This window comes from Urocitellus parryii, unplaced genomic scaffold (genome assembly GCF_045843805.1).
Source record: "Urocitellus parryii isolate mUroPar1 unplaced genomic scaffold, mUroPar1.hap1 Scaffold_118, whole genome shotgun sequence".
NCBI lineage: Eukaryota > Metazoa > Chordata > Mammalia > Rodentia > Sciuridae > Urocitellus > Urocitellus parryii.
Genome location: NW_027551893.1, coordinates 382 through 68,242, shown reverse-complemented (window position 1 = coordinate 68,242; position 67,861 = coordinate 382). Strand labels below are relative to the sequence as shown.

Sequence of the window (67,861 nt, the reverse complement as noted above, 5' to 3'; positions counted from 1 at the left end):
GGATAGGACCCTGAGAGTAGAAGAGGGAACAAGGGGACCAGACTCCTGCCACCTCTAACCTGTTCCTGCAGGAAGAACATTCATCCTTCAGGAAGGTGGGGCCTGTGCAGCCGCCATCCTCTCGGAGGCCCGTGGCCTGTCGCTGCCCCTCCGGTGGGGACGGAGCCTCCACCACGTGAGCGTCGGTGGGAATCAGCCATCTTCACTCTGAGCAGGTCTGATGGCGTCCAAGGGCCCCACCTCCTCGCACCCTCACCTTGGGGTCTTGGCTGGAGATGGAGCCCACGGCCTCACATGTGCTCCACCCAGGCTGCGCCCGACCCCAGGGCTTGGGATGGAGTGATCACATATTTATCCCACAGGAAGAGCTGTTGGGGTTTTTGTTTGTTTTTTGGACTGCGTGTTGAGCCCAGAGATGGTCTACCACTGAGCTAAAGCCCCCGGTCCCATTTATCCACTTATTTATTGGTTGCTGAGGGTCTTGCTAAGTTGCCAGGTTGGCCTCGAACCTGTGGTCCTCCTGGCTCAGCCTCCCGGTCGCTGGGATTACAGGCGTGAGCCACCGGGCCCCGTTAAGAGCCAAGCTCTTGCTCTCTCCTCGGTGTGACGGTCCCACAGGATGATGGAGCCAACACGGGATCGGGGGCTGGAGCTCGGATACTAGTCCGGGGTGTGCAGAGAAGCATGCCCGGTCCCCCGGGTCCCTCACACTGGATGGTGGACTAGGAGGGGGAAGAGGAGAGAGGAGGACCGTGGGGGCGCAGCCTCCACCCTGGCGGGGAGCTCAGCTACCTTCTAAATTAGAACGTGTTCGGGGACCTAATGACGGTGTGTGGAGGAAGGAGAGAGGCAACGTGTATTTTTTTGAACTTTTAATTTTGAGATAATTTTAGACTTACAGAAACTTGCAAAAATAATACAGAGACTTTGTGGGTACTCTGCATCCAGCATAAACACGGGGTGTCCAGTTATTAAAACCAGGAAGTAAATGCCACATAATACTATTAACTAAAGTGCTCTGCATGTTTTGATTTTCAGGGCTGGGGCTGGGGCTCGGGGCAGAGCGCTCGTCTAGCACGTGTGAGGCCCTGGGTCGATCCTCAGCACCACAGAAAAATAAATAAGTAAAGGCTGTGCTCTATGTGTGTCATGTGAATTATAAGGCATTCCTCTGTCACATATGACAAATCAGAACAAATAAATAAAGGCACTGTGTACACCTTTAAAAAAATTTCAAAAAAAAAAAAATGTCACCGTGTTTGCCGCCGGGGTTCCTTTTTCTGGTCGAGGATCTCGTTGAGGACATCACATTCCCTCCATCCTGGTCTCCTCCAGTTTATGACACTTTCTCAGAGTTTGCTTGACTTCTACGACAGTGACTCTTTAGACAGTCATTGTGTTCGTTTCCCATGGCTGCCACAGACTGCCTGGCTTGCAATAATAGAAATTTATTCTCTCTTGGTTCTGGAGTAACAAAAATCTGAAATCAGGGTATTTGGTTCTGTCCTTGCAGAGACTCTAGGGAAGAATCCTTTCCATGCATTTCCCCTAGATTCTGGCATGTTAGTCAGCTTTCCGTGAGTATGACAAAACACCTGAAATAATCAACTTATAAAGAGAAAAGGTCTGTCTTGGCTCACTATTTAGGAGCTTCCAGTCCATAATTAATTAATGAACTAACTGGCCTCACTGTTGGGGGCCGTGGCAGCCAGTGCGTCAAGGTGGGAAACATAACTGATCTTCTCATCCAGGAAGCAAAAGGCAGAGAGGGGCTGGGGTCCCAGTCTGCCCTTTGAAGGCTCAACCCCAGGACCTAAGGGCCTCCCCGTAGGTCCCACCTCTCTTCTCCTTTTCCCCTTGATGCATTCTGATGACACAGGACAGTCAGAGTCGCTGTCACATAGTCTTATGTTCCCCACCACATACAGTTTCCGCCACCTCCCTGTAGTGCCACCCTGGGGACCACCCCTCGTGCCTGAGCTCCGAGATCCCGCATCCACCTCTGCCTTCCTCCTCCACGGCCATCCCCCTGTGTTCGTGTCCTGTCTATCATGTGCTTGTCGTAGAGACACCAGGCCCTGGAGGAGGAGAAGGCACTGATGAGGCACTGAACCCCTTGGTGGGTGGGTGTGGGCCCCCGAAGGCTGCCTAGGGACTTCACCAGCCCGCGACGGTGTGTCTCTGTGGAGAAGCTCCTGGCGGAGATGCTGGGTCCGGCCGGGTGAAGACCACGTGCGGAGAGGTCTGGCAGCGTCGAGCGCTGATGGCCACGTGGGCAGCGGAACCCAGAGTGTCAGACATCGTCACAGGTGTGACCACTCCAGCACCTACCAGTCCTTCCATTTCATGAATGTGCCCGGGACAAACATGCTCGGATGCCCTGGGAGATAGGAGATGGAATATTCTAGAAGCATTTATCATGAGAACCTCCAGCCTCTCCTTCTTACTCTTTTCTCCCCCCTCGCCCTCTCTTTCTTCTGCAGAGCTTTACCACTGATCTTTGTCCCTGTCCCTGTGACAGTCTCCACCTGTCCTCCCACAGGACAGCAGGTAAGCACCACACTGCACGTTTACTGTGTGGTCGTGAAAGGGGGTGAATGTGGCTCTGTGCGGGGTGGACGGACCACAGCCGTGTACTGTTCAGTGGGGACAGGAGGTCCCAGGAGAGGGTGGCTGTCCAGAAGCCCTTAATGCAAAAACACAGAACAGGCAGATAAAGAATAGATCGTAAGAGATGGGAACGTATGGAAACGACAGAACAGAATTCAGGAACGTGAGCACTTTCAGGGGCTTTGGAGAAAATCATGTCTTCAAAGATACCGGAAATGTAGTTTTGTTTTAGATGGGTTTTTCATGGTTTGTGTAATGCCTGGGACAGACTGTGATATCCAATATATTATAACAATATCTAACAATATCCCGTATCCTATGTTCTTTTACAGTGTGCCTTGCCGTTTCCGCATCAAGAAGTGGACTATGGCCGGGCGCGGTGGCACACACCTGGGATCCTTGTGCCTTGGGAGGCTGAGGCAGGAGGATCTCAGGTTCAAAGCCAGCCTCCATGAGACCCTGTCTCTAAATAAAATACAAAATAGGGCTGGGGATGTGGCTCGGTGGATGAGTGCCCCTGAGTTCAATCCCAGGTGAGAGAGAGAGAGAGAGAGAGAGAGAGAGAGAGAGAGAGAGAGAGAGAGCGCGAGCGCAGATTCTGTGGGCTGGGTACAGCTCAGCAGTGGAGTATCCCTCTGGCCTGTGCAAGTCCCCAGGTTCCATTCCACCTGGGTCTTTGGGATTAATTCACTCAATGGAGTTTGCTGGACATAAAATGTGATTTCTTTCTTCCTCCCTCCCCTCCCCTACTCCCCTTCCTTTCCTCCCTCCCTCCCTCCTTCCTTTCTTTCCTCTTCTTTTTCCTTTTTGCAACACTGGAAGGAGTAGGATTTATTAACCATGAAAGACAGGAACAGAGCTGTCACAGGGGCGAGAGGGAGCCCCAGGGGATTGCCTGTCAGGTGCATGTCTGAGCCCCGGTCCTGCGAGGTGACATGGATTCCTTCTGGTTCTCACTCGGGGACCCGAGTCGCCATGCTGTCAGGAAGCCCAAGAGAACTGGAGAGGCCACTCTGTTTCAGTGAGGCCACTCAGCCCCAGCTGAAGTCCCTGCCAAAAGCCGGCGGCGGGTGAGTGCAAGTGTCTGGCTGTAACTGTGTGACAAATGCAGAGTGAGAGCCACCAACGGAGCCCTCAGCTCCTGGTCAACCTTGGGAGCACGAGAGGTGACTGGGATACGCGATTCATGAGGTCCTGCATCCTGCCCGGGGGTGGAAGTGGGGTTCCGGCTGTATTTATACTGGGAAACATCAAGGACCTTCCATAGGACGTTCTTCACCAAAAAAGGCTAAACTGGGTCCTCCATCCGACACGTCATGCCCATCTCCAGAGCCACCGAGAGGGATCTTCCTGCAGAGTGGAGATAAAGGTCACGTGCACTGGGCAATCTCTTGCCTTGGGAGAGCCACAGATAGTCCCCAGGGCCAACCTAGAGCTCCCTGGCTTCCTGCGAGAGGAGACCCCCAGGTAACTCAACCTGCCACGGTGTGAAGCTCGGTTCTTCTGCTTAGTGCCGCTGTGAAAGTGAGAGGCATTCAGTAGGAAGATCTGCTTGTAGTTCTGAGTCCTGCGCTCTTCCTAGGCCAGCAATGGGCGATTTCATCCTGTCTGGTAGCGCTGGGCAGTGGCAGTGACCGCAGCTCCCCGTCAGCCCACTCTACAGGGTACCAACTGCTAAGCTAGGACGGGTGATAGGTCAGCCGTCTTAAGTGTGCGATGGTGTGGGCCTCGGTGTCCTGCAGGGGCCCACGTGTTGACCTTGGCTGCCAACCTGTGGTGCTTCTGTGAGGTGGTGGTTTGGTGGGAGGAAGTTAGGTCATCAGGTTCATGCCCTTGAAGGACATATTGGGACCCCAACCCCTTCCTTTATCTTTGCTTTCCAGTGACCATAAAATGAGCAGCTTCCTTGGACACGTGTTTCCCCCCCATGACATACTGGGTTGCCACAGGCCCCACGATACAGGGCCAAGTGACCATGGACCGAAACACCTGAAGCTATGACCCAACATAAACCTTTTTTCCTTCTAAGCTATTTATCTCATGTATTTTGTCACAGCAACAGAAAGCTGCCTAACACAAAGTGCATTTTCCACTGGCAGTATATTAAATTTATTATGGGTTGATCTGGACCTCACCCCAAGGAGTACTTGCACTCTTTACAAATTCACCCCACAGTAAACTTGGGGCTGTTTGTTATCCAGCCATGAGGTGATAGGAAGTCTCTTCCACGGGGTGCGTGGAGGTGGGCTCTGGAAAGGGATGAAGGGGGCCCCTGTGAAGCCCCTGTGAGGACCCCTCATTCTAGGTAAGGAGGTCACGGGTCAAGAGGACTTGTGACTGCCCAGGGACGAGCAGTTTGGCTGTAGTGTTGGGAAGTCACTTGGCCTGGGTTGTACGTGCTCAGGGGGAGGCTTTGTTCCCCAAGGACCTAGGGCCTGCAGGAGGAGTGGGAGTCTCCTGACGACCTTGTGACGTCGAACAAGAAACTGTGGCTCTCCCTGAGTTTCCCGGAACACGGCAACTGAAACCCGCGGAACCTTTGAAGTGGTCAGTGTCCTTTAGAAGATGACTGATGGCTGGGGACTCCTGGACATCCTCAGGGTAGGGGACTCGTTGCCAGGGAAGCCAAACGTGGGATCAGACAACAGAACCTGGTCGGTTCTGCCCCCAACCTCGGTAGAGAGAAGAAGGGCTGAAATCCAGCTGGTCCCCGAGGGCCAACGATCTAATCAATCACGCCCTGCCACGAAGTCTCCACCAACCCCACCGGGACAGAATTGGGAGATGACGTCTATAGAGGGGCTGGGAAGGGGCCCCCAGGAGGCGTGGGAGTACCCCTTCCCACACCCCTTGCTGTTTTCCTCCATTTTTTAAAATTTTTGCTGTTATGACCGAATACCTGAGGCTGGATGGCTGATACGGACCCACTGGAATGCTGAGAAGTCCAAGGTGGAGACAGACCTCTTGTGATGATCTCCTTGTCATGTCCTGACACGGCAGAATTCATCCCATGGGAAAGAGGGAGGGGAAGAGAGGGCGGGTAGAGGGGAGGAGAGAGAAGAAAAGGTCAAAATCATCCTTTATTGGAACCCACTCTCCTCGTCAGGAACAGTGACGGTTGGGATCTGGAATTGATCCCTTTCCACGTGAAAAGTTGAACATGAGGGTCCACAGGTGAGGCTTTGAGGCAATGCTTAGCCCTCGAGGGCTCCAACCTCATCCGCAGCTTAATCTGTCCGACAGACTCGTAACTGAATTCATTCACTGACAGCTCAAGGACCTCGTTGGAGCAAGTTGGGGGGGGGGCTTTCCCTGGAAGGATTTATTTTCTGGTGTGTCTCCCTACCTTCTCTCTCCCTCTCTCCTTCCCTCTCTCCTCCCCAGCCGCCGTGAGCTAAAATAAATCTTCCTCTTCCAAGTTTTCTTGTTGTGTCTTTCGGTTGCCATGTTGAAAAGCTGACCAACATTCACTCGCTCACGAGGGCAGAGCCCTTACGAGCTCATCACCTCTTAAAGGTCCCGTCTCCCAACATTGTTGTTCTGGGGGTTAAGTTTCCAACGTATGAACTTTGGGGAACACATACAGACCCTGGCACTTGCCATACGCCTGCCTTCCATCTGATGGTTTCTGGGCTGTATCCTCATAATAAACTCATCATAGTAAGAAAAGCCCTTTCCAGAGGAAGGGGCTGTGGGCACCTCAGGAAACGGTTTTACTTACTAGGACGGGCTGGGTGGTCAGAAGCACAGGTATCGAAGTAGTCTGGCAATTGGCATCTGAGATGGGGGCAGCCTCCTGGGGCTGAGCCCTCCACCTGTGGGATCTAATGCTGTCTCCGGGTGGATGATATCAGAATTAAGTCCAGAGAATCAAAGAACTACGTGGTCTGTGCAATGTTTGCCTGTGGTTTGAGTGTGCCCCAAGGCCCCATGTGTTGAAATTCAATCCCCACTGTGAGGTGTTAAAAGGGCAGTGACTTAATCTGACTGTGGTGTTAGAGCTGGGGTCTTAGGAGGAGATTAGGACTAGATTTGCTCATTAGACTGGAACCACCATGATTGACTCTGGTGGCCTGATAAGAACAGAGATACTAGAACACACATACACACGCTGTGTGATGTCCAGCACAGCCCAGAGACTCTACCAATGAGAAGGCCACTGCCAGGTGCGGGTCCTTGAATCTCTAGAACTGTGAGCTTAATAAATAAGCCTCTTTTCTTCATAAAGCTACCAAGCCTCAGACATTTCCTTATAGTATTGTAAAATAGACTACTAATTAAGTATGTGAGAACCACCTCATCCCCCCACCATATTTGAAATTAGAATTAAAGTACTGACAGCGATGTGAGTATATAGAGAAAAATATTTTTATTTTTTCCACATACATTTCCAACAGCCTTGGCCCAAACTGGCTTCTCCCTAGTCTCCCTTGGTCTGAAAATGGCACCGTCATTTTGCTAAATATTTCACCCAGTTGCTAAAGTCACCTTTGCCATTTCTTTCTTGAAGTGATGGGTGGAACCTGGGGTCTCCCCCATGCCAAGCAAGCACTTGACCCCTGTGGACATCCCTAGTGCCACCTGCCCCCCCTTTTTTTGAGACAGGGTCTCTCTAAGTCACCCAGGCTGGCCTTGAACTTGTGATCCTCCTGCCTCAGCCTTCTGAGTCACTGGGATTACCGGTTTGTGCCACTCTGCCCAGATCTCTGCCACTCTTGAAACCTGTTTATTTTGAAATCATTTTCGATGTACAGAATATTTGCCAAGCCAGAGCAGAATTCTGGTAAACTCTTTGCTGTTCCAGAACAGCCCAGTCCTAGTGCATGAGGACCTGCCCCAAGGGGCTGTGAGACCAGAGGAGGGGGCAGACAGATCCAGGACGGCAGAGTGCCTTTTGCTGAGCATGACCTGACAGAAGTATGGGGGAGCAAGACCCGTTGGCTCCCTGAAATTTGGATCAGGAAGAGGGGCATGTTTATGGGCTAGGACGAAGGTGACTTCCTCCTGGCTGGCGTGACCCTGGCTTATCTTAAGCTGAGATTAAAGAGTCCAGGTGTCCCTGGAGCCAGGTCCAGCTGTACAGCTGCGCACACCACACTGATGGCTTGGTCTGTTGGAATTTCCCAGGAAACTCTGCAGGAAACACCACCTTGGGTTACTCTGGGGCATCATGGCGGCTGCAGCTCAAGCTGGCTGTGGTCATGCCAAGCTGCCCACATAGAGACCCAATCTCTCCACTTGTGAACATACAGCATGACCAGGGCATATTCGTGACAACGAAGAGATGAACAAGTGTTGGTGTAACCCTATTCACCAAACTACAGGCTGACCCTGGATGTCACCAAATTTCCCTCTGACGGCCTTTTTTTCTGGTCTAGAATTCCATCCAAAACACCATGTAGTCATCATGTGTCCTTAGTGTCCTTCAATTGGTGATGGTTTCTAGCTCTTTTTAAAAATTTCTTATGCCCTTCACACCTTGGAAGTTACTGCTTGTGCATTTTATAGAACGTTCCTCAATTTGGGGCGAACATCTAATGTTTTCTCATGGTTGCATTGATGTTATAGATTTCAGAGACACTATCAGACGGGTAGAATGTCCTCCTAGGCTGGCACAGTGGCGCCTGCCTACAGTCCCAGTGACGTGAGAGGCCGAGGTCGGAGGATCACTTGAGCCCAGGGGTTTGGGGACAGCCTGAGCAACTTAGAGAGACCTTGTCTCTCCAGAAAGACAAAGAAAGGGGGGGAAGGAGAGGAAGAAAGAGAAGGGAAGAAGAGGAAAGAAAGTCCCCTTCGTGTGAGGTTATCGGGAGTCCATGACACCAACGTGACACTGTTGTTTTTGACCTTGATCATTTGATTAAGGTGCGTCTGCCAGGCTTCCCCACTACCCAGCTACTTTCCCCCTTCTACGTGTTATTCCTCAGAAGCGGGTGACTAAATCCAGTCTATACACAAGGGGACAAACTGAGAACTCATAAAGAATTGGTGGGGGCTGGGGACATAGCTCAGTTGGTAGAGTACTTGCCTTGCATGTACATAGGCCCTGGGTTCGATCCTCAGCACCACACACACACACACACACAAAAAAAAAAAAGGATTGGTGGACATATGTTAATTAATATTTTGAAAGAGGTGCTATGAGAGGGTAGGCAAAGTGCTGTTTTTCCTTAAAGTTTCGTCTGCTAATTTTTTGCACCTATGACTGGGTCTTTTTTTAAAATATCTTTTTAGTTGTAGATGGACACAATACCTTTATTTTCTTTTTGTGTGGTTCCAGGGATCGAATCCAGTGCATCATGCATGCTGCGCAAACACTCTACCGCTGAGCCACAACCCTGGTCCCACGAGATTGGGTCTTGCCTGCTAAAATTATCACTGTAGTATTTATCTAATGATGATTTTCTTTCATTTCCTTTTTCCCCTCCCTCCCTCTCTTCCTTTCTTTCATTTTTAAATTAAAAAAGGAAATTTTATAGTTGTAGATGGACAGAATGCCTTTATTTTGTTTATTTTTATGTGATGCTGAAGATAGAACCCAGGGCCTCACGCATGCTAGGCAAGTGCTCTGCTGCTGAGCCCAGCCCCAGCCCAACCCTCTTTTTTAAATTTTTTGAGACAGAGTCTTGCTGTGTCCCATAGGCTGGCCCCAAACTGCTGGAGTCACTGGGAATACAGGTGCGCACACTGTGCCAAGCTGTAATAATGATTCTCTATTTTCCTCATTCCGTGTCAATTTACTAACTGCACGTCTTCTTTAAGATTGGTCTCCTGGGGCTGAAGTTGGGGCTCAGTGACAGAGCGCTCACCTAGCACGTGTGAGGCCCTGGGTTCGATCTTCAGCACCACATAAAAATACATAAATAAAATAAAGGTATTTAAAAAAGTTAAAAAATTGGTCCTTCCTCCCTCTATTTATTTATTCAATCAAGTGTTTATATCAGGGGGCTGGGGACATAGCTCAGCTAGTAGCGTGCTTGCCTCTCATGCATAAGGCCCTGGATTCAGTCTCCAGCACTGGGGGGGAAAAAAAAAGTATTTATATCAGTATAAACTCATGGGTATTTATTTTAAGTTCTTGGACCACAATGATCTTTTCAATCTCATATCGGTTTTCATCATCTTCCACTAAACCCTCCACGAGGCTTCCCTTTATGCTCAAGAGGAAAATCTAGAGGCCTTACAAGCCTACAAGCCACCTACACTCCCTGGCTCTAGAGCTTCATCTACCCCCCAGCACTGGAGCCTTCACCCAGGGCCTTCACATGGCTAGCTACATGTGCGACCCTGAGCTGTATCCATACGCAGCCCTTTTTATTTTGTTGGGAGACAGCATCCCACTAGATGATCCAGGCTGGCCTCAAACTTGTGAGCCTCCTGCATCAGTTCCCTGAGTAGCTGGGATTACAGGTGTCGCGTTCCACAACTAAAACACTCAGGGTCACTCCAGAGGAACTGGGCTGTGCGAAAAAACCACTCAAGAGACAGAGATATCTTTTTCTTTGGGTCTTGTGATGGCTCCTCTGACCTTAGGGGTCTGTGGAAAGAGAGAGAGAGAGAGAGAGAGAGAGAGAGAGAGAGAGAGAGAGAGAGAGAACATGCTGAACCCTTTTATTGGGGAGAAGCCATTCAAATGAGGCAAGGGGTCAGGTTTTGGGGGGATTGAGTCTAGCTTCGTGATGTCTGCCGTCAGCAGGTTGACTGACATCTAGGAAGGCCACACCCAAAGGCAGAGCAAGAGAAGGGGACACACAAAGGGCATTTCCATGGAACATTCTATCCCAAACAGGGCTAAGGGGTAGGATTATAAAAGAACAGGTGAGTGTAGCTCAACCCCAGAGGTATGCCGACTCAGAAGACTGGCCTCTCTATCCGAGTGGGGAAGAGACCAAGTTAGAGTCATGGCGCTGCCACGCCAGGCTACAGTGATCTTTCAGATCCCCGTGGTGCATCAGGACTGGAAGGCGTGGTCACTCAACGTGGCTCCCCACACACAGGCTTGTGTCACTGTGCCCAGATCCTGCTTTCTTTCTTTATATTTTTGAGACTTTCTGCTTCTTCTGGTGTTGGGGATGGAAACCAGGGCCTCCCGTGCTGAGCATGCCCTCGACCTCTGAGCAACATCCGCAGCCTCCTTTCTCATTCCTGCCCTGACCCAAGTAAAACCATGAAGCACCTAACAATTCAACCAAAGACGGATCTGTACATCTCACAGTGGTTCCAAAAGATTATCCTGAGAACTTAGGTTGTAAGTACACTCTATGGCCTCTGCACAAAGATGAAATCACCTAATGACAAATTTCTCAGATCTGGTCCCTGTGGTTAAGTGGCACTACTGTGGTTTCACTGCGGTCTCTCAATCACACCATCTTCACCCCTCCCCCCAAACTGTCTTTGCTTAAATATTCATCCTCACCTTCACAGGGCTCCTTTCCAACTGCCCTTTCCAAATATCCCACTTCCCTCTGCTCTTTCTCACCTACCTGGAATTCAATAACAAATATTTATTTCCTTGTTTATCATCTGTCTTTCTCATTATATTCCCAGCTTCTTAGCATATTGTACATGCTCAATAAATACTTATTGAATAAATGAATGGGCTAGACTGGAAGAAAAGGGAGAGCGATCCATTCGCTTCCTCTCTAACTGTAATAACAGCTGGCATCTATATACGTGCCGGGTATTCAGGAGAGCTACACTTTAAGCTTCAGTTTCATGTGTAAAATAAAGATAAGGGATCTATTTCCAAGACTGTTGCAAAGATTAAATGAGCTAATTCACATGAAGATGATGCATGAAGCAGACAAAAAATATTTTTACCATCATCAGTATAATAGGCATAAAAGAGGGCTACCTCACAGAATCCTTATGAACTCAGAACCATGTCTGGCCCTTGTAAAACTTGATTGATGCTATGTATCATTACCATCATCATCATCATCATCATCACCCCACCAGCCCGCTCATCTAAAACGTGCTTTAATGGAATGCCATCTTTTTTTTTTAAACCCTTTCCTAGTGCTTGCTTAGCCGCTCGGGGATGCTGGTCAGCCTCTACCCACCCGAACTGGGGGAGCAGCACAGACCTGGGCCGGGGATTCTGGCCCTTCAGAACCAGTTTCCCTTCGCTTCGTCTACAGACCTGGACCGCCTGCGGTCTCCATGGAAACCCATCAGCCACAGGGGGCGTGACGATGCCGAAACGGACAGAAATTTTCACCTATCGGGTTAAAGTTTTCTGGGGGAGGAGAACAGAGCAGGCCTATGATTGGTTTATCCTTGAGGGAGGGCGGGAAAAAGGCGACGGGTAGCGGGGGCTGTTATCACATCTACCAATCATGAGCCGAGACGACCTTGATGGACAGGCATAGCGGGAAGAGGCCTCGAATGCGGGCTCTCACCCAACCGGCGGGCTGCTGTCCGGAGAGAGGGCCAATGAGGAGGCGGCGGGGGTGGGGCGAAGGGGCCGGTTGCTCCGGAAGTGGAGGGAGGGGGTGAAAATGGCGCCCAGCTCGAAATCGGAGCGGAACAGCGGGGCCGGGAGCGGCGGCGGCGGCCCCGGGGGAGCCGGAGGAAAGCGGGCAGCGGGGCGGCGGCGGGAGCACGTCCTCAAGCAGTTGGAGCGGGTGAAGGTGAGGCCTGGAACCTGAGGAGTGCGCCGGAGGGTGTGGAGGAGGGACGAGGAAGGCGGAGGGAAGGAGGGAGGGCGTTCGCGGGGTGAGGGGTTGGGGGCGGGGCCCCGGGGAGGGGTCTTGGGGGAGAGGGGGCGGGGCGCCGGGTCTTGGATGGAGGGGGCTGCGGTGGGGGTTCTGACGGAGGTGGCTGGGGCGGATCACTGCACTAGGTCTTGGATGGAGGGGGCTGGAGGCGATCCTTGGGGAGGGGGCTTGAAGCGAGGGCACCCTAGAGGCCTCTGGAGGAGTCCCGAGGAAGGGGATAGTCCAGGCTTAGACCCACCTCCGAAGCCTTGCTCCCCTGGCCACTCCGTAGAGGAGCTTTCCCGCCCCCTTGGCGGAGCCCTGCCACCGGCTTTGGGCGCCCTCCTCCTGGTGTTCCTCTGCCCAGCTCTGACCAGCTCTGACCATCCCTGAGCTGGGAGTTTCGGTACCTGGGTGGGCCTTCCACATTGAATGGGACGGAGCTTCATGGGTAGGGCCAGGTCGCTGACGGCTGAGAGGGAGCTCCTTGGGCTGGGAACTCCCAGGGCTGGGCGTGTTACCCCCTCAGGTTGGGCGTTCTGGGAGCGCAGAAATGTGAATCTCCTGTCAGGTGGACAGCAACTGGGAGGAAACTGTCTGCTTGGACGGGGACTGCTACCTTCTCCGTGAAGCTGCGAGCCTTGTGAGGGCAGGGCTGTGTCTCCCCCTTTTGACTGGGAGCGCCTTGAGCAGGGACAATCTCCACCTTGAGCCTGGGAGCTCCCTGGGCAGGGCTATGGCTCCACCCTGAGCCTGGAAGCTCCCTGGGCAGGGATGGTGCCTTTCCTATCAGTCTGGGCCTCCATCAGACTGAGATCTCCTTGAGGGCCATTGGGGGGCTCTGCAGATAGAGCTGTCTCCCATCAGATCAGAATCTTTTGAAAGTGAGGCTGTGTCTCCCCGCATCCCACTGGGTGGCAAGACTGAGGGTGCTCGGAGTCCCCCATTGGCCAGCTGGTGGCTGTCAGTCCCGTCAAGTTCTCTCCGTGGTGATGTTTTTAGGATGCAGGTGTTGGTGGGAAGTGTTGATTGAGAAGGGGACATTAGGCAGTGATTGTGTTCTCCGACAGACTTACCCTTCCAGGTGTGCGATTGGGTCCCAATGTAGGCTAGGACTGTCCTGAGAGATCCCTTCGTAAGCTGGTGGGTTGGGGACAGGTGAGGGCATGGCCCTCATCCCAGCCTCCTTGGTAGAGGATACACCGTCCTTCACCAAGGCTCTAGCACCAGGATGGCCCTTCAAACAGCATGCCCTGGCGTACCTCTCAGAGCCCCAGAACCCTTGCATGTGAAACTGCACTGTGTCGGCTTGAACCCTGTGTGTCCCCTGGGCAGCTTTCAGGAAGGGAGCCAGGTGACCCAGTGTGGGCCAGGGTGACTGGAGGAACTTCCTTCGGGAAGTGATACTGGATTTGGGCAGGAAGGACCTTGAGGCCGGGAGGTTCGTAGGTCTGTGGTGAGGAGAGAGGTGCAGGTGAAATCTACCTGGTCTCAGTGTCTCCTTTCTGTCCCCACCTTCCAGAGCTTGTTACAGAGGATGGGGAGTGGGGCTGGGTGGACTGGGATGGCCCCTGCAGATGCTGCTGTGCTTCTGTGCCTTGATGGGGGGGCTGGGGGGGCTACAGGAGGATGGTGGCTGAAGAGCTCTGGCTGTCCCTTCCCCAGATCAGCGGGCAGCTCTCCCCTCGCCTTTTCCGGAAGCTGCCACCCAGGGTCTGTGTGTCCCTCAAGAACATTGTGGATGAGGATTTTCTCTACGCAGGGTGAGACTGGGGCTGGACCGGGAGGCAGCCAGGCAGTGGGGCAGGGGAAGTGGGCGCTTCCTGACCTGGCACCATGTCCCCTCTGCCTCCACAGACACATTTTCTTGGGCTTTTCCAAGTGTGGCCGCTATGTCCTCTCGTACACCAGCAGCAGCGGGGACGACGACTTCTCCTTCTACATCTACCACCTGTACTGGTGGGAGTTCAACGTCCACAGCAAGCTCAAGCTGGTAGGGCCAGGCCCCTCCGCCAGGCTCCAGCACCAGGCTGGCCCTTCAAGGAGCTTGACCTGGGCAGGTCACGCGCCCTCCGAGCCTCAGAGCCCTTGTGTGTGAAACTGCCGTGTGTCGGCTTGAACCCTGTGAAGTTGCCGTGTTCGGAATTGGGTGGGTGGTGGCAGTTCACTGCGCTCGGCTCAGCATGTGAAGCCACCAGGTAGGAGGAGGTAGCTTACTAGGACCTCACAGGCTGTTATGTGGCTTGACTCTCCAGCCCCAGGTGGGTGCCTCTGCCTCCGTCGGCATGTGAGCTTCACCCAGGGGACTGGGACTTGGAACCAGTGTGTCTAGCCGGGTCTTCACCAGGGAGGCCTCCCGTCGGCTGCGTTCTGCCCTGGGCCTGGCCTCCCTGTTTGCCCCAAAGTGGACAGGGAGATGTCCCAAGCTGTCCTCAGGGAAGCCTGGGGGACACAGGCCAGGGCTGTTTGGGAACTCCTGCCAGCTCATCCCTGACCCTCATTCTAGCCCAGCAGCGCGTGACCCTGGCCTAGGCCCCTTGTGTCCCCCTCTGATCCTGAACATGCCACTCAGGTCCGGCAGGTGCGACTCTTCCAGGATGAGGAGATCTACAGCGACTTGTACCTAACTGTGTGCGAGTGGCCCAGCGACGCTTCCAAGGTCATCGTCTTTGGCTTCAAGTGAGATTCGGGAAGGATTGGGGAGGCCACGGTGGGGGAGGTCTTGGCCGGGGCTGAGCAGGTGTTGGTCCCCAGCACGCGCTCTGCCAACGGCATGCTCATGAACATGATGATGATGAGCGACGAGAACCACCGAGACATCTACATCAGCACCGTGGCTGTGCCGCCGCGGGGCCGCTGCGCTGCCTGTCAGGACGCCAGCCGCGCCCACCCAGGTTGGGCAGGGGGTCCCGGGGTCTGTCAGGTCGCCCTCCCAGCTTCCCGGGCCTCTAGTGACCTGCCAGGCCTGTGTCACTGCAGGTGACCCGAGCGCGCAGTGCCTGCGGCATGGCTTCATGCTACACACCAAGTACCAGGTGGTCTACCCCTTCCCCACCTTCCAGCCCGCCTTTCAGCTCAAGAAGGACCAGGTGGTGCTGCTCAACACCAGCTACTCCCTGGTGGCCTGTGCCGTCTCCGTCCACTCTGCAGGTAGGTCCCGAGAGTCTAGCGATGGGCACACCTAGGCCCTGGGATGATTTCTGCTCACTCTGCCCAGCAGCACCCGAGGCTGGTCTCATTCCTATCCCAGGGTGCAATGAGGAGACCGAGGTTCAGAGACGTGACGTATTTCCTGTGAGGTCACCGCCAGGAAGCAGGAATGCTCAGATCCAAGCCCATCCTCCCCACAGCACTGTTCACTAGAATTTTCTGTAGGGCTAGGATGTACTGTGGCTATGTTGTCCACTGTGGTCATCTCCAGTAACTTTTTGTAACTGAGGGTTTTTTTTTTAATACCTTTATTTTATTTAGTTATTTTTATGGTGCTGAGGATGGAACTCAGGGCCTCCTGTGTACTGGGCAAGTACTGTAGCGCTGAAACACAACCCCAGCCCCTGATATTCTAGTTTTATTTAATTTTTGGTATTTTACATTTCAGCAGCCAGATCTGTCTGGCAGCTACTTTGTGGGCAGTGCCGGGGGCTCAGGGTGTCATTCAGCACAGTCTCATCATACAGGGCACTGGGTCCATCCCCAGCACTGCTAAAAAAGATGTTGACAAAATACAGTGACCTGTCACTTGATGGGGCACATTCTGGGCAGTGCGCTGTAGGGCGATTTCATGCCCCGTGGATGTTATAGTATCCGCTCAACAAACCCGGGGGTGTGGTGGCCGCACACCCAGGCTCTGCGCTGTGTGGCGTGCATGGTCCACTGACCAGGCACCCCACATGACTGTCAGGGTGTGGTTGGTGGACAGTCATCTTACCTCTGGGTAGCAGAGAAATCACAGTGAAAAGTCTGAACATGTCCTCTGATAGAGTGACCCTGGTAAAGTGGGAGAAAGCCACTGGCTGGCAGTGGCGTCCTGGGGGCCTTGTGGCAATGGACTGACCCAGCAGCTCTGCCCCATGCCCAGGTCACTTTCTCTGGGAGATGCTCACCAGCGTGTGAGGGGCATCCTGAGGGGCACCATGGACGCCCCGTGTCCATCCGCAGAGCATGTCAGGGCCATGGGCCAAGGCAGAAGCCTGACCCTGACCACCTGGTGTCAACCAAAAATACGTCTTAACTTTGGAAGAGCTCAGTCAACTACACTCACACCCATTGTAAATCCCCATTAGAATGGGGGTTCTGGGGGTGGGGAGGCAGGATCAGGTGTGGTGACTAAGTCCACTGCCAGGAAGGGGCACTCGAGCCCCAGGCACCCAGGGATCTCCCAGGCAGCGTGGGTGAGGCCCTGCCGCTCGCTGAGGCCCAGCTGTTGGCCGTGAGCCCTGGGGGGGGCTCTCTGCCCTCTTGGCTGTGGGTCCTGATCTCTGCCAGCCCAGGGCAGGGCCACTCACGAGTGCCACACTCACTGGGAGGCCTGCTCCCGGGCACTCTTTGCTCAGCCGTTTCCAGCTTTCACTCCCCGACGTGCCAGGCTGTGGTGGACAGGACTCACCGGGGTTGTCTCACTGTGTGGCCTGGGACACGCTCCTCTCGGAGCCTCCCTCTGGGGACACGGCACCCTCTCCCAGGTGGCTCTGGGGGTTCCCAGGAGGCCCTGTGCAGGCCCCGCCATGGCACTGTGGGGGCAGGCTGGCACACTAGCTGGGCACCCTGCTTCTCGGGAGCCTGGCTCTGGACCACTGGCCACAGAGGCCTGGAGGGGCCAGTCTGTGCCTGCACTCCTCTTTCTAGGTAACTGACTTTATTGTGTGGCTTTGTCCATCCTCACTGTGGACTCTGGTCTCCCAAGGACAGGGCTCTGTGAGTCTTGGTCACCTGTGTCTTCTTGGCACGCACAGGGGAGCAGGGAGGGCAGGGTCTGAAGGAGGCCGCCTGCGCTGTGTGCCCGACCCTCCTTGGTGCTTCAGACCCCTTGCATGAGCTGGTTCAGGAGGGTCTCCCTGAGGTGCCTTTCTGAGAAGCCCTCGGGGTCAGGTTAGGAGTGTCCTGAGCTTGAGCTCCTGTCCTGACCCCCTACCTCCCTCCCTCTCCTTACAGGCGACAGCAGCTTCTGCCAGATCCTGTATGATCACACCGCCTCCCCCTTGGCCCCGGCCACCCACCCTGGGCCCCGGAGCCCAGAGGTGTCCCCCGCCCTCCCCAGCCTCAGCCCTGAGATGGCCCCGACCCGGCCCTCCGGGGCCCCTGAGCCCTCGCCTGCCATCGCCAAAGCCAAGGAGTTTGTGGCTGACATCTTCCGCAGGGCCAAAGAGGCCAAGGGGGGGACCTCTGAGGAAACTCGGCCGCCCCCCTGCCCAGGGCCCTCAGCCAGCCGCTGCCGCCCAGCCTCCGATCCCCCAGTCCCAAGTGGGGAGGCAGTGCCTAGGGACAGCCCCCCAGCCGCGGAGGCCCCCGCCCCCGAGCCCGGCTACGTCAACTACACCAAGCTGTACTACGTGCTGGAGTCCGGAGAAGGTACCGAGCCCGAGGACGGTGAGCGCGGGGCCACCCACCGAGGTGCGGGCTGGGGAGGACCCTCGGGTGTCCCAGCACCCTTAACCCCACTTCCTGCCTCCCCAGAGTTTGAGGATGACAAGATCTCCTTGCCCTTCGTGGTGACCGATCTCCGGGGCCGCAACCTACGGCCTATGCGGGAGCGGACCGCTGTCCAGGTGGGGGCTGGGCAGTGGGCAGACCACAGGTGGCCCAGGAGTTGGTGGGTGGCAGTTGGTACCATCATGCCCCTGCTTTCCACCCACTGCCCCCAGGGCCAGTATCTGACAGTGGAGCAGCTCACATTGGACTTCGAGTACGTCATCAACGAGGTCATTCGCCATGATGCCACTTGGGGCCACCAGTTCTGCTCTTTCAGTGACTATGACATAGTCATTCTGGAGGTGGGTCCAGGCGTGGGGCAGGGTGGGCCCAAGCCTCTCCTGCTCTGAGGGGTGACCATGAATAGCTCCCCTCCGCTTTCCAGGTCTGCCCCGAAACCAGCCAGGTCCTCATCAACATCGGCCTGCTGCTCCTGGCCTTCCCCTCCCCCAGTGAGGAGGGCCAGCTCCGGTGAGTGGGTGGAGGAGCCCTGCCCAGCCCTTCTCCAGGGCTGGGCATGTGGGGAGACCACTCAGCAGGCCAGAACCTAGATCGCCCATGTGACCTAAAGACAGGCGCAGTGTAGGGACCCACGGCCCGCCTGGTCCCGCCTCCCCGTCCTCTGTCTCCGCCTCCCCGTCCTCTGTCTCCGCCTCCCCGTCCTCTGTCTCCGCCTCCCCGTCCTCTGTCTCCGCCTCCCCGTCCTCTGTCTCCGCCTCCCTGCCCTGCCTCCACCTCCCTGTCCTCTCTTTCCCCCACCCCGCTACAGACCAAAGACTTATCACACCAGCCTCAAGGTGGCATGGGACCTCAATACGGGCATCTTTGAGACCGTCAGTGTGGGTGACCTCACTGAGGTCAAAGGGCAGACCAGGTGAGGTGGAGCTGGTGGGGAGGGGGAGGGGGTGACAGCTAGGGTCCCAAGCGCCACTCACCCTCTCCCCCCTCAGCGGCAGTGTCTGGAGCTCCTACCGCAAGAGCTGCGTGGACATGGTCATGAAGTGGCTGGTACCTGAGAGCAGTGGCCGCTATGTCAACAGGATGACCAATGAGGCTCTGCACAAAGGTGGGGCTCGGGACCTGATGTGCTTGCTGGCTGGGTCACCTGCCCTCAGAGGCACCTGCTGAATGAATGTGCAGCTGGACACTCCAGTGGACCTCGTGGAATCAGGGCCAGGGGAGGGCGGCCACCTGGGCCTAGCTTAAGGGTGCTAGCAGGCAGGTGCAGCCCTGACCAGGGCACTGCCCGAGGCTCACAGCTGCCTCTGCTCTTCCTGCAGGTTGCTCCCTGAAGGTTCTGGCCGACAGCGAGCGGTACACGTGGATTGTGCTGTGAGGTCCGGCCGCCCTGGACACTGACTCCAACTACCTCCGCGGCCTGGGAGCTGGCCGCCTTCCCGGGCTGGCCTCTTCCCGGCCGGCCGCCGACCGGCACTAGTGTTAGGCTGCGGGAAGGGGGCTGGGCGGGGCAGCCCCTGGTGGCCTGAGAGTCTGGACGCTTTTTTATTTATGCCTATTTAAGTTGGGAAAGGGCAGAGGGAAGGAGCCCCCTGCCCCCCAGCCTCAAGACCCACCTTCACCCCGAGCTGGGCCCGGGCCGGCTCCTGTGCATCTGCCCCTTTCCTTGGCTGCAGGTTTGCACGAGACCCTGGGGGAGGTGGGGTGGACCTACCCACCCAAGGCTCCCTCCTGAGGCGGGAACCTGCTAGCCGCCCCCACCTGTTCCTCTTCATGTAGTAAATGCTTTATTTCTGAACTTGGCTGAGGTCCTGTTACTGCAGCTCCAGGGCCCAGCTGGAGCCCCCAGCCCATGGCCCCCAGCAAGGCCCAGCAAGTCAGCAGCAGACAAATATCACAGCGGAATTTATTGTGTTTTAAGAAAGACTACAAAAAGGTAGAAAACAGCTCGGCACACTAAACTACCACACGCGTGGACACTTTCACCGCCGGGGAGAGGGGAGGCCCCGTGGGCATTGGGGGAGTGGCAGGGCCACCCCAAAAGCTGTAGCACGCGGAGCACACAAAATAGTGATTCTTATACAATAGGTCAGATTTTCCTTTTTTTTTTCTTTTTCTTTTTTTTTGCCATAAACATCTATCTCACAGGTTGAAAACACTGAGAAAACTGGAACAGATAAGGCCATGATGGTTGGAAAAAAACCCAACAAGTTACCAACTCCGCTCAGGCGGCGCTCACAAATCGCACAATAGTCATGGGGGGCGGGGTCCACGGCACGGAGGAGAAGCGAGTCTCCAGGAGAAGGTTCCATTACAAACCAGCGGCGCAGAGGGCGCAGGGCGCAGGGCCTCCAATGCGTGGAGCACCCAGCACTGGCCTGGCGGGCGCGGGCACTTCCCGGCCCTGCAGCAGCCGCTGCTCTTCTTTGGAAGCTGGGAGCCGCGGCCGCTGCCGCCGTCGCAGTGGCCCCCTCTCTCTAGGGGCCACGGGGCGAGGGAGGCCCAGCTCTGGAGAAGATGCAACACCCACAACTTTAATTGCACTTATACCAAGAAGGGGGAAGCAGTGGGGTTGCTGGGGGTGGGGGGTTGTCCCGGGGCTGCTGCTGACAGTGGGGGTCCCCAGGTGCCACCCACCTGCGCCTGCCCAGGGCTCGGCTGGGCCCAGGACAGGCTGTGCAAAGCCAGCGAGCAGAATAAGTTAACAGTTCCGTAGGAGAGGGGGCCTGCCTGCCTGCCCCCTGGGCGGCGGGCCTGTGGGGGAGATGCTGCGACCTTGTTGGCGGGGTGGGAGGCAGGGGCCGAGCTGGTTGCCCTGTGGGGCACCTGGGCACCGCGGCGGGTTCCTTAAGGCACGTCTTTTGTGTCAGAGTTTGCAGCTGCGGCTCCGCCCAGCCCTGTGATTGTGCCGGCCCCATCGGGGGGCGGGGCCCCTCTCTCCTTCCCTGTCTCGGAGGCCCCCTCCTGCCCTGGTCGGGGCCTGGAGGGGTGACAGCGAAGCCACAGAAGCCGTGAGGGACCCTGGCGTGGAGGAACGGAGGGGCGGGCGGGGCGGGGCTGCGGGCTTAGCTGGAGGGCAGCGCCTGCACGAAGAGGCCGCGCGTGTCGGTCCGCGCCAGCTTGGCCGGCGGCTCCAGGGCCTCGGGGCCCAGCGCAGGCGACTCGCCGCCAGCCGCCAGCGAGATGTCCTGTGGCAGCTCGTCCTCGCTCTCCTCCTCCTCTTCCTCCTCTTCGTCTGGGGCACACGGACCAGGCCCGGCTCAGCGCGGGGTGTCGGCGCCCGGCCGGCTCTTCCACCCCAGCCTCCCTGCCCGCCGCCTCCGGGACCCGGGCCTGGGTGGGGACACGCCTTGCCTACCTTTGTCCGGGTCCAGGGGGTTCAGCGAAGTGGCCAGGTTAGCGAACTGGAGAGAGGCGAGAAGAGAGAGTGAGGGTCCCACCGCCTGGAGCCGGGCCCACTCCCTCAGCGCCCCGTGGTGCGCACCTCGCCCATGACCGCGATCGGGGTCTCGCCCTTGGCCTGGGCCACGCGGTGCTCGATCAGGTAGTACATGTACTCATCGTAGAGCAGCCGGATGAGGTGGAAGGAGCCGAAGCTGGCGGCGCTGCGCAGGGTCAGGTCCCGGATCACCATGGAGCTGGGGATGGCAACCGAGAGCCCCTAAGGCCCGGCTCAGCCGCTCTCGCCGCTTGTCTCTCAATGCACCCTGGCACGCGCGAGCCCGGCGACCGACACGGGACACCGCGCTGGTTCTCCTAGGCTGTCCGTCATTGAGGGCCGAGGCCCCCACTTTCTTGAAAGAGCACCTGAGCCTCGCCCTCCTCGGAGGCGGAGGCTTCTCCAGTCCCACCCACGCCGAGCAGCAGGACTCTAGGGTCCCATCCGCTCCAAACAGAAGGAACCTTTGGGCCCCACCTTTGGCCCGACCCAGGAAGCAGGGCCCGCGCTACTGGCGTCCTGGGGCGTGGCCTCGCTGGTCCCACCCAGCCTCGCTCAGGCACGCACCTGTAGAAGGACCACTTGAGGAGGAAGAGCTTGGCGGCTTTGGGGAAGCCGGCGCTGCCCTGGTAGGGCTTGAGAACCTGGCTCACGACGCCGTCCAGCCAGGCCGCCCATTGCTCCAGCGAGTTCTGCTGCTGCAGCGTCACCTTGAAGTCCTGCTCCAGACGCTGCACCACTCGGTCCTCGCAGCGGCACACCCACGAGGCCTGCTCCTGGAGCACAGCGGGGAGCGGGCCGCGCCCGAGGCTCAGCCTTCGCCCCGCCGGGCCGCCCCGCGCGCCCCTGCACCGCCTGGCGCTCACCTGGACGTTGGCGAAGTCCACGCGGTTGAGGTCGCTCAGCATCTGGTTGATCTGCGCCGTGTTCTGCAGCACGGCGCGCGCCGCCTGCGCCAGGTGGTTGAGCGAAGTGTAGCGCCTCAGCGTCTGCGCGAAGGCGCCGGCCGCGGCCACCTGCGTGCGGGCCAGAGGGGCTGTGGCTTCCGCGGAACCCACCCTCCAGCCTCCACCTCACCCGCTGCAGCGGTTGAGCTTCCTCCGTTTCCTCTTGCTTTAAAAGGAAAGATGTGCCCTGGGGTGTCCACCTACTGACGTGGGCCCAAGACCAACTTACTGCATTCCAATCAGCACCACTCACCCATGACCTGACCTTTTTTCCCTTTTGGTACTGGAGACTGAACCCAGGCCACCAGGCTACCACTAAGCGGGATTCCCCAGCGCCCTCCCCCACCCCTGCCCTTTAATCTTCTCACTAAATTGGCCAGGCTGGCCTGGACTTGCGGTTCTCCTGCCTCAGCCTCTGGAATCGGGGCTGCGGTCCCCAGCCAGCCCATTGTTGTTATTTTAAGGAAAGAAAACAATGGAATATATAGAGGGCACCGCCCAGAAAGGGCACCACATTTCTTAGACTTTTTAATTTTTTGGTTATTGTACCCTTGATTTCAGCTCCAGGAGGGCAGGGTGACTGTCCCTCTTGTTCAGTGCTATCCTTCCAGCACTGAGAAGCAAGCCGAGCACACAGTAGGTGCTCAATAAATGCATGTTGAACGAACAAGCCTATGAGTCTTGCCAGTTCTGAAGGCTTCCTCCTGCCACCCACTTACCTGGCATACCCTCCCCCACCCTGACCCGCCTGCACATGACCCTAGGCTGGACACACTGCACTGGGGGCGCCGGCCGGAGGGGGGGAAGCAGATATGGAGTTTGTTTAGCTTCTATGCTGTTTGCCCAAAAGCCAGCACATGCCGCCTCATCCCTTGCACCTGAGTAGTTAATGAACGTGCAGCACTGATGGAAAGGCGCTCACCCTTTCCTTACAGACACTGTCTGTTTAAAAGTCTCTTCTACTCTGAACACAAGAAGTGCTTTCTCACCAGGTTGTCTGAAGACAACTACTGCAAATTCATATTTGGTTTTTATCTTAATTTTCTGCTACCCTAGGGATGGAGCCCAGGTGCTCCATGGCTGAGCACACCCCAGGCCTGTTGATTTTCTGAGACGGTCTTACATGAGCTGCCCAGGGGCCTTGCACGATCCTCCGTCTCAGTCTCCCCAGTCCCTGGGGTGGCGGGTGCGCCCTGGGCCTGGCTTGGTTCATACATTTTTAAGATGTTAAAGTCCTCACTGCTGCGAGGGGTCATGTCTCGGCAGTGGGCACTGGAGGAAGCTGCTCTACAAGACGACCCTTGAGTCCTCCCTGAGGCCCCAGGTTCCCCAAGTGCACTCCCGTCCTCCCCAGGACAGGTGTGGGGACAAGTCTTCAGCCCCTGTGGAGCCCAGGAGAGCGAAGCCCGGGGCCCCAGAGCCGGGAGGAGCGGCCCGGCCTCACCTTCACCCGCAGCATCTCCTCGGGGATGTTCACCATGGCGTGGGTGAGCCAGCTCTCCAGGCTCTTGGCAAAGTTCCGGATCGCTTGGGTCAAGGCACCTGCGGGCAGTGGGGGGGCGGTCAGGGAGGGGCGCACTCCGGGGCGGGGCGGGGCGGGCCGGGCCGCACACTCACTGGGGATGGGCCGCAGCACGTCAGGGATGAGGATCTCCACCAGGCCCTGGTACAGCGCGTGGTCGCAGCGCTTGGTCCACTGCAGCACAGGCTCGAACTTGGAGAGGAGCACCAGGCTGGCCTTGGGCAGCCGCTTCTCAGCCTCATCGTGCCTGCGGGCACCCACCCCAGGTCACACGGGTGCTCCAAGGTCCTGTGCCCAGAACGATGGAGGGACCAGCCAGCCACTGCCGACTGGGGTTTGGCTGGGCACTTCCTGCCTCCTGCGGACGCCCAGGGCCAGGCTGGTTCGGGCCTCAAGGCCACAGGCTGACGGGGCTCCTGGGCTCTGTACACTGGGGTCTCCTCCAGGGCGGAGGGGCTGCCCTGCCCGGTGCCCAGCTCCCGTGCTCTGGGTGTCAGACACACATGGGCCGTGGGGGTCCAGGGCACTCACACAAACCGCAAGGGCCACACCCCTCCCTCTTCATGTGAGGACTCACACGGCCAGTGCCGGGGCCTCGCTGGGCTGGCTGAGGTTGTGTCTCCAGAAGGTCTTCCACAGCGTCTCCACCAGCGTGAACTGCAGGTTCACCATGACGTCCACGATGGCCTGTGGGGAGGCGGGCGGGATGCTCGGGGGCAGCGGGCAGCACGGTCCTCCCCTGTCCACGGGCTCCTCCAGCTGCCCTACCTCACAGTGCTCCCGGTACAGGACTTGGAAGGCCTTGATGTCCCCCGGCCCGACGCCCTCGGGCAGGACTTTGCCCTGGAGGTCAAGCTCAGTGAAGTCGGGGAGACTCCGAGAGGCATCTGGGGGGTGCACAGAATGAGGCCTGTGCCCCTGGCCTTCCCGCCTCCCGGCCTTCCCTGGCATCCTACGGGGTTGTCACCAATTCCCCAAGGAGGGGACCCCCATGTACAAAGGATGACAAAGCTCGGGGAGGGCAAGCACCTTGCCCAGGGTCTCAGTCCCCGGAACAAAGGCTCCCGCTGGCCCTGGCTGGTCTGCTAAGGGCCATCCCTGGGCCGGCCCCTGGGACAGGGGACTGAGTCCAGGCTGGCTCCTAGTACCCACCTGACCACCAGGAGCTGGCCACCAGGGCCTAGTCAGGACTCCAGGGATGCCACCCAGAGCCCGAGGGCCCAGTGTGGGGCTGTTCATGGAGATCACTCCAGGATACCCCGGCTCTGCCAGGCGGCCTCCCGCCCCTCTGCGACAGTGCTCCACATCTGTCCCCGTCCTCCCCCAGTCCCCCCAGGGAACTGCGTGCCACAGGACATCCTAGAGCTGCGCCACCCAGGCCAGGTGCCTGGGCTGCATGAGTAAGAGCCAGAAAGCAGCCACCACATGCCACTGTCACAGAGGCGTGACAGGCACACACGAAGCTCTGGGGCTTCCTGGGTGCCAGGAGCATCCCTGAGCCGCTTTAAGGGGCTGGTTTTCTTGTCTTGGTGTTTGGAAACCCTGGGTGCCGCACTCCGGAGAGCTGGAGGGGTGCCACCACCTCGTCACGAAGGCTCTGGGCGGGCAGCAGGGAGCCTGCCCCTCCAGTCCACAGGCTGACATTTGGGTTGGCCCCCAGAGCTGCTGCGCCACTGGCCTGGGATCTGGAACCCCTCGCAGCGTGGCGGATTAGAGAAACGCTCCCTTGTTGGAAGGAACGGGGCTCTGCCTTGGGGACGTTTCTGGGCACAGAACCAGGGTAACCGACCCCAGCAGAGGCAGCCCGAGCCCCTGAGCATGGCCCCGCCCTGCCGGGAGGCTCACCCAGGAACTGCTGGTACTGCTGCACCTGGGCGCTGATGTCGGACAGCCCCACGGCCTGCTGCGGCCCCACGGCCACCCCGTTGGTCACGCCCTCCACCTTCTGGATGGGCTTCAGCCTGCGGGAGAGGGGGCAGGTGGGCCCGCTGTGGGGGCGGGCGTCTGGGTGGGGTGGCTTTCCTGGTGTCCCCTCCTCTACCTCTGCTTCTGGGAGAAGGGCTGGCCCCGCATGGCCATGTGCTGCTGGTCCTCCATCAGCCGCAGCAGGGGCGAGCTGGCCTTGATGCGCAGGCCGTAGTAGTGGTACTTAGAGTTGCCCCTGGGAGGAAGCCGAGGGTGAGGGCCGGCCCTGGGAGCCCCGTGCCAGACTCTGACTCTGGCTCCCCGGGGGCTACCTGGAGATGTGTGCCGCTGAGCCAGGGCCAGCACCCTGGGAACGCACAGGGGACACACAGGGCTGTGGGTACCAGCAGAGGCCCCCACTTGCTGACTGAGGCCTCTCGGGACAGGGCCGGGGTCTGGTTCTCTGCTCACCCCCCATCCTGACACAGGGCCGCAGGCGCCAGCCAAGTGCTTGCTGACCACTGGCGCTAACAACGCACAATGCCCTAAGCGCACAGGCGCACCCTACCCGCCACGCACTGGGGAGGGTGGTCCCCACTGCCCTGCGCACAGACGAGGATGCAAGGCCCGGCACCTCATCTTGGCTGGTCTTGTGGCTGAGGTGTACCTCACAGCCCAAGGACAGCTGGGGACAGGAACCCCACCTGGTACCGAGCCGACGCGTGCGCAGCCCCATGAAGACGGAGCGGATGAGTTTGCCGAAGGAGGCGGCGTTGACGGGCTCCAGCTTCTGCTCCTGGCAGTGCAGCAGGTAGTGGCAGTAGAGGGTGCTGCGGGGCAGGCTCACGCCCTCCGCCGTCTCATAGTTGTCCAGGAGCCACTGGACCTGGGCGGGAGGGGCAGCGGGGACACCACTGAGGGTCGCTTCCACTTTTTAGGTGGCAGCGGCTGAGTGCTCCACATCAGTCCCCGTCCTCCCCCAGTCCCCCCAGGGAACTGCGCCGCCCAGGCCAGGTGCCACGGGCCACACGGAGCCACTGAGACACAAAGTCGGCGGGAGATGAGCTGGCACCATGGTCATGAGGCGTGACTCCATCTGGAAAGTGTCCTCGACAACGCGGCAGAGGAATGGGACACCAGGAGGGAGGTGCGCAGGGGACAGTCAGGGTGCTCTGTGTGGTCCCTCGGTGCAGGGGAGGGACCCAAGGACGCGCGTCCCCGCTCAACCGTGGAGCTCTCCCGCAGCCCCAGCGCTGGCCAAGGGTGGTCTCCCCAAACCTAAGCGTGTGAGGAAGGGGCGCCCGGAGAGAGCATCACCCCCAGGTGGTCACAGCCAGCGTTTTAAAAAGTAGACGTGGAAAAAAAGGAGGTCAGAAGTCAGGCTGCACCTGTGCCTAAGGGGGACCCGGAAGCACGCCCGTCATGTGCGAGGGGCCCTGTGGGCGGACTTCAGGGACTCTTCACAGCTCCCGGGTGAGGGTGCCTGCCTCTCCCTTCACTACCATCCATCCTCTATTGTCAAGTGACACTCAGAAGAGGTGACACTTCTTTGGGCACCACTCCAAGGGCCTCACACGTATCTGCCACGGCTCAGAGAGGCTGAGTAACTTGTGAGAGGTCACACAGTGAGGATTCCATCCCGTGGCGAGCGCACACAGGCACTGCCGTACCAGGTTACTAATGGTGGCCAGCAACCACTGCCAGGGACCAGCTCCAATGCCCACTACCTCTGCCCGGGTACGCACCTCCTGCCAGGCACTTACCGTTGCTGGCGAGGCACGGGTGGTGTGGGAGTAGGACTGGCTGGCGCTGCCCAGCATGTAGCCGCCTTGGATCACGTAGGTGCCTGCGCCGCTGCTGCTGCTGCCGCTACTACTGCCACCGCTGCCAGCCCCGCTGCCGCCGCCTCCCCCGCCGCCGCCTCCGCCACCTCCTCCGCTGCCGTTGCTGGCCCCACCCCCACTGCTGGTGGAGCTGGCCACCACCTGGCTGGCGGACACGTACATGGGCACAGAGCCGCTGCTGGCCACCGCCTGGGAGGTGGCCGGTGAGCTGACCTGGGTGGCCGTGCCTGCGGCCTCGTAGTAGCTGGTGCCCGCCGGCTGTGTGTACAGCGGGGCCTCGGGGTAGGCGTAGGTGCTGGAGCGGCTGGGAGAGGCAGAGGGGGTGGGCGTGAGGGCCAGGGCGGGGAGAGCTGGGTGGCCGAGGGGCACGGTCCTGTGGGAGGGGAGGAGGTCCCAGAAGGGGGCCAGGGACGCAGCAGTCCCCAGCGCCACCCCTTCCCTCCTACTGACGGCAGCGTCCTCGGGCCTGATGGGCAGGTTCTCACGGAACCATGGGGCAGCCCTCAGTGCCAGGGTCACCGCCCACTCGGAAAGTGAGGAAGCTGAGCTACATGGGCTGGGTCACCTGCGACACATGGCCACCTACCAAGAACTAGCCGAAGAAACAAAACGAAATTTGCAACCTTGGGCTGGTTCCCGGCATGTTGATATGCATGCAGTGAGTGCCTACTGTATGCTGGGGACTGTACCAGCAACGCCCTCGGGTCAGTTCCACGGGCAGGGCCAGGGAAGTGAGAGGAGGTTGGTAGGAGGCAGGGCGGCTCCATCACCCAAGGTGAGTGGTCTGCTCACTGGACACCAGGGTCCAGCTCTTGATCACCGAGGCCCACGTCTACCTCAGAGTAATGCCAGGAGCACGTGCCTCCTCCCCAGGGCCACGGCCCAGCCAAGGGCCCAGCCAAGGGCCCCACAGGCAACACATGCTCCAGAAATGCTGTGTGGGGCTGGGCAGGCAGCTCAGCGGGGGTCAAGAGTGGCTCTAGACCGTGGGCACCCCGGGCTCCGTCCAGCACCACATGCACACAGCGCTGCGCTGGTAGATATTTGCTAAATGAACAGATAAATTAATGTCCAAAGCCAGGGATGGAAGCCCAGGGGCCGCGGCTGTGGCCAGCGTGGAGATCCATGCTGGCAGAGGGCTGGGAACCTGGTGACAGTCTGCCAGGAGGGACAGAAAAAAGACACACCCAAAGCAAGAACTTCACGTGGCAGAAGAATGCGACAGCAGCCGTGAGTTCCATGGGAGGGAGAAGTCCAGGCAGAAGCCAAGGAAAGTGCCCCCAGAAGGAGCCAGGCCAGGCGCAGGGCCCTCCCTCTCTGTGGCTAACAGCGAGGCGGGCCTGGGGGCAGCCCTCCTCCTGGGAATGGGGCCCCCTGGCCCCGGCCGCTGGGGTCAGCTGCACATGGAGACAGCAGCACCAGAAACAAACTGATGGCAATTCAGGTGCCAGGACCACACTCCTCAGGGTCAGTTAGAGCGTCATGACCCAAGGACAGAGTCACTCTCTGAGCTAATCCGATCCCAGCACGGTGCCCGCAAGGACAGGTGGCAAGGACGAAAGAAAAAAATCAGACGAATAAAAAGAAAACCAAATGGAAATTCTAGAAACTGAAACAGCAGCAGCAATCTAGCCGCGGCACTACTGCTTGGAGGATGGGGGAGGGAGAGGCCGTGGAGGGCCTCCACCAGGAGTCGGCCTCCACCAGGAGTCGGCCCCCGGAGGCTGCTCTGGGACAGGACACTGGCCCCTGTGCAGTACCCTGGCAGAAACACCTGTGTATCGGCTGCCTGGGGACCAGGGACACCTGTACAGAGGAGTGCTGGGCAGTGTTCAAGAAGCCAAGAGGGACCCATGTGCACAAATGGGGGAGCCAGGGGCGGGCCAAGGACAGGCTGGGCAAAGAAGTGAGACAGACCCGGCCTCCACTTCTGAAGAAAGGAAGGAACAGTTTCTATTCCTGGAGAATCTCTGGGAGGAACAAAGAAACAGGTCACCCTGGGCAGGGTGGGGCGGCCAGGATCCAAGTCACCTCTTCACTGTTAATGTCCCTAACACACAGGAACTTTCTATCTTGTAAAAATATGTGTGTGTGTATGTAGGCACTTTGTTTTCTTTTTTGTTTTTTTTTTTTTTTTTTTTTTTTTTACCTCTAAAGGCCAGGCTGGTTGAGGCCCAAAGCCCTGCGCTGGCTGGGGTGCCAGATTCCCTCTGCTCTGGCATGCCGTGGGCTGCTGGCTGCCCCTGGGTGGTACCCACCTAGCTGTCACCTGAGGCCTGGAGTCCTGAGCAGACCTACGCCCCTGCGCTGCCCTCCCTGTGCCCCTGCCCACTTACATGGCGCTGGCCGCGTAGCTGGCGTCGCCGCCCTCCACGTACTGGACCTGGCTGGAGTACACATGTGGCACTGGGACCTGCTGGAGCTGCTGCACCTGGGCAGGAGGAAGGCGGCAGGGTCAGGGGTGGCTCCGGCCTCTGCCTTGTGGAGCTGGCGGTTCTCAAGCTCTCCCGGAGGCCAGGTCACTGACTAGGAGGTGCACATCTGGGTTCTCTAAACACCACACCCTGATGGGGGCTACAGCCTCAGCTGGGGCTGGGAATCAGGAAGAGCTGTATCGGGAGGATCGCCAAGACACTCTGCTTCTGCTGGAGACGGCAAGGGTGGGGCCTGCTGATGGGCAACAGGGGAGCCCAGGCAGGTCAGACGGTGGACCAGAAGGGTAGGCCTCGGGGCTGGGCCAAGCATGGGGACAAGGTGTAGTTAAAGCCAGAGCTTGGAACTACACATGGCCCCAGGGGCGGGGCCTGTTAGCCCAGCACAGGATGTTAGGGGCGGGGCCTGGGGCCAGTTTGCCCGACAGAACCTCAATGACTTGAGAGTGCCTCAGGAGCGGGGCTTCAGTATCCCACCTCCACCCCCACCCTGATCTGCAGGGATGGAGCCTAGGACCTGGCACCCGCTTTGGGATGTTGGAGGTGGGCTCTTAGACCGACCTTCAGGGCGGAGGTGGGGTCTACAGGGCTTGAGGGGCCTGGTGGGCAGCCGGGGTATGCCCCCGCCCCCCGTTGCCCCCCGCCCGTGCGTCCACCACCTACTTTGAGGGCCGTGGCGGCCGTGCTGAACACTAGCACCTGGGGGATTCTCTGGATCCTGACCCTCTGGTCGGGGCTGGCTCGGGCTGAGAGCCCGGGCAGGGGCTCGAGGACCACTTTCTGCTGCGGCAGGAGCAGGTGCGGGGGCAGCACGCCCACCAGCTCCACCCACTGCTCGACGCCTGGCTCGTAATGGGTCAGCTGCGGCTCGGGGCTGCCTAGCTGCCGGGCCTCGCCGCTGCACACCGATGGGAGTGGCGGCGGCTCCGGGACCAGCGCGCCTGGCCCGAGCCCGGGGGTGGGCGGCCGGGGTGGCGGCTCTGGCTGCGGCGTGGGCCGGGGCTCTCGCTGCTCTGCCTTCCTAGCGGGAAACTGACTGTCTGAGCTCTGGAGGACAAACAGAGATACTGGGGCGTCACTGGGTCCGGCCGCGGGCGGGGCTGCGGGCCTCGCAGCCCACCAGGCTGCAATGCGCACACAGGCAGCAACCCAGGCGACAGTCCCGCCCAGCGCCTCAGGGCGGAGAGGGGGAAGGGACCCAGGCTAGAAAGAAGTGGCATTTGAATCCAGATCTCTCTTAGCAAAACTTGGGCTTGAGGTGCCGGGAAAGGGGGCTGATTCAGGACGGATCTGCAGCCCACAGACGGGTGCAGGCTGAAGCCAGACCTGGAGCCTTCTGTCCTTGAGGACCCCAGGAGGTTCCATTACCCCCCTTTGGGGCAGGGACCTGCGTTCCCATCCCTCACAGGAGACCAGCCCCACTTTGCACCCCCCATCTACCTGGGGGGGCACCTACCTCTTGAGCCACGTGGACTGGCTGAAGTCCCTGCACGGTCAACTGTTGCACGGGGCCCGCTTTGGGTGCCTGCGGGGTGGCCTGGACCACAGACCTCTGGGAAAGGAAGGGAAAGAGAAGACAAGTGAGGCTGCGGTATCCATGGCCACGATGGCGGCCAGATAAGTCCCCATCCTCTATACAGTGAACCTACCTAAACCTCACCACAGCCACTAAGGAAAACACGCACCGTTCTCCAGCCAAAGCAGAGTAACTCTGCTGCTGGGCCCAGCTCCGCACGTCCAGGCTCACCACTGCCTTGCCTCTGGGCACCCAGTTAAAGGCCCAGGAAATAAGGCCCAGCGGGGTAAGGCTGCCAGGAGGTGGTGGCACGGGCAGGCACTGGATCTGGGACCAAGGCGGTGGGGGGTCTCTACTCTTCCCCCCTCTCTGCAGGTCCTTCAGGAGTGCACGGACCTGGTTTATCTTTGGTGCCTATACTTCAGTAAGGACACAGTAAGCTGTCCTTACTAGGGATCAGTGGCTGGAGGGAGGCGGCTGGTGCTAAGTGGTGGGGCTGAGACTTGAACCCAGGTCTGGAGATTTAGAGGGGCTCTGGCACTGGGCAGGGAAAAAAATCTGTGAATCCTCTAGATGGGGTTTCCAATTTTCTCTGGGAGCTTATGGCTTCCATTTGTGTGTGTTTGTTTGTTTGTTTTTCTGGTTTGGTTTTATTTTGCTTTGCTTTTAAGAGACAGGATCTCCCTATGTTGCCCAGGCTGGCCTTGAACTCCTGGGCTCAAATGAGCTCCTGCCTCAACCTCCTAAGCATCATATACAGGTAAACACCATGGTGCCCAGCTTCATCTGATTTATGAGGGGCCAGGAACCCCTGAGTTGAACAATCACAACAGACAGCAGATGACTCTTGCCCTCAACCTCCCCCACTGCTGTGGCTGTAGCTCAGAGCTCGGGCTCCCCTGGAAGGCTGGGCACGGACCTGGAAACTAGGGCCTCTGCCTGAGACCTGTGAATGCGCCGAGACTTGGGCAAACAGATCCCCATAGACCAAAGTGGACTGTTGAAGCTGGTCTGCGGCTGCCCCGCCCACGGCACCTTCTGCAGGGTCTGCATTTCACCCTCAGCGCAGCCCCCCACCCCAGGACACTGCATCTGGAGAGGTGGAGGTGCTAGTCGGCTCTGGACCTCTGCGTGTTTGGCTCTAACAGGCCAGAGGCACAGCCACAGGTGGCTGCAGAGGCCAGCTGGCTGCGACCCCTGGCCCTGGCTGCTGCCCGCTTTGGCCAGGCACCTCTTGGGTGACGGAGACACTCTGCTGGACACCATGAACCTGAAGCTGCTGGGGCACTGTGCCCGTGGGGGCCCCAGCCGTCTTGCTGGCGGAGCTATTGGCTTGCACCGGCGACCGCTGCAAGGGAAGGAGACACGGTGAGGTCAGGTTGAGCTCTGGGCATCTCTGGGAAACCTGGGCCCCAACCCCCTTCTCAGGAGGGCTCTGTGGAGAGGGCAGCAGGTGGTGGTGTCTGTCCCACCACCCACGTCGATCACAGGCTCTACTCGTGCATCCAGATGCTTCGGCCTGTGTCAGTCCTGGTCACCCCCAGGAGAGGGTTCAGCTCAGGGGTGCTGGTCATAGTCAGGGGCCACCTGCTCTCTCCAGAGGAGCTGGAGCCCTGACCCGACAGAGATTATGGCTGGGAAAGTCTGGCTGGGCCATGGAAGCCACCCCCTAAATCAGCCCTCGGAGGCTCTCCTGAGGCCAATTCTCCAAAGTCACAGTAATGACAGTAGCACCTACAGACAATGTGCCGAGTCCCACCAGGTGCTGCTCTGAGCGCTTTATGTTTACTCACCAGGATCCCACAGCATCCCTGCTTCCTAGTGGAGGCAGAGGGGGAAGGACACGCCCAGGGCCACACAGGTGGGCTGGCTACAAAGCCCGTTTGCTCTGCGCCAGGCTTGGGCTGTCATTCCCACAGCAGCTGACGGGCAGTGGACAGCTCTTCCCTTGCCACCCAGGACTAGGGATTGAACCCTGGAGCCTCTACCCCTGAGCTACACCCTCAGCCCTCTCTGTTTTTTATTTTGAGACAGGGCCTCACGAAGTTGCTGAGTCTGACCTTGAACTTGAGATCCTCCTATCTGTCTCCCAGTCGCTGGAATTACAGGTGTGCCCCCTCATGCCTGGCTGCCCATCTCTCATACACAGACAGCCCTGGGCTCCCGAGGCTCAAAGTCCTGCCTAGAGGTCCAGCAGCACCAACAGCGGAGACAGGCCCTGGCCCCAAGCCCCTGATGCTGGGGCCGGTGCTCCAGGCCTCCTGACTGTCCCCAGCCCTCACTGATGTGTGTGGTCCCCAGAATCTACCACGTGGTTCCAAACTCTCAGAAGGGGTTCCACCCACCCTGCAGATGGAAAAGGAAGCCCTGTTGTGTCCTGTGATGCCATCCCCTGAGCAGGACCTGCAGAGGCCACCTCAACCCCGGGAGGCTACCCCCCCCCTTACAGCCAGACCCCATGGCAGCTCAGCCCAGAGCCACGAGGCCAGTGAAGGAGTGGGAGGGCAGGAGTACTGCAGAGGAAGGAGCAGGCTCACAGCAAGGGAACCTCAAGTGTCCTAAGGAGCTACCACCTACCTCAGGAGGCGAGTGCACCTGCTGGGTACCGTGGACTGTCAGGGACACCTGGCCACCCTTGCTGCCTGGCGCTGTGCTCTGCACCACCAGACGCTGTGTGGGGAGAGCCTGGAGCCGGGGGAAAGAGGGAAGCCCATCACCCTTGGCAGCCCGGGGCTCTCCCGAGCACCTGAGAGGTGCCAGGTGGTGGCTAAGTGTTCTCTGCCTCTCAGCCCATGGACTCACTGACAGCCCCACACAGCAGTCACTGCCCCACTTCAAGGGGGTGACACTGAGGTTCAGGAAGGTTCGAGTGATCATCTGAGGTCGCAGATCCAGGAAGTGGCAGTGTAGAGTGTGGACCCGAGGCCCAGCTGAGCCCAGGCCAAGCGTGATCTCATCCTTGGTGCGGCTCAGGGCTAGAGCGCTGGCCCAGCATGTTCAAGGCCCTGAGTCCCTCCCCAGGACCTCACACACATACATATCCAATAGAATTTGTCCAATTCTGTGTTGATCAATGGGAAATGGGGGTGAGCCCTGGCATCCCAAATGCGGCCTTCCGGAGGACAGACGCCCTCCCTGCTGCCCTGGGCTCCTGGGGCTTTCTGCTTTAGGACGCTGCGGCTGGCCCCTGCTGGCCCGCTACCCTTCCCCACTACCCTCACTGCTCTAGTAAGATGGCCAGGCTCTGCTCCCTGATGGCACCCCACCCTGTGGACCCCACCACCCAGAGCCAGGAGGTGGGGAAGCCTCAGGATGGGGCCGGTGTCCTCAATCCTGGCAAGGACTGGGCCAAGCAGGCCACAGGGGCTGTTTTCCCACCCTGGGGGGGGCTAACGGTGGGAGGCTTACCTGCTGGGCCACCTGGATATTGGTGAGCTGGAGGGGTGACACGTGGCCCGGCTTGGCCTGCACACTGGTCTGCACCAGCAAGCGCTGGGGGTCAAAGTGTGAGGAGCTGAGCCGGGCCAGCTCCCCGGGAGGCCCAGCCCTGTGGGGAGGGCGGCTGACATGCACATCCCTGGGGGGCTGACATGCACATGGGGGGGCGGCTGACATGCGCATCCCTGGGGGGCTGAGGTGCCCATCTTGATAAGAACAGTGAGCAGATGTCCTGATGGACGGAAGGCAAGGCCCCAGAGAACCCAACCTGCACTGTCCCCTTGCAGGCCTGTCCCCCATCCTACCTGCTGGGTGCCCTGCACCTGCTGAACCACCTGAGTGGGGACGCCGGTCTGGCTGGCTGTGGAGCCCGGGCTGGCTTCTGACACCGTCTCACTGGCTCGCATGGCACCCTCTGTGGGGGAGGGGGCACCAGATCAACTCTGCGCCCACAGGGAGCCTAAGCCACCTGGAGGGCAGGACGCAAGCTGGAGCCCAGCCCACCAGGCAGGCTTCTCCAAGAGCCCTGCCGCTCCCCTGGCCAGCCCTGGCAGTGCCCTTCCGGGGTGGGGTGGGCGCTAGACAGCACCCAGGGACCTCTAACACCTGGAAGCAACCCTTGACCCTTCTTATCCAGAAGCTGAACCAGACAGGGTGCTGGGGGCCACGAGGCCACAGAAGTCGAGGCTGGCCCTGTTCCCCAAAGGCAGGGCCCGGGCAGACAGTGAACTGACCACCCTTCTTCTGGCAGTTCTAGGAGGACCAAGTGCTGGCCCACCTTCCCCAGCACCATCCCGGCTTCCCAGGAGACAGCTGGCCACAGTAGAGGCCACAGCCAGGGGCTCCGCCCAGCCTCGCTGACCTTGAGGGGCAGGAGGGGTGCAAGGGGCTTGGAGCTGGACGAAGGGTACTCACGCTGACAGGCAGCTAAGAAGAGGCAATCATAGAACATGGTGCCCGCCTGCCCGCTCCCTGCCCCTGTGCCTGTCTGTCCAGGGCCGCCCGCTGGCCCTCCCTCCTGGCCTGCCTCTGTAGGAACAGCAGGGCGCACAGGCAGCTTTATACCCACAACCTTGGCGAGCTAATCCCCCGAGGGACGCAGGCTCCCGTGTGCCCTCTTGGGTACACTCCCCTCCCCGTGGGCTGCCTGAGAAGGGCCTTTTCGGGGCGGGGGCAGGTCGGGGCAGGAGGGAGGCTGGTACCCGGAGATGCTATCAGGCAAGCACAGGTCGGATTTCATGCACATCTTGCTGAGTGATTAACAGGGGCCACAGGGGGGCAGGGAGGAACAGCGTCCCTGAGGGGCCCTGGCCAGGAGACCCTCACCTGTCCTGCCCCCAGCAGCCCCAGAGGCCGAGGTGATATGGGGGAGGACCATGGATGCCAGAAGGAGTCAGGCCCCAGCCCCCCTTCCTAGGGGACTCGCCCGGGGAGTCAGAGAGGCCACCCATCCCCCACGAGACGAGAGGGCCACAGCGTCCTCCCCAGCAGCATCCTCGGCCTCAGACACTCAGGCTGCTGCCGTGGGGGTGATGCCCGGCTCCCGGGGCAGCTGGGGCCCAGCGCTCTCCCCACTGTTCTCAGTAAGGCAACAGAGGCGGAAGGGAAGTGGCCTGCTCAAGGTCACCAGCTGGGGACCAGCAGGCCAGGACACAGGCCTCTCTGTGACCACAGGAACTTCACACCATATGCAGAACCCAGAGTCGCTGGTTCTGCTGGGCCGAGGCGCCGGGGGTGGTGTGCGGACGCGGACCCGGGGCTCGGCGAGCTGGGAACCCACGGGCACCTCAGGTGCAGGGCATCCCAGGGTGGGGCCGGTGGGGCTCATGCTCCAAAGTGGGGGGCTGGTCCTCAGCTGTGGGGAACAAAAGAGAACGTCCCAGCAGAGCAGGAGGGCCTCTACGTGGACTCAAGCACCCCAAGGCCAAGGCCACGGCAGAGAACGTGTGTGAGTGGGGGGCGAGGGCTGCCAGGTGTTGGGGGAGCCTCCCTGTGGCTACACGTGGGGCTGGCATTGGGACAGTCCCAACCCTGTGGGGACAGCTGCCTGGGCAGCCAAGTCCAGGTGGCTCGGACGGCTGTTTTGCTGGAACCTTCCTCAAGTCTGCGTTCCTCTCCCTGCGCCGTGCAGGAGGCTTCCCTGAGCGGCCCCTTGAGAGAAACCCGAGCCGGCCCCGGGTCACGTGAAGGCCTGGCACACCTGGATGTCCATGGGGCACGGGGAGCCAGCCCAGCACAAGAGAGGCGCCACGGCGTTGCCTGGCTCAGTGTGGGCAGCAAAGCGGGTGCTGGGCGTGGGGCTGATCCTGGAGCAGGACCCTGTGAGGCTGCAGACCTGAGACCTGCTGAGATCATCGGGCCTGTGTCCTGCGTCTGGGTGGCCCATAGGGCTGGATCGCTGGGATCCTCCCCCACCCTCTGCTGGCCAGGCCAGTAGGCACGAGGGGTCGGGTCGCACAGAAATGTGGGCGGGTGAGTCTGCTCCTCAGCTGAGGGGCTCCCTGTGTGCGGTCCCTGTCCACCTGTGGCCAGGGCTCAGTCTCTCCCTCACCATGTGTGGGGGAGGGGGGCCAGGAGGGGAAGGGGGCTGGGGGACATGGAGTCGTGACCTCCATTCCAGGCATGTTTAGGAGGCCGGGGAAGCACCGTTGGCTTCCTGTCTCTGAGCCGAGGAGGGGCTGCCCTCCCCAGGCCGGCGCCTCCAGGTGCAGCCCTCCTCCTCCTCACCTGTTGGAGTGAGCAGTGAGCTCCTGGGCAGACCAGAGACATTCAGAGGCCGGGGTCAGGCTGGAACCCTGGTGCCCCTGCTGGCCCAGCCCCCCTTCCCCACGAGCAACAAAGCCAGCTGGCCCCGTCCCTCCCGTTCCTTGGCTCCGGGGATGACTTCCCACAGGGGCCTTGGGGGGGCAGTTCTGGGACTCCGCTGCTCCCGGGTGTGTCCTGTCTGCCCTGTGTCTGCCCCTCTGTACTCGGGGATGCGGACAAGCACCCTTCATTCCCCTGTTCGGGACAGGACTCCAAGGAAGGCCAGTGGGAGAGCAGAGGAGGGAGGCTGGCCTGGTCCTCCCTGGGGCCGCCCGTCTCTACTTCAGCAGCCTGGCGCCACCCTCCTGCCAGCGTCCAGAGCCCACAGCATCCTGCTTCCACCCCAGGTCTGGCTTGGTTTGGGCGCTGGGGACTGAACCACGGAGCTGCCTTCCCGGGACGTTTTATTTTCTGAGACAGGGTCTTGCTAAGTTGCTGAGGGTCTCACAAAGCTGCAGAGGCTGCTCTTGAACCTGTGATCCTCCTGCCTCAGCCTCCTGCGTAGCTGGGCTGCAGGCGGGCGCCAAGGCACCCGTCACAGGTTTTGGGTGATGTCCGCGGTGGCTGAGGAGGGGATTGTGGCCAGGGTTGCTCCAGACCAGGGAAACTCGAGCTTCCTGCCCTCACCTCCAGAGTCACCTCAGAGCAGAGCACGCCAGGCCCAGCTGGACAGGCTGCCTCTGGCCTGCGTCCGGGCCTGGCCCGGGACCTCCGCGCCCCGCCCGCATGGACTCCCGGGCAGCTCCACTGCTCCTGGCTCCAGAGCAGCCCAGCGCCTCCCACAGCCTTCGCTGGTGTCGGCTTCCACTCCTGCCCAGGGGCCGGCTCACGTGCCCAGGCCACTCTGAGATGACACGGGATGCCAAGCTGGTGAGGGGGAGTGGCTGAGGGCAGGGTGCCAGCCAACTCCTCTTCCTCAGAACAAATGGAGGAAGCTTTGCCCAGCGACCCAGCCGGGGCAGGCTCACCCGCAGGAACCTGGACCAGCAGGAAACGGGATTCCCCACTCACAGCCCGACCCAAGGAGGCTGGGGGCATGGCACGGAGGCTGGTTCCCTGCTCTCTGCCTTCGCGGGTACACAGCACCCAGAGCATGCCACCAGGGTGGCAGGGATGGAGGCCATCTCCCCCAGCCTTCTCCTGGGTCTGTCTGACTGGAAGACCTCATGGTGACCTTGACCTTGAGGGACTGGGGCCTCCCTGGAGGACTGCCAAGACAAGCTGGACACACTGAGGCCAGAGGAAGGACGACGGGTGTTCTGGGGCCCGAGGCCACAGGCCTCCCCCAGACCTTCACCCCGGAGAGCCCAACTGCCGGGAAGGACCCTCATCCAGGAGGAGGACAAGGCCAGCCAGGGGCCCCCAGGGCTGGGCAGAGCTCCAGTGGAGGCGGTGGTCTCCCGCCTGCTCTTGGCCACCCGGGGGCCACGCCAGGCGTCCAGCTGTCCCTGCTCTAGGTCAGGCACACTCCCCGGTCCTTCACAAAGACTTCAGACTAGACCCTGCCCTCAGGGAGTCAGGATGGTCGGCCTCACCACGGTCCTGGCACTTCCAAGGGTGAGTGTGCAAGGGGGAGGTGAAGTGGGGAGGGGCGGGGCTTCCACCCAGTGACCTGAAGGAGGCCGAAGGCCAAGGTCCGGGCCCAGTGCTACAGGGGGAGGCGCCGCCAGGCCCAGGCCAGGAGGCAGGACTGAGCCTGCGGGTCTGCAGAGCTACAGGGGGCCGGTGGGCCGGGCAGGTGTGCCAGAAACAGGCGGCAACAGGCGGGCTGGGGGCTGGCAAACCAGGCAGTGGCTTGGCCTCCACTAGAGAGGGCGTGGGGCGCGTGGAGCTTTTAAAGTCCTTTGGAGGGGAGGATTTGGAGGACCAGGGGTCAGCTCTCCAAGGGCACCTGGCCAGACGCATGGTGCACAGCTGTGATCCCAGCCGCTCGGGAGGCTGAGGCAGGAGGGTCTTGAGTTCAAAGCCAGCCTCAGCAACTCAGGGAAGCCTCAGCAGCTCAGGGAGACCCTGTCTCTGAGTTGGGAGAGACGGACACCAAGCCTCTCACGGCCCCCAGACAACCCCGCTGCCAGAGTTCCCGGGAGAACAACCGGGCACGGGCGCAACAGGCTCGGGCCAGGGAGACGACAGCCAGAAGCTGAGCGCACAGCAAGTGAGAGAAAATGGAAGAAAACCGAGAAGGAGCTGAAGACAAGCCTGCCAGCAGCTGGAGCTCTGTGCTGGCCAGGCCCCGGCCCTGGGCCCCTCTGCCCTGGGCCCCTCCTCCCAGCTGGGCTCAGCCAGGGAGCCCTGGGAGGAGCCGAGCCCTACGGACACCATGGCCACAAGGGTGGCCACACTTAGGAGCTGGCCAGACCCACACCCTGGCTCAGCCCTGGTCTTGCTCCTCCAGGGGGCAAGGTGACACTCCAGGCTCCCGCCAGTCCCCCCAAGGACCTGCTCTGGGCCAGCCCCGCCGGGAGCACCCTGAGAATGGGAACCACGAGGTCCCCTTCACAGACGAGGCGACCCAGGCAGAGCCGTCAGGGCTGGGCAGCAGCGGCTTCCCCCAGGAGCGCGAGGCCAGTTCCGCCCCCAGCGCCTCCTGACCCCAGAGCTGGGTGCTCGGGCCCAGGCGCCCCTCCCAGAGTCACTCCCGAGCGCCCTGGCTCAGGTGCACAGCAGACTTACCAGAGACGGTGACCACGATGTACTGCTGGGACGCGGGGGCCGGGGTGGGCGCGCCAGCTTGCTGCGAGGGCGTGGGGGCAGCCGGGAGCTCCGTCACGTACTGCTTCTGGCTGCCTGGTGGCTGTGCCTGGGGCTGGGGGCTTTGCAGCTCGGTGACATACTGGGGCTGGGGGGTGGCCGAGGCGGTGGGTGTCTGGGGGGGCTGGGGCGCCGCTGGGGGTGGAGGTGGTGGCTGGGGCGGGGCCTGCGGTGGCTGGGATGCTTGCGGGGCTGCCGGTAGCTCCGAAACGTATGCCTGGGTTGCCATGCCAACAGTGGGGAAATGAGAATAAATAAGGCTTTTTTTTTTCTCTTCCTTGGGAAGAAAGAAGGAGGGGAAGAGAGAGGGGGAAAAAGAAGGAAAAACAAGAATTAATCCACAGCAGGGACAGCTCCTGGCTCCCCAGAAATGCACTGGGCTCGTCACTAACTTAATTAAATCCTGAGGCTGGCGGCCAGATACACTGGACCATGACTGCGGGCAGACTGGGCACGGACAGAGGCTGGACCCCATCTGCTGCTCCACTCCCCTGGCCAGGACTCCTGCTCTCCAGCCCCAGGTGCCTGGGGGACCCCACGAGTCCATTCAGGTCCTGCTCCCCGACACCAGGAGAACGGAGACCCATCTGGTGGCCTGTGCTCTTGCTCAGTTCTCACTGGGGAGGGAGGACCCGCAAGTCCAGCAGCCGCCCCTTCCCCTTTCTTCTTCCCCTGGGTCTGGGCATCTTTTAGGGGCTCCTGCCAGTTGGACGCTGCTGGGAGCTTCCCTTAGGTTGTTTCACTTTTAACACTATGTCTGGGTTGAGGTTCCGTCTGCTAGATGAGTGGCTGAGGTTCAGAGAGGGGAAGGCACTTGCCCTGGGCCACACAGCAGGGGTGACAGAGCTGAGTCTGAAGCAGAGCATTCTGGGCACTGACTAGTCAGCGATTTGCTGGAAAGGTAAGTCAAGGGGCAAGCTGCCTCTGGGCCAGCCGGTGCCAACCCTGTGTGCCCGCCATCTGGACTGGGATTCTCGGCTGAGTCTCATTCCCCGTTTGGTGCCAGACATGGGAAGGTGTTTGAGTCCCAAATGAGCCCCTTGAACTGCTTGTGGCCACAGAGGCCTTAGGGTCCTGTGCCCAGGTGCAGTTATGGATCTCTGAGGCCAGGGGCAGCTGGGCCAGGTGCGGGCAGGGCAGCCGCACAGGCCTTGGCGGGGCAAGCTGGCTGGGCAGCAGAGGCCGCTCTCCTGGCTGCTCGAGGTCAGGGTCCCTTCTGGGGTGCTGGGCAGGCCCGCCCCCTCCTCTCAGCCCCACCTCAGGAGGGAAAGCCAGATGGTTTGGGTCCCCCTCTTCAGCCCTGAGCATTTGAAGGACAGCAAACTGAGTGGTCAACAGGAGAAGCCGCGCACCCTGCGGCCCTGCCTGGAGTCTGCGAACTCCGCGTGGGGCTCATGGTGACCTGGGATCCCATGGCTCTTCTGAGTGGCCTCTAGCACCTGTGTGCCATGCAGCATCAGTAGGTGGCCCTCCAGCTGCAGGGTGACCCAGGGTGGGATGTCCCAGGGGAAAGAACAAGCAAAACAAGAGCTGCCGCCCTCTGTCCTGGAGCCCAGGCCGCGGGCCGGGGGCACACGCAGCTGGCAGCCCTGGGAGGGGAGGGCCGAGAGAGGCGGGTGACCAGGCCCCTCTGAGCCCCAAGGTGCTCTCAGTTCCAGTCCCGCTCAGCACACAGGTGTGGGGCGCCTCTCCCCACCCACCCGAGCACCACCCCCCGGGCCATGCACCCGCAGGAGCAGAGGAACCAGGGCCAGCCAGGCAGCCCTCGCTCATCCTGTATCCCTGTCCCTCCCTGTCCCTCCCTGTCCCGGGACCTTGCCCACCTGCAGAGGACCCTCGACTCCTCCCTCCAGTGCTAAGTGGCGCACCTGTTGGGACTCCTCCCGCTACAGGTCCAAATCTGCCCCAGTTGGGTACCTGTGCCACAGTAGCCCAGGAGGCCCTTCTGCCTGGTGTCACCCACCCTGATGTGAGCCCCGGAGCAGTCTCAACTCAAACTGAACTCAACTCCCAACGTGCCACTAACATTCTTCAGGAACTCAGTGTGTCCACCTGTCACCTGGGGATGGCGAGAATGCCTGTCCCTGTGCCGCAGTAAAGATCCACTGAGACCAGTTCGCCCCCAGTGAGCGCGGGTCGGGACAGACGCTGCCCAGGCCTGGCGGGGACAGAGGTAGGAGGGTCTTGGAAGGAGGCCCGGGGGTGATGCAGCTTCGACATGCACCTGTACCCCCTGGGGAGCTGGCTACGATGCGGACTCCCGGGCCCCACTGCCCAGCCTGAGACGGCTGGAGTCTGGTTAGCTGGCCAGAGGGCTCCAGGGCAAGTGGTCCTGAGTCACCCTTACCCGGGTCTAGGCTTTGCAGTCCTAGGAGAGCTGGCACACTCCCAGAGGGAAGAGCTGTAAAAGCTCCACACCACCCTGACGGGAGCTTCCTCCTCCTAGGGACACAACCTGCAGGCCTCATCCCTGGGGAGGCACCGATGGGGGCGGGAGCTGTGTTCCCTACAGAGGAATAAGTCACACGTCTCCATGGCAGTGGCACTCCCCGAACATGTGAGCATTCTTTATGGCACCTGGCCATAGAACACCAGAACTGCTAAACCACCTGTTCCCAGGCAATGAATCTGCCAAGAAAAGCACTAGTGGCTGCACCTCGCTTCAAAACTAACGGCTGATTTTTGGAGAGTATCTGGACAATTCCTTTAGATCACAGGTTGGCCAACTTCCATAAAGGGCCAGACAGTAAATATTTTCACTTCTGTAGGCAGACAGCATCTGTTGCCAACTACTCAACTCTGCCACTCTGGGCGAAAGCACCCCTAAACGGTAAGGAAACAAATGAGCAGGCTGTGTGCCAATAAAACTTTATTTCTAGCCACTGAGATTTAAATTTCATACGATTTTTGTGTCATGAAATATGATTCTTTTCACAAAATATTCTTCTTTTGATCTTTCCCAGTCATTTAAAAATGTAAAACTGAGGGCTGGGGATGTGGCTCAAGCGGTAGCGCGCTCGCCTGGTATGCGTGCAACCCGGGTTAGATCCTCAGCACCACATACCAACAAAGATGTTGTGTCCGCCGAGAACTAAAAAATAAATATTAAAAATTCTTTCTCTCTCTCTCTCTCTCCTCTCTCACTCTCTCTTTAAAAAAAAAAAATGTAAAACTGAATCCCCAGCACCACAAAATAAATAAATAAATAAAATTTTTAAAAGTAATAAATAAAAATTTTTAAATATAAACATCAGTCTTAGCTCATGAGCCGTACGAAACCAGGCACCAGGTCATGGTGGGCCGAGTCCCGTTACAGATGCTGACTCTGAAACCAAGTGGCGAGCACCAAGGTCACCTCTACAGAATGGCTTCAACAATGATGCAGAGGATGGGACGATAAATGTAATGTCCCCTCTAATTAGTTCATTGTCAGTCATCTCCCATCCTGAGGCTGGGTGTTTCTCCCGACACCAGTCCACACTAGAGTCGCTGTCATCTTCTGACTGGACCCTGAAATTCCTGTCCTTGCTCTCGCCTCTACAGTGCACAGGATCCCTTGAAAGCACAGGTCCTATCACATCATGCTTCTACTCAAAAGCTGCCAAAGCTCCAAGTCATGGGGAACAGATAAAATCCAGAGTCCTTCCTATGGTCTACAGGGCCCTGCAGGACTGATCCCTCCTGTCCCTGTTTTTCTTCACTCCTGTCGTTCCAGCCACACTGATTCTTGGTCCAGGAATATTCTGGACTCCTTCCTGCCTCAGGGCCTTTGCACCACCTCTTCTTTCTGACTAGCATTCCCATACTCTCCTCCCCCACTGGTTCCTTCTTATTATTCTGTTCTCAGCTCATACGTCACTTCCTCTGCTCTCAACAGCCCCTTGACTCTGCCAAGCACTCTGAGCACATGCCTCCATTTCCATTTCTTCCTGGCACTGTATTTCCTGGTTATTTATTTCCTTACTCACAGTTCCTCTTTCCTTCCCAACTGGAAAGGTAAGGTCCCCAAGGGTGGAGACCTGGTCTGCCTCGCGGATCCTCCTCCCCAGCTCCGTGAGCACCCCCAGGGCCTCACACCTGCCAGAAGTCCCCACCACTGAGCTGGACCACCAGCGTCCAGGGGATCAACTCTTACTGTCCAGTGAGTACAGATGCCCCAGCTGGGAACAGTGCTGGGGGTCAGAGGCCAGCTGAAAACACCGACTGGTGAGACTGTGAGACGGGTCCTGCATCCTGCCCGCAGCAGGCCTGTGCCTGGGGGTGGGCGACGATGCCGCCCAGGCACTGCAGCCCAGGGAGCACCCAAGGAACCTGGCTGCCACCAAGACCACGCCCTGTGCAGCTGCTGGCTGAAGGCTGGCCCTGGGAGGGTCTGTGTGGCCACTGCTGCCCACAGGGAAAGAGTGAGCAGCTCTCCCAGACACCCCTCCATGCCCAGGGCCCCCGGCCACGCTGCTCACAGCCCGTCACCCAGCCCGGGAAGCCCGAGACTGAGTCTGAGCCCAGGCCCAGGCATCAGGTTCCCTTCTGGCTACTCTTTCAAGGCCAGAAAAAGGCCACCGAACAGCAAGGGAATGACACTCTCCTACTAGAAGCCAAGTCCAAGTCTCCAGCTCCTGGCTGCCCGTCACTGCCCCACACAGTCCAGCGAGCCAGCCACACTTTAAAGCCACTACACTCTCCCGAATTCAAAGTGATAAAAATAAATACCAACGGTTAATTCTGAGGGCTGGGCAGGAAGTGACAATCACCGTAGTGAAGGCCGAGGCGAGCTCAGCCTGGGCCATCACTCCCTAGTCAATGCTCAACGGTATCACATCGTGGGATCACAGCCAGTGATCTGAGGTTGAGAGATCACTCCCAGCTCAGATGAGGGAAACCGAGGCCAGAGACGCGAAGTCAAGTCACCAAGAGCACACAGCTAGGAAACAACTGACCGGCTCAGGGACAAGTAAACCAAGCCAGTGTCCCTTCCCCCATCAAATGACCCTCTAGGCTCAGGTCTTCCACCAGTCAGAATCCCTGGTATGGAGAAGGCTTCGAGGCTGAGATAGGCCAGCACCATCACTGGGCAAAGGCAGGATTCCCAGGGGTGCTGCCAACCTTTCTTAGCAACCAACCTCCACCTGTATCTCTTCCTCTCTTTCTTAAGGAAATTAAGCTTCTTTAATGGCAACAGAGGTGGACACTTGGGGCTACACAATGTCTTAACTTTCAAGCAGTCTGGCCTCTCCTCTCCAAGGGCCTGAGCCAGATAAGGCCCCAGGAGAAGTGAGACCCCTGCCCCCCAGCAGGATCTCGAGTTCTTGGGGGAGTGCTTTTCCTTGGAGTATATTGACTGATTTAAAAGGAAAGAACTGCAATTTGCACACCGACGCCCAGTTCAAAAGCAAGACAGAGAATCAGCAAAATAGACTTGGCCTGGCTGCTACTTAAAGAAAAAAATCTTTCCCAAGTTGGCAGATCTTCTGCCCCAAAAAGCCTTGCAAAGGTTCTCCTCTGAAAAACGTGGACTGCTTCCCCTTCCCTCTGACCGCGGCACCCTCTCCCGGCCACGTGGCTCTGGAGGCTGGCACCTCCTCATGACATGTGACCCTGTTGATACAAACTTGACACAAAAACATGTGTCTGGCCAAGAGAAGTGGCTTAAGGAATCTAAGAAACTTCCTCTGCCGCCATTAGACTCCATTTCAGAAGGGAACAGACCAGGAGAAGTCCTGGTCTCCGGGAATGAGCCCCCCAGACCAAGAGAAGAGCAACAGGGTTTCAGTTCCTCTAAAGCTGTCTCTCACTCTTCCCTGCCACGGGCTTCCATTTCTGCAAACCAAATCCTCCAGATTGAAGCCAAGTGTACTCCTAGCCCACAGCTTCTCCAAGAAAGTGTCCCTCTCCACTCCTCCCAGAGAGAAAAAGGCAGGTGTAGGAGTGTAGGACCGTGTTGAAATCAAGACAAGCTAACAGTTAATCTGTCAAGCCATATTCGGAAACAGTCGACAGAGGTAAAAGGTTCAAGAATGAGCTGTAAAGAAATTCCTGGAAGGAACTGGGGGTCCCTGTGATGTAGAAAAAGGGAGAGAGCGACGATTCTCCCCATTTTACAGGATGTAAAACTGAGACCTCAGATGGGCCAGGCACTTGTCCAAGTTCTGAATCCTGGGGACAAGTACACGGGGCTCTAATGGGACGTAGCACAGGCTGCTGCACACAGCTTCTGGGAGCGCGACAGCCCGGGCGGTGGCTGCCCCACCCGGTTCCCGAGGGTGGGGGGCCGCGCGACCCCGCCCACCCACCTTGGCCCCGCCTTGTTCCTCTCTTGCTCCGATTGGCCCAACTTCTCCAGGCCCGCCCCTTCGCAGCTCCCGACATATAAAAGCCCCCCGCCCCGGCCGCTCGACCTCCACTCGCCGCGGGCCTGCGAGCGCCCGCCCCTCGTGGGGGACGGGCCGCGGGGTTGGGGGGCGGGTGGTGTCGCCCCAGCCGGGCCCCGGCCCCCTCCCCCACGGCCCTGACAGTCGCCGCCGCCATTTTGACCGCCCGCCCCTTCCCCCTGGACTGTGATTACAGCGACACCCGCTGCCCGGGCCCCACCGCCTGCCCTGGCCCGGCCAGCCACCCAGGGCTGTCCCGGTTACCTCGGCTTCTCCCCACTTCTGTCCGCGGAAAGGCTTTTCGGAGGTCTCAGAGGCGATGTTGGGAGGGGGACGGAACGTGCCAGGGTCCCCAGGCCGCGCCGGGGGGGCGGGGGTGGGGGTCGACCAGGCGGTTGTTGTTGTTGACTCGCGTTGCCGGGTTGCTTGGTCGCCACGACTACCGTGGCTATGGCGCCTCCGTTTCCCTCACCGGGGCAACTGTTGCTACCCACCCTACTTACGTCACGCGTAGGGGCGGGGCCCAGAGTGATTGGCGGTGCCGGGAGAAGTGATTGGACGGCGCCAGGCCCTTAAGATACGCTATTGGCCCCTGGCCACGCTATTCAACGCCCTCTTGACTTCCCGGCGCTCTGATTTATCAGTATGAACGTCCCTCAAAGGAAACTGAACCCTTAAAGGCAGCGGAGCCCGTCACTCCCGCAAGGAAGCAGCGGGCTAAGAATAAAGGGGTGGGATCTGTGAAGACGGGATTGGGTTGAGGCTATAAAACTTGCCTTCTGGTTCGACTAAAGGGATGTCGATCTAGCCCAAAGGTTTGCCGCGCTCTCTGGTTGGAAGACGTGCGCGTGCGCAACCCGCAAGGCCAGTTGGGAGTTGTAGTCCTCTCTTACGAACTTCAAATGACTTCCCAAATCAAAAAGGCGAAAAAGGAAAGATTTCCTTCGTACTTCTCGCTTTCACTGTGGGCGAGTTTCTAGCTTCTCACACTGACGTCATGAGAGGAATGCGGTGACGCACGCCGCCCTCTGTGACGTCAGCGGCGGAGGCTGGGCTCGGGGTTCGATGACGTCACGGGCGCTCTTCCCCACTGTCCCTTGCCCTGAGAGGGTGGCGTGGAAGTGCACAGCACAGGCCGGGTTCGATCTCGGGTCCCAGACTCCGAGCGACCCACTCCTCCGCCCGGGTCGGCCCTTGGGAGCCACCGCCGCGCCCTCTCCGGCCTCCCCGCCCCATCGGGCCGGGAAAGGTCACCGCTGGCCGGGCGACCGCGGCTATCTCCGCCACTCAGGCGGCGCGGCCGCCCCGGGAAAGGTCTCCCCAAGGCGGGGGACTTAATTAGCTGTTCCTACCGCGGGCGATAAGCAAAGGTCAGCGCCCAGCCTCTCCCCGAGAAGCTCGCGCCGCCCGCGAGGGCTCCACTCAGGGTCCCCAACCCGCCTGGACGCGGTGCCTCGCTTTCCCCAGGAGACAGGCGCGAGGAGAAGTTGGACAGGCCGAGCCCGGGCCAGGGTGAGCGCCTCCGCTGCAGAAACTTAATATTCTAATGCAGTATGTTTTCAATATCAGAAGTAATGGAAATTAATCCACGATGAGCCAAATACCAAAATGTTAAAGAAAGGCAGGACCCCTCGGCCCTGGGAGTAGGCCAGAGGTGAGTCTTGCAAGCACAGGATCGATCTTGTCTTTGACTTTTTTATTTTTTTTTTTTAAACCCGGTTGCTGGGGATTTAACCCACATCCTGACTCGCCCAGGCAGGCTCTCCACCACTGAGTTATCTGCCCCCAGCCCTGTCTGTGTGAGTCTCTGTGTGTGTGTGTTTTTCACGATTTTTCTAAATGAGTAGATTATAGCTGCTCTTACCACAGGAGTGAAAAATGAATATGCTAATTTATGATATAATGAATATGTTAATTTGTTCCTGTATAGTAACCATCTTAGTATACTATCTATGAATCTCATGCAGTTTTTTTGGCTTGGTTTTCTTGCTGGGGAGGTGTTCTGTTTTTGTTTTGTTTTTGTAGCAGCCCAGGGTTGCTCTACCGTCTAACTACAACACTCTTTGTTAATTACACCCACTTTGTATTTTATTTTGAGACAGGGTCTCACTAAGTTACCCAAGCCAGCCTCTAATCCCCCTTCCTCAACTTCCTGAGTGGGTGGATTGATTAGTGTATCTTACAGCATCATGTTGCGTATTACAAATACACAATAAAATTTATTTTTATAAGATTTTAATTCTTATTTTGGGGTGTTGGAAATTGAACCCAAGACCTCACACACTGCTGTTCTACCACTAAACTGCACTGCACTCCCAAGCCAGATCGTTTTCGATCTATTTTGATCCTCATAATTTTTAGTTTTGCATATATTTTTGTTCTCTTAATATCGATTATCTTGATGACTCAGTTTTTTGGCACCTCCTTGAATTTTATACCCCCATCCCCCTGAAGGTAGAGGAGGGAGGAAAATGCTAAGAGCTTGGAGATTTTAAGTCCAGCTCTGCCGTGTAACATTGAGAAAGTGGCTCCACCTCTCTGAGTGTCTGTTTGCTTGGTCAACCAACATTATACTGCTCTGTGCAAGGCCCTGGGTGGTAAAAGTGAAGAAAACAGAGAAGTCTGTTGCTTTGCATTCTAGTAAGAGAGACACAATAAACAATGAGATTAATTAATAAGACAGGTCCACACAGGCCTCAAGAGCACCATAAGAAGGTGGAGAGAAGAAAAAAAATAAAAATCACAGCCGATGACCTCTGAGCAGTGCTCCAGAGTTCGCCTGAGTGGTCAGGAAGAGCAAACCCAGGAGACCAGCTGGATGGAGCTGCCGAGGAAAGGCTGTCGGGGGGAAGGTCTGGCGAAAGCCTCTGGCAGGGAGAGCGGGAGTTAAGGGTGGCCGCCTGCAGCCCAGCCAAGTGCAGCCTTGCCCCCACTTGACAGGTGAGCAAACAGAGGCTGGGGAGGGGGGAGCTCTCCCCAGGATCCTCCCACTGGAGGCCCAGCGCCCAGGCAGCCTGCCTCCCTTCTGGGGACTTTCCTGTGCCCTGGGTGTGACCCCAAATAGGAGGGGAAAGCAGCAGCCCCAGTCTGCCTGGAAATGCCAGCTGAGCCTTCGCCCCGACAGTTCCCCCAAGAATTGGCGACTCTTCCAGGAAGGAGGCGCCCAGGAGTGACCCCTCAGCCCCAGCAGCTGCTTCTGGGGAAGGGTTCAGGGTCCCTGGACCAGCCACGGGGGCTTTGTTGTCAGGGAGGGAACTTAGAAGCCCTGTTTTTACATCCCATTCCACCTGCAGAAGTCCCTGAACCCAAGATGGGCACAGCCAGGCCCCAAGAGCATTTCCTCCGACAACAAGATTTCTTGTAGCCAGAGTGGCCCATGCCTACGATCCCAGCTGCTCCCGAGCCTGGGAAACTTAGCAAGACCCCGTCTCAAAAGTAAAAAATTAAAAGGGCTGGGGATGTGGCTCGTGGTAGAGCGCTTTCCTAGCAAGGCCCTGGGGGACAGGGAGGAGAAAAGATTCCTTGTAAGTCCCATGGTAGGGAATGCTAGGTGGGAGCTTCCAACAATCTTTGTTTTATCTGATGGTGGCCTAAGTACAGAGGTATAAAATCATGAATTCTCCATCCTTGATCTGTGTGCATGTTGTACCTCCACTCCAGAGTCAAAACTCCAACATGCATGGACACCGTGGCCCACGCCTGTAATCACAGCGACGCGGGAGGCTGAGGCAGGAGGATCACAAGTTCAAAGCCAGCCTCAGCAACTTAGCCAGGTCCAAGCCACTTAGCAAGATCCTGTCTCAAAATTAAAAAAAAAAAAAAAAAAAAAAGCTGGGGATGGAACTCAGGTAAAGCACCTCTGGGTTAAAACAAAACAACAGGTGTGGTGACAGGCACCTGTCATCCCAGCTTGCTCAGGAGGCTGAGGCAGGAGGATCATTTAAGTTCACAAGTTGAAAACCAGCCCCAACCACATAAGCAAGATCACCTTGAAATCAATAACTAAATAAATAAGTTTAAAAATGCACTTGCACTGGGCGTGGTGGTAATCCTACCAACTTGGGAGGCTGAGGCAGAAGGTTTGCAAGTTCAAGGCCAGCCTCAGCCACTGCCTGAGGCCCTAAGCAACTCAGTGAGGCTCTGTCTCACAATAAAAAATACAAAGGACTGAGGATGTGGCTCCGTGCTAAAGTGTCTCTAGGTTCAATCCCCAGCACCATAAACAAACACACTCGCAAAAAAGTCCAAAGAGACCAGAAAGTCTAAGGAGAGTGCCCGCTTAAAAAAAAAAAATGTGGAAGGAAAGAGAGAATTAGAGAATCAACATGGTCGCGAAATCAGTGAGATCATTGATTTTAGCAGCGATCGTCGGTGAGCCATCGGATATTAGGAAAGGTGCTGGGGACGACGAAGTATGCTCAGGCACCGGAGGGTGGCCTGCAGAACGGCTGGGTACAGGAGGCAGATTCGCCAGAGAAGCCAGACCGTCCTCACCAGCCTTCCCTGAGGCGAGTCTCCGTCACACTAGGAGGACTGGCCAGCCTGCTGGGCCTCCTGGTGAGATCCAGAGGAAGCGCCCAGCTTCCCCTAGGACACATCTGTCCAGAGGTTAGACCCAATGCTCCTCTGTCACTCTGACACCCAGTTTACCGGAAATGGAGGGGGTAGGGGAATCCGTTAAATGACATCAGGAAGCAACAGACAACCCAGAAGGGTGGGGACAGCCAGGACTATGCCAGTCTTTTCAATAAGTCACTGAAAAAAAGCGGGGACAATTCTAGGGCAGGTGACACCATTGATATTCGGGGGTCAAAGCACTCTGTAGCAGGGCTGTCCTGCACCCCGTCCACGTTGACAAGTTCCCCCGGCTCTGCCTGCTCAAGCCACTGGTCTCCCCCACCCACCCCAGCTGTGACAAAGATGTCTGTCCTCACCTTGGCCAAATGTCCCCGAGGTGAACATCCTCCCCGGCCAAGAACTGCTGCCCTAATTGGGAGCCATGACCCACATCTGTCATCCCAGCAGCTCAGGAGGCCGAAGCAGGAAGGTCACAAGTTCAAAGCCAGCCTCAGCAGTTCAGCGAGGCCATGAGCAACTCAGGGAGACCCTGTCCCTAAAGAAAAGCTCAGAAAGGGCTGAGGATGTGGCCCAGGGGTTCAGTGCCCGTGGGTTCAGTCCCTGGCACCAAAAATAAAACTAAAATTAGCCCAGCTCCTGAGGGGGGCAGGACGGTCACAGGTGGCAGGCCAGCCTGGGCAACACGGTATGCCCCCGTCTCAAAAACTAAACAAAAATTGAGCCCGGGGCAGGGGCCGGGGACGTAGCTCGGGGTAGAACCCTTGCCCAGCACGCACGAGGCTCTGGGTCCCCCCTCAGAACTGGGAAAAAGAGTCGTGGGACAGACCAGAGAACCTCCCCCGGGTACGCAGCTCGTCACAACAGTGGCAACCTGGTCTCCACAGCAAATGACAAGAGGGAAGGTCTACTTACGCGGAGGGAGGAGGAAAAGAAGGTCCTTCAAAGCCAACCGCCGCGTTCAGGTGAGTCGAAAAGGGAGCATGTGACAGGTGACAGACACGCGATCACACAGCCTTCTCTCCCGGGGAGCATTGGTCAGGGAAGCCAGGGCGTTTCTGCTCATTATCGTGAAGTGCAGGGAACAATGATCAAGCTGGTTCTAACAAACTTTCCACATGATGTCCAGGACCAATGCCGTACGTACACAGAGATCCCTGCTGTGGAGCCTGGGGTCAGAGGGTGCCACCCAGACACGGCGGCAGGCGGAGTGCTGATGGGTGTGTGTCCCAGCTGCTTGGGAGGCTGAGGCAGGAGGATCCCTTGAGGCCGGGAGTTTGAGGCTGGCATGGGCAACATGGGAAGTCCGCATCTCAAAAAAAAAAAAAAAAAAAAAAAACTACTGGAGATCCTCCTTCATTTTACCTAAAGGCAGAGTTGGAGCAGAAAGGAATGGACAGAGATCTAAAACCAAAACAGAACCCCAGAGGCATGTCCTAAGTAGACGGAGTTGAGGGAAGAGGCTTGATGCATATCTCCAGGAACATGTATCAGCCTGTCCTATTTCTGCCTTTTTGCAGAGGAACAACTTCTTAAAAATATATATTTATTTTTTAGTTGTGGTTGGACACAATACCTTTATTTCACTTATTTATTTTTAGGTGGTGCTGAGGATCGGACCCAGGGTCCCACACATGCCAGGTGAGCGCTCTACCGCTGAGCCACAACCCAGCCCCTGGGAGGAGCAACTTTAAAAATATATATATATTTTTAGTTGTAGATGATCACAATACCTTTGTGTGTGTGTCTGTGTGTGGGGGGGAGGGGGTATTAGGGATTAGAACCCAGGCCTTGTGCCTGCGAGGCAAGCACTCTACCAACTGAGCTCTGTCCCCAGCCCACAATACCCTTATTTTATTTACTTATTTTTATGTGGTGCTGAGGACGGAACCCAGGGCCTCCCACGTGCGAGGCAAGTGTTCTACCACCGAGCCCCAGCCCCAGCCTGAGAAATTTTTGCCAAGAGGAAGTTAAAGGAAGTAATAACCGCTTTGTCTCAAAAGCAGCAAGAACAACTAAATCACCACACACACACACAACGACAACGACAACAATGTGGCGCTGAGCTCAAAGGATGCAGACAAGGTCTAGTTCCCCGAGGCTGTTGTGCTAATTTCAGGGAACTCCTGCAAACACACAGAACACACATACAGAATGGTACCTTACCCACGGGTAAGGCCCTGGGATCCATCCCCAGTACAGGCCAGAAAACAGGAAAGAAGAAAAAGAATTTCAGAGAACCCGGGAACTGTGAGCGTGTACTTGGTATGAGAGGCACAATTTGTTAAGGTAATGGCATTGCAATTATGTAGGAAGGTGTCCTTATTTTTCCACGATGCATGTATTTTGAGATGATAACTCCTGCCAGCGAGGTTGCAATGATATAGCGCATGCATAAATCACCTGGCTCAAAATTGAGCAAGTATGAGTCCTCAGTGAATGTTAATGGCCATTTTAAAAGAAGTTTGGAGAATTGGCAAACGGAAAAAAAAAAATATTTCTAACTCATTTCATCATCAGATGACAAGTTTCCTTAATATACAAAGAACTCCTAGAAATCAAGAAGAAAAAGATCTACCACCCAAAAGAATCATGGCCAGGAGAGGTACCTAGAGAGTAAAGAGAAAGCCATAAACAGCTCTAAACACATGGAGCTCTGCTCTGCCAGCTCTTGATAAGAGAAAGGCAAATTTTCTCTCCTCTGAGATCCTATTTTTCACCAGTGTATTGGTAAAAATCCAAAGTTTGATACGAACCCAGTAAGGGCAGAAGGAACAACTCTTACCCATCAATATATGCAAAAAATCGTAAATGGGCACAATCTCTGACTCAGAAATCCCACTTTGGAGAATTTATGCACAGATCCACTTGCATATGTGTGAAATGATGTTTGTACAAACTCCTGATTGTGGAAATGGGTGGGGAAAAAATGTCTCCCAGAGTGACATCAACTATGGGCATCCGCGTGGAGGATGACCGCCACTGCAAAAAAAATCAACGAGGATGCACGAAGATAGTCCGGGACTTGTGAAGAAGGCTGCCTTTCACTGAATTCCTGGCATATGCCACCACACGGACGATTTGTTGTTGTTGCTGTTGTATTTTATTTAGAGACAGGGCCTCACTAAATTGCTGAGGCTGGCTTTGAACTCACGATCCTCCTGCCTCAGCCTCCTGAGCCACTGGGATGACAGGTGTGCGCCACTGCTCCCGGCTCCCACAGATGAATTCTAACAACACTGTGCTCAGGGAGGCGAGTCGGACGCGGGACCCAGTGCTCACCACACCCCCAGCCCTTATTTAATTTATTTATTTATCATTTTAAATGGAAGCTCTGCATCTGGGGCTGTGGCTCAGTGGCAGAGCACTTGCCTGGCATGTGTGAGGCACTAGTGGGTTCCATTCTCAGCACCACGTATAAGTGAATGAAATAAAGGTTCATCAATATCTAAAATAAATATCTTAAAAATGTGAATACAGGACTTTATTCCCCTCCCCTCTACTTTTTAAGTCAAAAGTAACATATTCAGTTGGGGAGGGGGGAGTGGTGCATGCCTGTAATCCCAGATACTCAGGAGGCTGAGGCAGGAGGACTAAGAGTTTGAGGCCAGCCTCAGCAATTTAGAGGAAATTTGTCTCAAAACAAAATAAAAAGGGCTGGCAGGAGGTTGGGGAGCTCAGAAGAATAGTGCTTCTGGATATGATCCTCAGGACCCTACACACACAAAGTAACATGTTTAACAATTTTTATGATGTTTAACAGTTTTTTATTGTGGTAAAATATACATAAAATTTATCATTTTAAACATTCTTAAGTATACAATTAAGTGGCATTAAGGGTATTCACATTGGTGTAAACATCTCTACTATCCAGCTCCTGAACTTAAAACAAAATCATTTTATTTCATTTATTTATTTGTATCATTTTTGTTTTCAGTGCTGGGAGGAAACCCAGGCCTTGTGCACCCCCCCACACACCCCATACCAGGAATTGAACCCAGGGGGGCTTAACCCCTGAGCCACATCGACAGCCCTTCTTTGTGTTTTATTTAGAGACAGCCTCTTGCAAAATTGCTTAGGGCCTCGCTAAATTGCTGAGGCTGGCTTTGAATTCATGATCCTCCAGCCTCAGCCTCCTGAGTCACTGAGATTACTGGCTTGTGTCACCACACCCAGCTCCTCTCTGTCTCTTTAAGGACACTTGTCATTGGGTTTAGGACCCACCTGGCAATCCAGGATGACCCATCTTAAGGTCCTGATTCATCTGCAAGGATTCTTTTCTCCATTGAGGTCACACTGGGCTGGGATATTGCTGGTGGTACAGCCCTGTCCTGGAGGGAGGGTGGGGACCCATCCCCATTCAACCCACCACACCTCCCTGGAGCTGGGTAGGGGCTGTGCACTTCATACAGTTTCACAAACTTACCCAACAGCCTGCTGGGTGCACTTCTTATCTCCATCTTCCCCTGAACTCAGAGAGGTGTGTGGCTTTGTCCAAGGTCACACAGGAAGGAGGATTCAAAACCAGCCCCACGGAGCCCAAATTTCTGATTCTATGTGAGGCACCACGAGATGTCCGTCCGGCTTCATCAGTTAAGTCAGTCAGCAAATATCTCCCCAGTGTGTCCCGCCCCAGCCTCGGGGCCAGTCATCAGCTCTGAGGAAAGGGCCCAAGGGCACGTCCCCAAGGAGTGACCCTGAGGAAAGGCAGCGGGTAAGAGCGGATTATTCATCAGCCCTTTAGAAGCAGAACAGTCAGATCGTGGCCCTGGGCCCTCAACACCCACACAGGGCAACCCAGGCCAGGAACTGGTCATGGAGAAAGTTCTACCCAGAGGGACCGATGCCGAGGAGTGCTGGAAGAATCTGATGCTCCGTCCTGGAGCCTTTCCTATTATACAGACAAGGAACCCAAGGCACAGAGAGGTGAACTGACATTCCCAAGCTCACACAGCGGGAAAGGGGCAGAGCAGGGAGTCCACTCAGGCCTGCCTGTCACCGGAACTCCTCCTTCTGTCCTCAGGTTTTACATTGAGATAAAACTGATGTGACATGAAATAAACTCTGTGTGTAGAGGGCTGGGGGTGGGCCCTTGCACAGGCTACGCACCTGCTCTACCACCGAGTCCCACCCTGGCCCAGGATGGCCACCTACCTGTGCAGCTCAGCTGTCCTCAGTCCACACACGGGTTCTTCGGCCACCCCTCTGTCTAGATCCCAAACATTGTCATCGTCCCCTCAAGAGGCCCCAGAGCCGTTAGGGGTCACTCCCTAGTCCCCCCACCCTGGCCCTCTTTCTGTCCCTAGCTTGGCCTATTCTGGTCATTTCTATAAATGGACTCCTGCCATGTGTGGCCCTTTGTGTCCAGCGTCTCTCGCTCAGCGTGGGTTTTGAGGTCCGTCCATGTAGCCCGGCTCAGGAAGAGGTCCCTGAGGGACGTCTGCAGATACCACAACCCACGGGCGTTCAAGTCGCTGCTCTAAAAGGGTGCAGGGTTCCCCAGAGCCCACACACACCCTCCCGCAGATTCAAAAACCTCCGTAAGTTACTTAGGATGCCAAATACCATGTGAATGCTATGCACATAATTGTTGTACCGCACACTTTAGAGCTAATGACAAGAAAAAGTCTGTTGTTCAGTACAAATGCAGGTGTGTGTGTGTGTGTGTGTGTGTGTGTGTGTGTGTGTGGTTGGGATCGGACCCAGGGCCCAGCTGGGTGCAGTGGTGCACACCTGTCATCCCAGCAGCTCTGGAGGCCGAGGCAGGAGGATCGTGAGTTCAAAGACAGCCTCAGCAACAGTGAGACGCTAAGCATCTCAGTGAGACCCTGACTCTAAATAAAATACAAAATAGGGCTGGGGGTGTGGCTCAGTGGTCGAGTGTCCCCAAGTTCAATCCCCAGAACCGCCCCCCCAAAAAAAATCCCAGAGCCCACCAGGTAAACACTTTAGCCTTGAGTGCACCCCAGTCCTCTGTTTTATTATTTTGAGACAAGGTCTCACTGGGTTGCTGAGGTTGGCCTCAGACTTGTGATCCTCTTGCCTCAGCCTAGCTCCCTGAGTAGCGGGGGTGTGGCTGGGTGCCCACCCGCTGCAATATTTTCTAAGAATATTTTCCCGCAGTTGGCTGAATTCAGGGGTCCAGAGGGACAACTATTTTTTTATGTGGCTGAATAAATCCCCTTGTCGAGTGCCACGATTTGGATGTGGAGTTTCGGTTTTGTCACGTGACAGGCTCTGGTGACATGCACAGTGGTGTGGATACACTCGGTGCCACTGCGCTGCACGCCGACAGTGGGCTCCAATGGTAAAGTGGGTGTTCTGTGTATTCGGCGCATGGTGGCTGGATGTCACTGGGACTCGGTGATCTCTGGTTGCTTTGGGGTTTTTGTTTGGCAGGGCTGAGGGTGGAACCCAGGGCCTTGTGCACGCTAGGCAGGCGCTCTGCCCCCGAGCTGTGCCCCAGCCCCATGTGCTGAGGTCTGCTCAAGTTCAAAGATGTCATTACAGGGCTGGGGACAGAGCTTTGTGGTAAAGCCCTCGCCTGGCACACAGATACCCTGGGCTCCATCTCCAGCACCAAAAAAAAAAAAAAAAAAAAAGCGCTCTTGTCTCTCTGTTGAAGATGACAGCCAGCTCAGCCACTTCACTCTGTCCCTGGCAAAAGGTTATCACTCGGCGGGGCAAGCGGGAAAGGTCGCCTTGGGGGCCGTGCTGCCTTCCCTCTGCTGGGGGAGATAAAGGAGGTCACCCAGCCTCCTCCAGGCAGGGAGGGGGCCGCGGTGTATAAATGGGGGCCAGGAGGCAGCGGAGTTGCTGACCCACGCGGGCATCCGAGGCGTCGTCTGCTCAGCATGGCCAAGTGCACGCTGCTGCTGCTGCTGGCCCTGGCGGTGCTGGCCGGGCAGCTGTGGCTGGTGGCCGAGGCCCGGGCAGCGCCCTACGGGGTGAAGCTTTGTGGCCGTGAATTCATCCGGGCGGTCATCTTCACCTGCGGAGGCTCGCGGTGGAGGCGGTCAGGCCTCCTGGCCTCCGAAGCTATGGGTGAGGCCGGGGGGAACAGGAGGAGGAGGGAACAGAGGGCCCCATGGGTCCAGGGAGCCCGGGAGTGAGACGCTGGGACGAGAGGCCCCAGGAGTCAGACCCCTTCCCTGCCACGTTCATCTGGGCGCCCTGCCCAGCCTTGAAGCAGCGGCCAGGGGTCAGGGATTGGCAGAGCCACTGGGCAGGGAAGGGGGCAGCCAGCCTCCCCAGAGGCTATTTTCCGAGCTCCTTCCGAGTGCGCAGCCCACACTCAGCAAGGCTGTGACGGGGGCCACAGAGTCCTGAAGATGGAGGCACTTTCCTGTCCACTCGGGCAGGTGGGGTGAGCCATGGGTGTGTAGGTGGCTGGATTCTGCTGACCAGCAGGTGACCCGCCCCAGCATCCCGATTCCCCTCCAGAGATCCAGTCCGGGAATCTTGCCGAGTGGTTAAATGGTGCGATTCAGTCAAGGCAGATGAGAGTGAAGGGTGGAGGTGATGGGGAGGAGGGGCGTGGATGGACGCACGGATGATGGACGGATGGACAGATATGTGTGTGGACCCAGAATGCACAGGGACTGGGCTCACTTAGTAGTTTTATGACTTATTAGCTGTGTATTTTTGTGCATGTCATTTCTCATTGCCTCTGAAAAGTGGGAGTGACAATGACAGCACACCCACCTCATGTGGTTGCCATCGAGAGGAAAAACCCATAAACGCACTTACAACGGGCGTCTGGCACACAGCTAAGTGCTCAGTAAACAATCAGTGCTATTTTGAGTGCTTATCATGTGCCCAATATTGTTGTAAATTTTTATTGGTATTAAGTCTTCTACTCCATATAAAATTCGAGAAAATAGGAGTTATTTCCTCCACAAGGTTGATAAGGAAACAGAGGCTGTGAAAAGTAAGTTCACCTGGTGACAACTATAACTTGGAGAGGCTATCTCCCAAAGCCTGCTCTTAAACATCATGGCCTCAATAAATAAAGAGTAGGAGGAAATAAATGACGGGGAAACCAAGCTTAAGTCAGGTTGAACGATCTGCCCACTGAAACTGTTGGCAGAGCCAGAAAACCAGCCCAGGACTAAGTGGAATCAACATGTTGAGTCACAAGGCAGAATCACAAGAGCAGAGAAGAAGCTGAGACAGTCAGTGGCCAACATTCTGGTCAGAGTAGCAGCGGAGTCCCAAGCCACAACTCTTTCCATCTTTTACAGGGGACGTATTCTGGGATGCAGACACTGATGCAGACAGCCTGGCAGGCGAGCTGGACGAAGCTGTGGGCTCCAATGAGTGGCTGGCCCTCACCAAATCTCCCCAGGCCCTCTATGGTGGTCAACCCAGCTGGCAGGGGACCTCTGGGGCTCTTAGGGGCAGTCGAGATGTCCTAGCCGGCCTCTCCAGCAACTGCTGCAAGTGGGGGTGCAGCAAAAGCGAAATCAGCAGCCTCTGCTAGACCAGCAGCTGAGCAGCCAGCGGACACCAGAGGTGGTGCCCCAGCGCGGCTAGCCACTGGCCTGTCTGACCGGCACTTGTCTTTCTCACTCATTCATCTTCAAGCCCCAGAGGCCAGGTGCCGTGAACTCAGCCAGTCCCCTCACCCCCACACCTTGACCTGGGGCCCTAGGCCAGCTCTGTCCCTCCCTGGCCACATGGAGACCCCCCATCTTGACTTCTGACCTCGCCCCAACATCAGTCATGTCTCGGCCTGGCCCACACAGTCCCGTGTTCCTACTCTACCCAAACTGGCCCCAGGAAGACCTCTGCTCGACGCATGGCACCAACTGTGGTGGCTGATCCCTCCCTGGCCCACCCACACGACGCCCGCATGCAAACTTTGCAGCTTCCTTTTCCCTGCCTCGCACCCCCTGTCCCTGCCAGTGCTCCATGGCTGCAGACCCCGGAGATGGGGCAGGGTTGTCACCCAGGTTCCCTTACAACCTGGGATGGGAGGCGCAGAATGAGCATCAGAACCTTCCACGACCCCAATAATAAAAGCTCGGAAGCCCTGCAGGGCGTGTGCGTGGCGCTGCTGGGGCGGGAAGCGGGGGCAGGTTTCCGCGGAGCCGGGCTCCGCCGCCGAGTCCCCCGGACGCCCCGGGCCACCCCCACATCCCCCGCCCAGCCCCAGCCCGTGGAGCCGGGGACTTTCCGCGGGGCGGGGGACGGGGCGGGACCGAGTCAAGGTGCGGGGGCGGGGCGGGGCTGGGCGACCCCGCCCCCGGCCGTGCCGGAGGCGCAGAGCGAGCGGCCGCGCAGGGCCCCGCAGGGCTGGGTGGCACCGGGGGTCCCGGGGAGTCATGCGGGGGCGCGGGGCTGCCCGCTTCTGGCCTGGGCCAAAGCTCCAGCTGCTGCTTCCGTTGTTCCTGCTGGTCCCCCGAGCGCGTCCCCTGGGTGAGTGGCGGGCAGGCTCGCGCCCTGCGCTGTCGGCCGCTGCGCTCGCCTCGGAGCGCCCCGTCTCCAGAGCGCGGCGCCCAGAGGAGCGAGGGGCGAGGGGCGAGGGCCGGCGGGAGAAGCCGGGGAGCGGGCGGCAGCGCGGTGGAAGGGAGCGCCGCGCGGGTGTGTGACAACAGGATGTGGCTGGCAGAGAGGAGGAGGAGACGCTTTGCCCAGAGCCCGGGCAGGGGTGCCCAGCGCCCCCGCCTTCACCCACTTCTGTTAGCGACCCCTGAACGCCCGCTGGCCGTTGTTAGAAGCCCCGGAAAGTCCAGTTTGAGGGATGTTCAGGCGACCGGGCCATTTGACCCCCTTCCTCGGGACCCTCTGCCTCCCTCTCCAGGCGGCCCCGGGCCACTGCAGTGCCACGGAGTTGAACCTTTGGGGAACTTGAACTGCTCATGGGAACCTCTTGGGGACCTGGGAGCCCCCTCTATGCTGCACCTCCAGAGCCAGAAATAGTGAGTACCCGGGGAGTCTGGGGAAACTGAGGCATTGAAGGTGGCCACTCAGGTCCCAGCTTGCTCTGGGCGAGGAGATTCAGGAGTTCGGCCCCCCAGCCCCAGTCCTCCCGGACTCTGCAGCCCGCCTAATTCCAGACCCTTCTATTCTTCTGCCTGACCTTTCCTTCTCTGAGCGTCCCTTTCCTCCCCTTTTAAAGTGGTAGTAAAAACGGAACCTGCTCCCAAGGTTGAGTCTGAGGATTCAACGAGGCACATGGCAAGGAGAAAACGCTTCATGCTTTTGAAGCTGTTTTATTATCCCTGTTTAACCTCAGGCAAGTAGTTTGACCTCTCTGAGCAGACAGACAGATCAGCCGGTTGCTCTGGATCCAGCTGTGAAAGAGGTAGATTAAAAGCCCAGCCCTCATGGGGTCCAGAGTTCAAGGCAGAGACCCGAGCCACATCGTGGGTACTTTCTTCTTCTTCTTCTTCTTTTTAATGGTGGTTTAAATACACACAAGGCACAATTTACCATTAGTGGTTACCGTTAGTAACCACTTCTAAGTATTCCATTCAGCAGCCTCAAGTACACTCACGGTGTCATGCGGCCACCACTGTCCATCCCCGCAAGTGCGCGTTTTAGTTGGTAGAACGCGGGAGAGTGGGGGACGTCCCCTCTCCCGTGTGAGTGAGATGAAATTCCTGTCACAAAACTGTTCTGAAGTGCACAGTTCAGAGGCATGGAGTCCCTTTGCGCTGTTGGCCACCAGCCCCGGCCCCAGGGCAAACCCAGGCGCCTGTCCCCCTCCTGGTCCCTGACAGCCTCCATGGACTCTCCGCGTCTGGATTTCATGCCTGAAGCTTTGGAGTCACGCGACACGTGGCCTTCGAGGCTGCCTCCCCTCCCTCCACCTCAAGGGTCCCGGGTCCCGTCTGTGATGTGGCATGGGGTGTCTCCATTGTCCCGCGTGGGGACAACATGGGCCCCGCGTGCGTCTTCCCAGTTTGCTTCATTCCCCCTAGAGATGCGGGCTGTCTGCCTGTTGGGGTATAGGGCTGCCCTGCGTCTGGGCCTGCGAGTTCCTGTTCCGGTCCCTGTTCCCTTCCCTGGGGCCTGGGGCCGGGGGTGGCCTTGCTGTCCTGTGGCCGGTCTGTGTTCAACATTGAAACTGCACCTGCGCCTTTCGCATTCCCACCGGCCTCGGAGGACTGTGCCGGTTTCCCCACATCCTCACCAACACATGGTTTTTGGGGAGTCTTCTCTTTTGTCTTGTTTTCGTGACTGAGGCGTGAAATCCAAGCTTTGGGGCTCTCCTCAGCCTCTCCCCCTTCCACACACACATCTCATCCTCCATCAGCCAGCCCTAGTGGCTCCCCCTTCCGTGTTACCCGCGACCCTGCCGTTCCTCCCAGGTCCCCAGCACCTACCCTGACCCACCATTGCCACTGGCCAGAGCTGTGCTGTCGGGTGCCTCCTGGTCCCTGGTTTCCAGGTCAAACCCCACGCTCTTAACAGCGCACACCCCTCCTCTGCTCAAGAACACTCCATGGCTCCCACCTCATTGAGAGCAAAAGCCCAAGTCCTCCCTTCAGCCCCTGAAGCCCTGTACAATATGCCCTATCACTTCCCCGCCTCTCCTCCCCCCACTCCCGCCATTGCTGGCTCCCCCCCAGCCACGTGGCCTTTCTACTGTTTCTCAAACACTAGCCACAGTCTACACCCGGTCTGATTGCTCGTGGTATCCCACCACCTGGCATGGCTTTGACTGTAGGCTTCGCTTCCTTTTCTGCCCCTGGAACAGCTCCAGAGGGCAGCCCTTTGTTTGGGTTTTAGTTCTAGTCTCTGCTTCTAGAACTTGGCTGTTTGTTGGCTGAATGGTGCATGGACCCGAATGTGCATATGTACAGTCAATGCTCAATAAATATCATAACATGCACAGATGTTCCTCCTATTGTATAGTCCACCTATTGTAAGTTTAAAATAGGGTGAGTCACAAAGGAATCGAGCTGGGCGGGGTGGCGGGCGGGGGGCGCAGTCAGTGCCCCCAGGCTCCCCCCAGGCTCCGGGTTCAATCTCCAGCTCAGAGGGCCTCCCTGGGCCTGCGCATGGGCAGGAGCATCTAATGAAAAGCCTCCTTTATAACTAAGTGTCCAGCCTCTCGTGAAATTTACCGAACACTTCACTGAAATGGAAAAATGAGAGTTGTCCAGAATCGCCGGCCCAGGAAAAGATCAGAATTTACAACAAAATATCTGCGTGTGGTGCTGGGATGGAGCCCAGGGCCTTGCCCGGGCCGAGGGCTGCACCATGGAGCCCCACCCAGAGCTCCAGACCTGGAACCCGGTTTCCACCTGCACCATCGTAAAGTTGAAAATCTCCAGTGGAGCTGCCATCATGGGCGACCCTCTGTATCAGGTCCCCATAGCTGTTTATTCTCCTTTGGTGTTTATTCCCCTCCCCTCTCCGCCTTTTCAGTTGGACGGTTATTGCCCTCATCTCGTGGGTGAGAAAAGGAGGCACAGAGAAGTCAAGCTCCTTCCTCCAGTGCACACAGCTCCGAAGCACCAGCGCCGGGCTTTGAACCCAGGCGAAGGCCAGCTGTTCCAAGGGCCGTTGTCCCGTGGCCCTGGCTCCAAGCTGGAGCCGTCTCATGCTCACATCTCTCCTCACAGCCATTCCAACAGAACCCGGACCGTGGCGGTGGCCGCGGGGCAGAGCTGGGTGACGGTTCCTCGGGAGCAATTCACCGCGTCTGACACTCTGCTCGTCTGGGGGACCAAGGCAGGCCAGGTCCTCTGGCCCCCCGTCCTCGTCAACCTGGAAACCCGAAGTAACGTGGCGGGGGGTGGGGAGCTCTGGCCGGGGTGGGTGGTTCTGGGGGCCCCGGCTCACTGCACCTCGGCCTCCCTCCCCAGTGAAGCCCAGAGCCCCCCGGCTGCGTCCCGAGGTGGACTTTTCAGAGGACGAGCCCCTGGAGGCCACGGTGCAGTGGGAGCCGCCTACCTGGCCACCTCATAAGGTCCTGATCTGCCAGTTCCACTATCGAAGATGCCCAGAGGTGGCCTGGACGCCGGTGAGTACCAGGGACTCTCTTTCCCTGCCCCGTCCCCAGCAAGTCCCGGGGCATCGTCTCCAGGTCGGAGCCCAGCCCTGGGCTGGCTCTGCACCTGCCCCAGTCTCCTGCGCCCTGTGCCCGTCTTCCTTCCTGCCCCACGTCTTCCTCCCACAGTCATCTACAGCCAGCCCCCCACTTCCAGGGGCGCTGCGCCCCCAGTTTGCCAGATGGGGAACACAGGGGGCTTTGGGATGTGTGGACTGGTTTTCTTGTCCTTGTCCACTAAACAATGCAGCGTAACAAATAGACACGCAGCCTTGACGTTGCGTTAGGTTTTACAAGTCGTCCAGAGAGGGTGGCCGGCCTGCGGGAGGACGTGCTGAGTCCTGTCCCAGGGCTGGGCTGTTTTATCGAAGGCACTTGGGCATCCTGGGATTTTCGTATATGCAGGGTCCTGAAACTGGTCCCCTGAGGGTGCCCAGGGCTGGCGGTGTAGGTCTCACACAGGCACCGACCAGATACACTTGGAATACTTCAGAAGCTCAAAACGTCTTTCTCCTTTTCTGGAATGAGTAAAAGTCCTGGAGTGGCTTGAGTTAACCTTGAAATAATAACATGGCGATGTTCAGAGAACACCCCCCACCCCATGTGCCTGCCCGGCTCTGGGTTCTCTGCAAACACGAGTGTATTGAATCCTTCCATGAACTTGTGGAGGTTGCTGGCTTTGACACCTTCCCATTGTAGTGCAGTGCCATGCAGCCTGGCTGTCAGCGACGGTCAGAAACAGATGATCAAAGCCACTGAGCCTGGCATGGTGCCTGTGGTCCCAGCTACTTGGGAGGCTGAAGTTGGAGGATGACTTGAGCCCAGGAGTTCAAGGCCAGCCTGGGCAGCATAGTAGAACCCCGTCTCAAGAGAAAAAAAGAGGGCTGGGGATGTGGCTCAAGCGGTAGCGCGCTCGCCTGGCATGCGTGTGGCCCGGGTTCGATCCTCAGCACCACATACCAACAAAGATGTTGTGTCCGCCGAGAACTAAAAAAATAAATAAATATTAAAAAAAAAAAGAGAAAAAAAGAGATAGATATCCATTTTATACTTCTCTTTATACAGAGAAGTTAGGCAACTTCCCCAAGGTCACACAGCAGGAAAGTGGAAGACAAGGCTAGAGCAAGGGGACCCCAAAAGGAGTAGAGGGACCCAGGCAGGCAGTTGAAGAGCACCACCTGGAAGTTGTATAGGGTATTTCCTTTCATATTTCAGTGGTCAAGAACATTGTCACATGGTAGCATGTGATTGCAAACGAGTCTGGAAATGTCCTTGTTCTTGGCAGCCATGTTCCCAAATAACCTTCTGGGGATCTGTTCCCAAAGGAAGAAGGGGAGAATAGACGTTGGGAATATTCAAGTGCCGTAGCCGCGGCCTTAGACACAGAACGCCATGGTGGAGCTGGTGTGCACGTGGTCCCAGCCTCTCAGGAGGCTGAGGCAGGAGGCTCACTTGAGCCAGAAGCTCCAGGGAAGCATAGCAAGACCCCGCCTCCTCCAACAAACAGAACAAGACGACCCGTAAAGAGCAGAGCTGCCTTCATTGTGATCATCTTGCAATTGAGACGAGGGGGCTCTGGACCCTGGCTCCCTGTAAGGAACTGCAGCTCCAGCTCTCAATGGCTCTGTGACCTTGGGCAATCTCCTCACCTGTAAAATAGGGACGGTGCTGGAACCTCCCACCTGCCTCTCCACCGAGCGCGTAGGATGAGCAGCTTCTCTCTCTCGGGAGGGACACTGTCGGTTTTAAGCTGAAAGCCCCATGTTCTGGAACCCGCTCAGCCCTGGGCACACCGGGGGGGTCGGTCACCCCGGGACGACCCTCAGCTCAGAGCCCCCCTCTCTCTCCCCCGCCCTCCTCCCAGCTGGAGCCCGAGCTGAAGACGGCACCGCTGACCGCCATCGAGATCCCAGACCTGGAGCTGGCCACCCGCTACGAGGTGTCCGGCCGCTGCCGGGTGGACACAGAGGCCGAGCTGTGGGGCGAGAGCAGCCCGGTTCTGTCCTTCCAGACGCTGCCCTCTGGTGAGGAGTCCAGGCTGGCCCAGGACCTGGGCCCCTTTTGCTAGGAAAATCTGGCCGATCCTGTCCCTTTCATTTGCCCCCGTTTCCTCATCCTTCCAGCTCCAAAAGACGTGTGGGTGTCTGGGAACCTGTGTGGGCCCCCGGGCAGACAGGAGCTGCTGCTTCTGTGGAAGGTAAGCCCTGGGGGTGGGTGGTCTCTCTCCAAAACCCAAGGGCACCGGCAAGACAGGGGACTCTGCTGCCCCCTGGAGGTTGCTTCAGGGATTCAGGGCGAGATGCTCCGGGGGCCTGGCCCAGCCCCTGGCCAGGAGCACACCTCCACCTGTGTCAGCCGCCTGAGAGACCTGACACCTGGCACAGGTACAGAGGGGCGGCAGGTGTGCCCTACCTTCATATTTATTTATTTATTTATTTAATGCAGTGTTATGGATCGAACCCCAGGTCTCGTGCATGCTAGGCCAGCACTCTACTACTGAGCTACACCCCCAGCCCCACACTTTGAAAAAAAGGTTTTTTTTTAGTTGTAGATAGACACAATGTTTTTATTTTATTCATTTATTTATATGAGGTGCAGAAGATCGAAGGCAATGCCTCACACATGCCAGACAAGTGCTCTACCACTGAGCCACAGCCCCAGGCCACCCCTAGTTACTATATTAACCAAGTTTACAGATGAGAAAATGAGACTCAGAGGTTGCACCAGCCACACAGCGACAAGGAGCAGAGCTGAGATTCACTGGCTTTCACACAGTGGTTATCAGCTCCAGTGTCTTCATTTTATGATATTTTATAATATCCATGTACTATGCCAAAATGAAATATGTAGATAACACGATTCATGTATTCATATGTTTTAAAATATACACATGAGGCCCGGTTCAGTGATGCATGCCTGTATTCCCAGTGACTCACGAGGCTGAGGTAGGAGGATTGCAAGTTCAAAGCCAGCCTCAGTAACTTAGGAGGGCCTTAAGCAACTTAGTGAGACCCTGTCTCAAAATTAGTATTTTTTTAGTTGTTGATAGACCTTTTTATTTTATTTATTTATTTGTGGTGCTGAGAATCGAATCCAGTGCCTCACACATGCCAGGCAAATGCACTACCGCTGAGCCCCAGCCCCAACCCCGAAAAATTAATATTAAAAAAAAAAAAGGTTAGGGATGTGGCTCAGCGATAAAGCATCCTGGGCTCAATCCCCAGTTCAATCCCCAATATGTATGTATGTATATGTGAATATGTGAACACACACACAAGAAAATCTTAAATTGTAGCATTAAGCAGAAAATGAAGACGAAATAAGGCTACTACATAAATGGCAAAAGATTCACTTCACCA

At 57.7% G+C, this 67,861-nt stretch overlaps 4 protein-coding genes and 1 long non-coding RNA gene across 7 annotated transcripts; 4 read left to right on the top strand and 1 right to left on the bottom strand.

Moving 5' to 3' along the window:
• Positions 1–12,110: 12,110 nt before the first annotated feature.
• Positions 12,111–19,722, top strand: LOC113190405 (DDB1- and CUL4-associated factor 15). Its single transcript, XM_026399656.2, has 13 exons — positions 12,111–12,242; positions 13,974–14,071; positions 14,166–14,301; positions 14,881–14,987; positions 15,063–15,202; positions 15,288–15,458; positions 17,460–17,894; positions 17,982–18,073; positions 18,170–18,298; positions 18,382–18,467; positions 18,766–18,870; positions 18,947–19,062; positions 19,277–19,722. Exons 1-13 carry the CDS (start codon positions 12,111–12,113, stop codon positions 19,330–19,332), a joined length of 1,803 nt encoding a protein of 600 aa, XP_026255441.2. The 3' UTR covers positions 19,333–19,722.
• Positions 19,723–19,863: 141 nt separating this feature from the next.
• Positions 19,864–40,822, bottom strand: LOC144251596 (MHC class II regulatory factor RFX1). 3 transcript variants are annotated; one of them, XM_077794431.1, is made up of 20 exons: positions 40,476–40,822; positions 35,303–35,412; positions 34,968–35,051; positions 34,137–34,244; positions 32,791–32,907; positions 31,500–31,595; positions 29,948–30,042; positions 27,531–27,984; positions 26,472–26,653; positions 25,904–26,023; positions 25,708–25,823; positions 24,631–24,749; positions 24,440–24,549; positions 23,958–24,109; positions 23,785–23,882; positions 22,260–22,409; positions 21,961–22,169; positions 21,439–21,592; positions 21,313–21,358; positions 19,864–21,189 (listed from the first exon to the last, which is right to left on the bottom strand). In XM_077794431.1, exons 1-20 carry the CDS (start codon positions 40,780–40,782, stop codon positions 21,020–21,022), a joined length of 2,997 nt encoding a protein of 998 aa, XP_077650557.1. In that variant the 5' UTR covers positions 40,783–40,822; the 3' UTR covers positions 19,864–21,019. The 3 variants fall into 3 exon arrangements, with proteins under 3 accessions (XP_077650557.1, XP_077650558.1, XP_077650559.1); XM_077794432.1 differs by having other exon boundaries at positions 27,531–27,915; XM_077794433.1 differs by lacking the exon at positions 34,968–35,051.
• A 68-nt stretch (positions 40,823–40,890) lies between these two features.
• LOC144251600 (uncharacterized) lies at positions 40,891–43,102 on the top strand. The gene is made up of 3 exons (XR_013342689.1): positions 40,891–42,012; positions 42,446–42,726; positions 43,000–43,102. It is a non-coding gene; the product is annotated as an uncharacterized LOC144251600 (long non-coding RNA).
• A 15,248-nt stretch (positions 43,103–58,350) lies between these two features.
• On the top strand, positions 58,351–59,978 carry LOC113190532 (relaxin-3). Its single transcript, XM_026399877.2, has 2 exons — positions 58,351–58,540; positions 59,740–59,978. The coding sequence occupies exons 1-2, from the start codon at positions 58,351–58,353 to the stop codon at positions 59,976–59,978; spliced, it is 429 nt and encodes a 142-aa protein (XP_026255662.1).
• Positions 59,979–60,791: 813 nt separating this feature from the next.
• Positions 60,792–66,886, top strand: LOC144251599 (interleukin-27 receptor subunit alpha-like; the record flags this gene model as incomplete). The annotated part of the gene is made up of 7 exons (XM_077794441.1): positions 60,792–60,916; positions 61,302–61,419; positions 64,075–64,232; positions 64,318–64,475; positions 66,367–66,526; positions 66,626–66,712; positions 66,788–66,886. Coding segments are annotated over exons 1-7 (874 nt in total), but the record flags the coding sequence as incomplete, so codon positions are not given.
• Between the last annotated feature and the right edge of the window lie 975 nt (positions 66,887–67,861).

Bases quoted from the DNA above. Each gene is read 5' to 3' on its own strand.
- LOC113190532 (XM_026399877.2), top strand. From the start codon at position 58,351: ATGGCCAAGTGCACGCTGCTGCTGCTGCTGGCCCTGGCGGTGCTGGCC. The intron at 58,541-59,739 runs GTGAGGCCGGGG...CATCTTTTACAG, and splicing joins CCTGGCCTCCGAAGCTATGG to GGGACGTATTCTGGGATGCA.
- LOC113190405 (XM_026399656.2), top strand. From the start codon at position 12,111: ATGGCGCCCAGCTCGAAATCGGAGCGGAACAGCGGGGCCGGGAGCGGC. The intron at 17,895-17,981 runs GTGAGCGCGGGG...CTGCCTCCCCAG, and splicing joins AGGTACCGAGCCCGAGGACG to AGTTTGAGGATGACAAGATC. The intron at 18,299-18,381 runs GTGGGTCCAGGC...TCCGCTTTCCAG, and splicing joins ATGACATAGTCATTCTGGAG to GTCTGCCCCGAAACCAGCCA.
- LOC144251596 (XM_077794431.1), bottom strand. From the start codon at position 40,782: ATGGCAACCCAGGCATACGTTTCGGAGCTACCGGCAGCCCCGCAAGCA. The intron at 26,024-26,471 runs GTGGGGTTCCTG...GCTTCCTCCCAG, and splicing joins ACGCGTCGGCTCGGTACCAG to GGGCAACTCTAAGTACCACT. The intron at 21,359-21,438 runs GTGCGCACCACG...GCCTCTCTCCAG, and splicing joins CGATCGCGGTCATGGGCGAG to TTCGCTAACCTGGCCACTTC.